General features: G+C 37.3%; 2 pseudogenes; both read right to left on the bottom strand.

Moving 5' to 3' along the window:
* Window positions 1–19,263: 19,263 nt before the first annotated feature.
* LOC149237324 (uncharacterized) lies at window positions 19,264–19,674 on the bottom strand (annotated as a pseudogene).
* A 16,481-nt stretch (window positions 19,675–36,155) lies between these two features.
* On the bottom strand, window positions 36,156–36,650 carry LOC149237323 (SKP1-like protein 12 pseudogene; annotated as a pseudogene).
* Window positions 36,651–72,089: the final 35,439 nt, after the last annotated feature.

The following is a 72,089-nucleotide window of genomic DNA, read 5'->3' as shown; positions in this document are numbered from 1 at the left end:
ATGACTAAAAAGTTTCAAAGCTATGAGATAGAGTTTGAAAACTGGTGATCCTTTGGAAATTCTAGGAGGCTGGTCCAAGCACCTCAAATGTTTCCCATGAAAATATTTTTTCCACAGAAATCTCTTGCTCCAACTAGGATTCCCAGAAACAATGTTCCAAAGAAGCTTGGAGCCCAGAGCAAGAGTTTGGGCTGCCAGATCCTACATTTGGAGACATCCTTCCAAGAATGGCTTCTTATTAGTGTCCCAATTAACTAAACAGAGCCTTCTTTCTGATCAGGTGCTCATGTCCTAAGTGTCGTAAAATGCTCAAAATTTAAAGTGCTTAGAACTGGTTCAAAGTTGAATGACTAAAAAGTGGTCTTCTTCCCGATTCCGGCGCCGCAAACGGTTCGAAAAACGATCGTCGTATGAGGACGTTATGGCTAAAAGAAGAAATTTTATTTTTTCAAAAAAAAAAATTAAAAAAGGAATATTCCGCCTGCACGAAATCCGAGGAAACCACCCAAACATTAAATGTAACTGCAGTTAAGTTGGCGAAATTTTGGCAGGAGCACCAAATTTGGTGGACCCGCCATAATTGGCAGAGCTATCTGGAGTTAACTAAAGTTAGCTGGAGTTTTTCTAGGGGCAGACTGGAGAAACTTTAAATGGCCATAACTTTGGCTAGGAAAGTCGGTTTTGGAAGAATTTGTTTTTTTTATTTTGGGTATTTTTGACCTTCTAAAGCCATTGGTGCAGGTCTTACAGCCATCTGAGGTCATTTGCAGAGGTTTTAGAGCCGTGAAAGTTCTAGGAGCCACTAGGGCCCAGTTTTGTGAAGACTGTATAGGGTTGCTGGTATCCATTGGAGGTGATCCAATAGTCAATCCTGAAGGATTCAAGTGTTTTGAATCCATTTTTACCATATATTTCTCCTGTAGATGCTTCTATTCAGCTGTATTTTCAATTTGAGTATTTAATAAAAATAAGGACAAGCCCGGTTGGGAGCTTTGGACCCAGCAGACGTAGCCCTAGAGGGGGTGAACTGCTTTATCAACTTCTTTTGCATTTGTGGTTGATTTATTTTGCAGAAAAAATTCATTTTAATGTGTTAAATAGTAAAAGGAAATAACTCTGCTATGCTTAAATGGGTCATGAACAGCTGAAAATTTCATGTGTTTTCTTTCTGCAAGACATGGAAATCTTTTAAACATGTTTAATTATGAATTGAATACCTTGCAAACAAATTTCAAGTAGTTTCAAATTCAGATCAAGTTGGTATCAGAGCTCATGGTTTTTGCGCAAAGATCTTCTAACTGTCTTGCAAAGTATTGATGCTTACCAGGTTGAAACTTAAAAGAGGGGAAGGACAGTTGACTAGAGAACGAGAGAATCCTCAGTCAAGGAAGGCCAGAGAGCCATCACCTCCTCCTTCAATTTCACCCTCAAGAGTCTCAGCAGAAGCTTCAAGGATGTTTGAACATGAAGGAGAAATTCCTACAGAGACAGATCCAAGAGAAGAAGAAAGAGTCTTCAGAAAGGCTTTCTTGAACCTCACTGAAATGGTGAGGATATTGTACCAAGAAAGAAATGAGAAATTGGCTGGAGAAGGGTCCAAACATCCACATGAAGGAGAGGGCTCTTCAGGAGGTAAGAAGGATGATGATCTTTCCAAGAAAGGACATGGAGGAAATGGTCATCCACCACCCCCATCTTCACCTTCTTCCTCTTCATCCCCGTCTTCTTCTGTTCATAAGCATAGATCCTATGGAAAAAGTCCTTTTTTGAAGCTTGATGTAAAATTCGAATTACCTATGTTTAATGGTGAAGTGAATGCAGAAAATCTTGACAACTGTATTAGGCAGTTGGAAGTTTACTTAAGGATCCAGAATATGCATGATGATGCCACAAAGATTCAGTTGGCTTCTTTGAGAATGGATGGAGTAGCATTGGTCTGGTGGGAGGCCAAGACTAAAGAGGAGATCAAGAAATTTGGTAAGGTTACCTTAACATGGCCTGAATTTCTGTTAGCCATTAAAAAACAGTTTTATCCTCTTGCTCACATGCAGAAGGCCATTATGAATTGGCAAAACTTCAGACAACTTAAGGGTCAGAGTGTCCAAGACTACACCCAAGAATTCAAGAGAAGAGCTCTCTTGTTAGGGGTAGATTTGCAGACCCAGGAAACCTTGCTGAAATACATTGGTGGCTTGCATAGCTACCTTAGACACACCATCTTGATGTTTAACCCTACTAGCCTGGATGAGGTTTGTGTCCAAGCTACCCATTTAGAGGCAAGGGGAAAAAACACATTTGAAGAGGGTAGAAACAAGCCCCCCAAGGGAAAAACAAAGAGAAAACCTCCCAGGGAAAGAGCAAAAAGAATGCATCTGTCAAACAGGAGAGTGAGAAAGTGATCTGTAAAAACTGTTCTAAACCAGGCCATGAGGAGAAAAACTGTTGGAAATTATATCCTGAAAAAAGACCTCAATTTAACAAATCCAAAGGGAAACAAAAAAATGTTGCTACTACATCTACACCACAAGATTTAGGGGAAGATTCAGGTGATGAAACCAAAATTACAGCCATGGGTTTGAAAAACTTGAAGGGAAAAGAATTTGAAACTCAAGCTAGCACTAGCACCTCAAACTGCCATGTACAAGCTCCTAATGAGGAAGAAAGAATTGAACTGTTTCATGTGAGGGTGATTTCAAAACATACTAAAATTGACACACTTTTTGATAGTGGGTCACAAGCAAACCTTATATTAGAGGACTTGGTCAAGCAGCTTAAACTTGAGACCGTTCCACATCTGAAGCCATATCCACTTGGATGGATTTGCAAGGATGTAAATTTACAAGTTTCAAGAAAGTGCACATTGCGCTTTGCAATTACTGCACATTTTATTGACACAGTTGAACTTGATGTGGTACCTTTTGATATAGCAGGAATTGTTTTGGGAAGTCCTTACTTGTTTGACAGGAAAGCTATCTTTCATCGCCATGAAAAAAAATATCATCTGTTCAAAGATGGCAAGGAGTTCATTGTTAGAGCTCATCGCAAGAAGACAAATATAGCGATGGTGAATGCAGGACAGGTAAAAAGGCTGGTCAATTCAAGTAAGAATTTTGTTCTTCTTATGATTAAGCCCAAGGTTGATGTTAATCATGAGTCATTTGACAATTGTGATCCAAAACTTAAATCAGATCTGTATGATGTAGTTGATGCATATCATGAGATGTTTCAGGAGCCAACAGGTTTTACTCCTAAGAGGGAGATTCAACATGAAATCCATTTGCATCCAGATTTTCCTCTTCCAAACATAGGCATGTACCGCATGTCTATTATGGAGAATGCTGAAATAAAGAAGCAAATCAAGGACTTGTTGGACAAGGGTTTCATAAGGCCAAGTACTTCGCCATGTGGGTCACCGATTGTATTGATTCCAAAGAAAGATGGCACTTGGCGTATGTTTGTTGATTTCAGGGCCTTGAACAAGATAATGGTAAAGAATCGTTACCCACTCCCAAGGATAGATGATTTCCTAGACCAGCTGAAAGATGCTCGATATTTCACTAAGCTATACTTGCACAGTGGATATCATCAAGTAAGAATTGAAGAAAGTGACATTTGGAAGACAGCCTTTAAAACCAAACAAGGACTCTTTGAGTGGCTTGTGATGTCGTTTGGTTTGTGCAATGCAGCTGCAACTTTCATGCGGGTAATGGATGATGTCTTGCGTCCTTTTCTTGATGATTTCATTATTGTCTACTTAGATGACATCTTAATTTTCAGAAAGTCTAGAGAAGATCATGTCATGCATGTTAGAAAAGTACTTGATGTTTTGAAGAAGAATCAGTTATTTCTTAAAATGTCAAAATATGAATTTGGAAAGTCTTCTTTGGTTTATTTGGGACACATAGTAGGAGGAGGTGCTTTGAGAATTGATCCTGCTAAGATTGAGGCTATTATGAAGTGGCCTACTCCCAAATCCATAACAGAGGTAAGAAGGTTTTTGTGTGCAGCTCGATATTGGAGGAATTTTATCTCTAACTTCTCTTCTATAGCAGCTCCTATGCATGCAGTGACAAGTGTGAAGCATGTTTTCCAATGGGGAGGCAAGCAGCAAAAAGCTTTCGAATCTTTGAAAGAGAAGATTAGTTCAGCTCCAGTCCTTGCATTACTGGATTTGAGATAGCCATTTGAGATACAAACTGATGCTAGTGATTATGCTATGGGTGCAGTTCTTCTATAGCATGGTAAGCCTATTGCTTTTCATTCTAAAACTTTTAATGGTGCTGTTGTAAATTATCCTACATATGATAAGGAGTTGTATGCGTTGGTACAAAGTGTCAAAAGGTGGAAACACTACTTGATGGGCAAAGGAACTATTATACATACTGACCATCAGCCCTTACAGTACTTGCAATCACAAAGCAAGTTACAACAGTCACGATACTTCAGATGGATGGGCTTCTTGCAACAGTTCCATTTGGTAATAAGGTATAAGAAAGGTACTTTGAATAAGGTTGCTGATATGCTTTCAAGGCCTATTATTGGTGTTGTTACTTTACTTAAGAATGATTCCATTGTACATGATAGTTACATAGAACAATATGCATTTGATGATGACTTTAAAGATGTGTATGCTAACTTGAGTAAAGGAAATCATGTAGAGTAAAATGACTATCACATGCATAACAATTTGTTGTTGCATTTGGGCAAGTTGTGTATACCACAGGGGGAGAGGACAAATGTCATAAGAGAAGCTCATTCTTCTCTTATTGCTGGCCATTTTGGTGTGAGCAAAATAGTTGCACATCTACAGAGGTATTGCTATTGGCCTCGCATGGTAGATTTTGTTTCAAGCTTCATAAGAGGTTGTTCATTATGTGCTACGAGCAATCCTAGCAACAGGAAGCTTGGTTTGTATACTCCTTTGCCGGTACCTTCTAGACCATGGGAGAGCATCTCTATGGATTTTGTACGAGGTTTGCCAAAATCTCGAAAGCAGCATGATTATTTATATGTAGTAGTTGATCGTTTCAGCAAAATGTGTATACTTATGCCTTGTAAGAAAACTATAACTGCTGAACAAACTGCTGAATTATTTTTTCATCATGTATGGATTCACTTTGGTTTGCCTACTTCCCTTATTAGTGATAGGGATTCCAGATTTGTGGGGAATTTTTGGTCCAACCTATGGGAGATGATGGACACAAAGTTGAAGAAAAGTACTGCTTTCCATCCGCAAACATATGGACAAACTGAAGTTGTGAACAGAACCATTGTGCACCTCTTGAGAGGTTATTACAGCAAGCATCCCAAGCTTTGGGATGAACATTTTCACTACATACAACATGCTTACAATCATGCCAAGCACTCTTCCACAAACACCTCACTATTTGAAGCTTGTTTTGGTTACTTGCCAAAATCACCTCTTGATTTCATTCTTGAGAAAGATGTTGCCATTGAGGGACATAGTGACATTGACAAAGCCCGTTCATTCATTGAAAGAATTCAACAAATACATCAGCAAATTCAAGAACAGCTTGAGAAGAGTCAAGGCAAGTACAAGGAAAGACACGACAAGCATAGAGTCGATCACAAGTTTCAAGAAGGAGATGAGGTATGGCTGTACATTAGTAAGGAAAGGATGCAAGGAGAAGGTAAAAAGCTGAAGCCTATTCGTTATGGTCCATTCAAAATCCTCAAGAAGGTTGGAAATAATGCTTTTAAATTAGATTTGCCTTCCTACATGCAAATGTATTATGTTGTCAATGTGAAGAACTTACGTTTGTATGAACCTCCTTTGATTGCTTATCATGAAAATGTTGTTCAACTGCCATCTATAGAAGATTTCTCGCCAGAATTCTTAGATGAGTTGAAAGAAGATACAATCCTTGACAGAAGGACACGCACTTCAAGGAGGGGCAGTGTAGATTATGTTCGGGTTGGTTTCAAAGGCAGCAAACTGAACAAGGCAAAGTGGATGGAGGTGGACAGAGTCAGGGAGCTGTACCCTCACCTCTTTAATAGGTAGTTGAAGGCTTTTGGGGTCCAAAAGCTTCCCAATGGGGAGGCGTGATCAGGTGCTCATGTCCTAAGTGTCGTAAAATGATCAAAATTTAAAGTGCTTAGAACTAGTTCAAAGTTGAATGACTGGCAAGTGCTCCTCTTCCCGATTCCAGTGCCACAAACGGTTCGAAAAACGGTCATCGTATGAGGAAGTTATGGCAAAAAGAAGAATTTGTCCATAACATTAGAAATTTTAATTTTTCAAAAAAAAATTAAAAAAGGAATATTCCGCCTGCATGAAATCCGAGGCAACCACCCAAACATTAAATGTAACTGCAGTTATTTTGGTGTAATTTTGGCAGGAGTGCCAAATTTGGCGGACCCACCGTAATTGGTGGAGCTATCTGGAGTTAACTAAAGTTAGCTGGAGTTTTTCTAGGGGCAAACTGGAGAAACTTTAAATGGACATAACTTTGGCTAGGAAAGTCGGTTTTGGATGAATTTTTATTTTTATTTTGGGTATTTTCGACTTTGTAAAGCCATTGGTGCAGGTCTTACAGCCATTTGAGGTCATTTGCAGAGGTTTTAGAGCTGTGAAATTTCTAGGAGCCACCAGGGCCCAGTTTTGTGAAGACTGTATAGGGTTGCAGGTATCCATTGGAGGTGATCCAATAGTCAATCCTAATTCAAGTGTTTTGAATCAATTTTTACCATCTATTTCTCCTATATATTTTCTATTCAGCTGTATTTTCAATTTGAGCATTTAATAAAAACGAGGACAAGCCCGGTTGGGAGCTTTGGACCCAGCAGACATAGCCCTGGAGGGGGTGAACTGCTTTATCAACTTCTTTTGCATTTGTGGTTGATTTATTTTGTAGAACAAATTCATTTTAATGTGTTAAATAGTAAAAGGAAATAACTCTTCTATGCTTAAATGGGTCATGAACACCTGGAAATTTCATGTGTTTTCTTTCTGCAAGACATGGAAATCTTTTAAACATGTTTAATTCTGAATTGAATACCTTGCAAACAAATTTCAAGTAGTTTCAAATTCAGATCACTTTCATTATTTTTCCCTCCCTCCCATATAAATCTTCTTAGGAGGCCATCTACTTTACTAATAAAGGTTTTAGGGGCTAGTAGAATGGAGTTCTGATAAACTGGGAGACTTACGAAAACAGATTTCATATGGATTACCTTCCCAACACTATTCAACCATGAGGCCTCCAAGCTTGTTTTCTGAGTTTTAGCTTGTCTAGGAGGGGCATCCAGTGAGCTACCTTAGGATTTGATTTGAAGATTGGGATCCCAAGATACTTAAATGACTCCTAGGTTAGGGTTCTTTCGATTTCTAACAGCCTTGTTATGTCTGTCAAATCTTTGATCGAGCAATTCCAACCATAGATCGTGCTTTTTAGATAGTTAATCTTGCTGCCCGAAACCTCCCTATAAATGTCCAGCTCCTTCTTGAAGGTTCTAGTAGAATTTATGCTAGCTCCTCCAAGAAATAATGTATCATCAGCAAACTGGGCATGATTTATATCTTTAACATTGTGAGCCATTCTCAGGCCTGGTAGAGTTTGGATCTATTGATAGTAGTCTAGTTGGAAGCTGAGCACCGAAGCTTGAATGGCGTAAAGAAGCGGGGACAAAGGGCAACCTTGTCTTCGCCCCCTCAAGGCCTGGAAAAATTCCATTGAATGACCATTAACCAGAGGCGCTATCCAAGGGAAGGCAATGCAGGATTTCACGCAAGTTATGAGAACTTTTGAGAAGCCAAATTTCTCCATCACAGAAAACAGGAAATCATGTCTCACCCTGTCAGAGGAATTTGTCAAATCTAGCTTAATCACCATGCCTTTCTCTTTTTGATGACAGCTTGAATGAATTGCTTCTTGCACTAACACAATATTATCAAGAATCTTTCTCCCTTTTATGAATCCTCCTTGGTTTTCAGGGATGATGACCGGCAAATTTTTCTTAATACGGTGGATATTATTTTTGTAATCAACTTATAACTTGTATTACACAAAGAGATGGGCCTGAATCTACTGAAATCAATGGCGCCTTTGTCTTTCGGAATCAAGGCAAGGAAGACCGAGTTGGTATTGCCTCCAATCTTGGTGCAAGTCTGAGATTTACGGATCATTCTCATAAGGTATTTTTTAATTGTATGCCAGCAAGTCAAGTAGAACCTGGCAGTGAACCCATCAAGGCCTGAGCCTTTATCCGGATCCATGTAATCCAAAGTTTTTTAATCTCATTCATACTTATTGGAGTAGTCAGCATAATATTTTCAGAATCTTGAACACAGTGAGGAATAGATCAACTAGATAGGCTTCAGAATTCATAGGAGGGTCTTCCGGGGCAGAGTAAATATCTTTGAAGGAGTGGGCTGCTCGCTTTATGCCTTCAGAATATTTAACCACAGTGTTTTGATAGTGAATTTCATTTACTGTTTTGAAGTGCTTGCATGATTCAACTTGCTTATGGAAGTAGCTTGTATTTTTGTCTCCGACCTGTAACAAAAGATTTCTGGACTTCTGTCTCCAGAACTCTTCTTCATCCCTACTTGCTCTATGGAGATCTTTTTGCAGCTCTACTTCTTTTTGAAGAAGGATTTGGGTTACATTGGAATTCTCCATTGTTAATTTATGGCTTGCTACACTGTCATGCATCTCCTTTCTTTTGGCGGTGGGCGTTTTCAACCTTTTAGCCCACTCCTTGAGCTCCCTTTTAAGTCTCCTCATTTTTACTTCCCACACAAAGGAAGGGGATCCTTCATGAACTTGCCAGTTCCAGGCCTCAGAGACAACCTCCTAGAATCCTTCTTGATGAATCCATAGAGAATTGAATCTAAAGGGAATGGGGCAAAGATTTCCATCGAAGGAGAGCTCAAGAAAAATGGGTTTATGGTCATAGGTGTAGTTTGGTATAATTTTAGAGGTGGCCATTAGACCACAAGTCAAGAAGGAGGATTCGACTAGAAATCTATCCAGACGAGTAGCAATGTGGCCGAGGCCTATCCTTTTCTTTGACCAGGTAAATTTCCTAGATGTGGGCTTCATATCCTCCAATTCTCAATCTAAAATGAGGTCTTGAACCCATTCTCTAGCTGTCTCCCTGACCAGCGAGCCCCCATTTTTCTCTTCTGTAGCTAGAGTAACATTTAGATCACCTGCAATAATAATATTTTCTGGGTTGTGCAAGAAAAGATAGGACTGGAGCGAGTCCCAACAATTTTTTTTCTCAGATGGTAAGACCAAAGCATGAAGATTGAACATACTTACTTGATGGCCGGATTCTTTATGGAGGAGCTTAGTGAGTAGAAAATGGGGGAAACATTCATCATGAATCAGATCATATTTGGAGCTATCCCAAAAGGAGGCAATCCCTCCAGAGGAGTTTCTAGCACTGACTGCTCTCCCTTGGCCTTTATGCCAGAATGCTTTGCTTGCTTGGAGGAGTGGAAGGTCCTCTAGTTTTGTCTCTTGTATGAGAAGGATTTCAGGTGAGTACATCCTTACAATGTCTTTCAGAGCTTCTTCTTTCAACCTGCTACCCAACCCTCTGCAATTCTAGGAGACGTATTTCATTATTTACTGGCTTGGAAGGTTGTTGCTCCTTTTAGAGCCTGACCATGCTTGCGCCTAGAGTATTCATCATTCCTTTGAGAGTTTTCTGAGAGCCTTGGAGAACATCCAGATAAGTTTGTTCCTCTCTCTGTTTCTTCTTGGACTTTCCACCCCTGGTCAACTTGATAGGAGTGACTTACGAGCTGTCTGAATCTGAGACTCCATCTTCTAAATCTCCCTCAGAATCGGAGCCCAGACTGATGCACTCCTCATTTTCTTCTTTTTTCCCTTGTTCATCCTCTGATGGAGGAAGAGTTGACTTTGCCTCTGCTTCTTTCACTTTCTTTGATGGGTCTTCTAGTTCCTCTTAGGTTCCAATGGCATCTGTCTTTATCCCAGAGGAAGAACCCTCTTTTGGAACTTCTTTGGCTTTTGTTTTAGGTCAGGGCTTCACCAATGGCCCTGAATTTTTCTTCTCAGTTGGTTTTGGGACTGCCTTTCCCTTTTTGATTTCTTTCCATCCTTCATCGTCCACTTTGTCCCCAGTTGGAGCTTTTGGGCAATTTCGCTCAAGTGTCCATGTCCATGATAGGTTCTGCATTTGAAAGGCAATTGCTCGTAATCCAATTTTTAATAGTGATTTCATTCTCTGACTGTAAGTTTTACCGCTTCGGGCAGTCTAGCTTCTAGATCGACTTCCACACAGATTCTTGCACAGGTATATTGGTCCTTGTTATCTGATTTGTCAATGAAACGGCCTAGGCCATTTCCAATCTTCTGCAAGGTGTGATAGCTCCAGCAATGGATCGAAAGATTGGGAAGCCGGACCTAGACTTGGACCTCTTTAGGGGTATCGATTGAGGGATTGAAGTTGGGGGTTCACTTATTAAGATACAGACCCTGATTTCCCATAAAATATAGACCGTTTTTGAAAACCAAATCTCAATCTTATTTGGAGGTGAACTAGAAAATGAAATACCCTCTCCCGACAACATAGCAAATCACATTACTTTCTAGCTAGGGCCTCCAGTTGTGTTGGATCCAGTCATCTATCGTTTTTGTAGAGGGCCAGCATCCCATAAATTGTCGTATGAATCCTCTGTCAACCAGGGCTAGGGCGATTTTTATCGATTGCTCGTCTGGCAGGGCGATCTCAGGAATTTCCTCCAGTTTTTTGATGAATTTCGGGACTTCTAGAATCAAATGTTTCTTCCCTTTCTGCGAGAGCAATCTTCAGAATTCTTCTTTTGAAGAGATTGGTGGGGTGAGAGAAGGCTCCCCACCCGCAGGTGCACTCATGGTGACGGCTACGCTCCTCTGCCAGCAACAACACTAGCCAGAGGAGGGAGGCAGAGCCCAATTACGGGGATGCCAAGAAGGATTGAGAGCCCAGCAGTAGGGGCTACCACACAGGGGGCCTGCAGAGAGCCACAGGGGCCATTGAAGCAGGGGCGTGGGAGTTCCAGTTTAGAACGCGCGCGCAGATCACCCTGAAACTCAGCGCTACCCTTCATTTTCATTTGAAGTTAAATATTGTATTAAACATAGGTTTGATCTAAAGTGGTCATTGTATTAAATATAAAATTGTTTTAAAATATTTTTATCTCAAAATGCTTTTGTCTTAAATATAAAGTTTTGTCTTAAAATAATTTTGTCTTAAATTGTTTTTGTCTTAAAATAATTGTCTTAAACTATTTTTGTCTTAAATATAAAGTTGTCTTTAAATTTTTGTCTCAAACTACTTTTGCCTTAAATATAAAGTTGTCTCAAAATATTTTCGTCTTAAATATGAAGTTGTCTTAAAATATTTTTGTCTGAAACTACTTTTGTCTTAAAATATTTTTGTTTTAAACTATTTTTGTCTAAAATATAAAGTTGTCTTAAAATATTTTTGTCTCAACCTATTTTTTTCTTAAAGTCTATATTCAAGACAAATCAATTGGTATTAATTTTTAATGTAAGATAACTAAAATAGAAAATGAGTTTTTGAGACAAGATTTCTTTTGTCTTAAAAAAAATGTCTCAGAAGTGCCTTTAATGTAATAGTAATATTTTATGACATTACCATGTTGTAAATATTTTTATACCCTTTCAGAGAATGCTTACTTATTTATCAGTATGGATCCACCTCATTATACATTAGAACACTTTTGGTATGGACCATTAGGATGCCATGAAAAAAGAAGAACATAAACATATTTTGCCACATTAGAGTATTGATTGATACCTTTTTTCTATTTTGAGTGTTATTTGTATGTTCCTTTTATCATTCGCCCATAGGATTCTAATTTTTTATTTAGAGTTTTAAATTCGATTGCTCGATTATTGGTGATCTCTGTTGTTATATTTCCCAATCCATAATACGTGTATCTGTCATGACTAGTGCCCCATTTAATATAAACGTCTTTAATTATGAACACTTTTTCTGCAAATACAGTTTTATGGCCTTACAGGTTACTGATTTCGGTGTCTTCATATGGACACATAGAAATATGGATTCGGAAAGGAAGAAACTTAGGTTGAAAGTTCAAGGAGATAAATGCAATCAACATTTATGCAAATATGCATTTAAATACTAGTTTGAACAAATCGCTTATTCAATTGTGAGGATAGAAACCGTGATGATCAAAAGTTTGTAAATGGCTTGTGGTGGACCTCCAAGGCCATTGCAAGAACGTGTGTTCCTAAAGAGTATGCTAAAAGGGCACAATTTTGTGCCCAAAAACACACTGTCTCAAACCAACATTCACAATTATTAATGGAAAATCAAAGGAAATGGTGAAGGACAACTCTTTACAAAATTCACTTTGCTTCTAGAGAAACTTCTCTTCTACAAATTACATCCACTCTACTATAAAAATCAATACCTTTCGTCTCTCTTGTGGATCTCTATTTTGCACCTAGTTTGTATGCATGTATTTTCTGAATGGGATAGGGCACCTTTTTATCTATATTGTTTGGGCTTATGCTTTACCTTGGGTCAGAAGCTAATCAGTTAAATTAATTTAATAAGGTCACTAGATAATTAAGTTCCTAAGTGAGCAGCAGCAAAGTAAGCATCTCGCTTAGCAATCCATCAATCCATCAATCCATATAGATTCTCTCGATATAAATAAGCAAGCAGCACCTATGGCAAAGGCACTGGCACCTCCTTCTTCAATTAGTTTCCTACCCACCTAGTCTGAAGCAAGACAAAGCAATAAAGCCGCCATCTACTAAGCAAAGCCAATAAAGCCATCTAACCCAAGCGAGCTTGCCAGCAGCATTCCTTCCTACCAGCAGCAGAGAAAGCATCCCTACTAGCAGCAGTTCATTCTGTTGATTCTGTTGATCCACCAGCGAAAGGAGCCGGTAGGTGGAGGCAATTCAATGCCCGCAGCGTCCCTTCTGGTCGTCCCTTATGGTCTGGTTAGATAAGATCTATACCCTAAGTTGATTCTGTTGATTCTGCAGTTTACCCAGTAGCTTCTTCAGCAGTTGATTAAGTAGATTCTAATCCAGCAGCAAAAGCAAAGGTAATCAGGGCATAGGCAGATCCAATTGATGATGAATTGTTCCCACCCATCAGTCTAAGTCTAGGCAAAGGACACATCTACATAAGCCATAGCAGCGGAGTAAGCCTCCTAACAAGATATCGTGCCATATACTGTAGTAATAGATTCAGAGGCAGCTAGAGCAGCAAAAAGTAAAGTAACCTAAGTGTTCCTTGTTTCAGCATATCCAGCAGTAGTCTATCTAGTAGCAAAGAAAGAAGCTAGGGTGTATGGAGCATATATGGATCCTCCAGCACAAGCATAAGCTTATCCAGTAGTGTCAGCAGTACTAGCGGCTTATCCAGCAGAGGTAGCAAGGGCAGAGCCAGTTCCAGCTTCTCAACTAACACAATCTTATCGGTGTTATAACGTATGTAATATTCGTTATGGTCAATATTCACGCTCCACTTTCTGTACGCCTTAGCTTGGCTGTAACCGCTACGCTCTGCTCTTCCGCTTGCTTTCTGGACACTGAAACTTTCTTGCTTTCTGTACGCCTTTAGGGTGCGTAAGCATGCTCGACTGTTAAGGAGAGGGTGCCCCCGGCAGGGCTCTCAATATAAGGAGAGGTGGATTTGAGCAAAGAGAACAGTTTTGGGTGTGTGTTTGTCTTGTGATTCAACCCCCGATAGATTCGTAAATACAAGTATCTCTATCTCTAAATCTAATCCCCCTCCCTTCTTTCTTTTCAAATCGTTCACAGGCCTCCTATCAAGAAGGTAAAAGCAATGAAATAGAAATACTTCCAGTAGGGTGCGTAAGCATGCTCGACTGTTAAGGAGAGGGTGCCCCCGGCAGGGCTCTCAATATAAGGACCTTTAGGTGCTCGACCATAAGGACCTTTAGGTGCTTGACCATAGGACCTTTAGGTACTCGACCATAAGGATGCGTAAGCAGGCTCGACTGTTAAGGCCGCCATCACCTTTAGGTACTCGACCATAAGGGAGAGGATGCGTAAGCAGGCTCGACCATAAGGACCTTTAGGTACTCGACCATAAGGACCTTTAGGTACTCGACTGTTAAGGAGAGGGAGAGGGAGAGGACCTCACCATATGAATAGTGAGTGACTCCGTCCCTTTAGGTGCTCGACCATAAGGACCTTTAGGTGCTCGACTGTTAAGGAGAGGGATAGGAGAGGATGCGTAAGCAGGCTCGACTGTTAAGGAGAGGACCCTTTAGGGTGCGTTAGCACACTCGACTAATAAGGATGCGTAAGCAGGCTCGACTGTCAAGGAGAGGACCTTTAGGTACTCGACCCCAAGGGAGAGGAGAGGGGGCTCGACTGATAAGGAGAGGAGAGGGAGAGGAGAGGGTGTTTCTTTATTTTTAAAATCATGTCAACTTAGGGCCGGGGTCACTCACTATTCATATGGTGAGGTAATCCTTTCAATAATCTCCTATATATATCTTAAGTTTCTTTGTCTGTTCATTCAACCGAGATCAATCAAATTTTCATAATCAAATCATTGACAGGCCGATTCTCAAGAATCTGCACCAAGGGTGTGTGTTTCTTTAGCTCCACCAACTCAATTCAATATTCAGACTTCAGACTTCAAGTTCTTCATCCTTCCAGTAAGGGGTGTTAAAGATATGCATAATGACATATGCCCATAGCAGCATTATCTGCTAAGGCATAATGACATATATAATTCATGACTGGAAGAAATGCATAATGACATATGCCCATAGCAGCATTGTCTGCTAAAGCGTAATTACTGCTATTATATATGTAATAACGCTTTAGCATCTACTGGTATCTCCGCTCTCATAATGGATCGTACCAGAATCTCGTATATAGATATAATTTGAAAACATGACTCTTCAAATTTGAGGGAAGAAAATAGGCTATAACGAAGACTTCACTTTACTTATTTCCTTGCCCTCAGAAGCGCAAGCCCTCCGGACCTTGGCTTGGCCTGGAAAGTCTTTTCATGGCTCTTCCTTGACGTACGAAGTCGCTCTCCCGACGTAGGAGGGCCGCCATCAATGCCGGCCAAGGAAAGAAATAAGTAAGTGTAGCCCAATGTCCCTCACCCATATGATGGATGAGCGAGAAATCGATGGCGGCGATGGCGATGGTCGAGCTTCCAAATCGATGGCGGCCTTGACAGTCGAGTGTACTAACGCACCCTCACCCATCGGAATGAGTGAGTGACCCCTATAAAGGAGTAGGGGCGATGGCGGCCTTGACAGTCGAGTGTGCTAACGCACCCTCACCATATGAATAGTGAGTGACCCCTCACCATATGAATAGTGAGTGACTCCGTCCCTATGAAGAAGTAAGGGCCCTCACCCATATGATGAGTGAGCGTTAAAACCCTCACCATATGAATAGTGAGTGACCCCTCACCATATGAATAGTGAGTGACTCCGTCCCTATGAAGAAGTAAGGGCCCTCACCCATATGATGAGTGAGCGTTAAAACGATGGCGGCCCGGGGGTCGAGCGTTCGTTACCTCACCCTCACCATATGAATAGTGAGTGACCCCTAAGTAATAAATATAGGGCCCTCTATTTTGGGAAAATAGAGCTTCCAATCGATGGCATTGGTCGAGTGTGCTAACGCACCCTCACCATATGAATAGTGAGTGACTCCGTCCCTCGACCTCCTCTGTCGGTCGAGCGAGAAATCGATGGCGTTGGTCGAGCCATGCTTACGCACCCTCTCCTTAGCAGTCGAGTGTGCGTTCCTCTCCTCTCCTCTCCCTCTCCTTATCAGTCGAGCCCCTGACGGACCTTATGGTCGAGCACCCTAAAGGGTCCTCTCCTTAACAGTCGAGCCTGCTTACGCATCCTTATCAGTCGAGCCCCCTAAAGGGTCCTTATCAGTCGAGTCACTAACGTACCTTGATGCTTATTGGGTGGGGGGCATATGAATGAGTGAGTGACCCCTAAGTAATAAATATAGGGCCCTTGCTTTCCGAATGAGGGCCTAATAGCTACAGTGAAAGGGGGACTTATGTTTAGAAGTGTACGCCGGGAAAGTCATTCCAAAGTCTCTTGCTTGACGAAGTTTGCCATATTGACTCGTATCACTTCGGTAACTAGAGATAGAAGAAAGAGAAAACACAGGTACGGTAAGTGAGAACCTTACTTTATTTCATAGGCTTCTACTTGAAGAAAGAGCCAGATATGGATCAAAGGTAGATAGATTATGGATTCCGTGTTTGTTGAACCGAAAAACTTCACTGTATAATGCCCACGTAGTTCGTCGGTGAAACCAACGATTATTTTCGCCTCATATGTCACACTCTTATCAATGAAAGAACCATCCATCCCTTCCTATTCGTAAGGGAGAAAGGAGGGGGAAAGGTACTTACCGGGTGAAAATGAGACGGGAAGATATGAAAGGTAAACCCGGGTTCAATTTAGGTTCGGGAAGATCTCAAGTGATCCCTTACCTTATAACGAAGGTAAGTAATAACCTTCTCTACCACTTTGTTTGGGGGGTGCGAGTTCAGGGGGGGGGTTTACATACAATTGCAACCAAGGAGCAAAGTTGTTTATGGTTTCATCTCAGAGGCATTCTTATCACTTGGTAGATCCAAGTCCATGGCCTATTTCGGGTTCACTCGGAGCTTTGGCAACCACCGTTGGAGGTGTTATGTACATGCACCCATTTACAGGGGGTTCAACACTCCTCAGTTTGGGCTCGATATTCATCCCATATACCATGTTCGTACGGTGGCGCGATGTTATACGTGAATCCACGTTGGAGGGACATCATACCAAAGTCGTACAATTAGGACCTCGATATGGTTTTATTCCGTCCATCGTATCGGAGGTCATGTTCTTCTTCGCTTTTTTTCGGGCTTCTTTTCATTCTCCTTTGGCACCTGCGGTAGAGATCGGAGGTATCTGGCCCCCCAAAGGGATTGGGGTTTCAAATCCTTGGGAAATCCCTTTTCTTAATACCCCTATTCCCCCTCCATCCGGAGCTGCCGTAACTTGGGCTCATCATGCTATACTCGCGGGGAAAGAGCAACAAGCAGTTTACGCTTCAGTAGCCACCGTTTCACTGGCTCTAGTATCCACTGGGTTCCAAGGAATGGAGTATTATCAAGCACCTCCCACTGTCCCGGATGGTATTCATGGTTCTACCTTTCCCTCAGCAACCGGGTTTCATGGTTTTCATGTGATTATAGGTACTATTTCCCCAATCATACGTGGTATTCGCCAATATCTGGGTCATTTGACCAAGAAGCATCACGTTGGCTTTGAAGCAGCTGCATGGTACCGGCATTCCGTAGACGTGGTTCGGTCATTCCCATTTGTCCCTATCTATTGGTGGGGAGGTCTATGAAGAGACGAACAAGTGGATTGAGAAATGAAAGCTCGGGGACAGAGAGAACCGGGCTTTTCCGAAGAATTACTGCTGCTTCCCCACCCCCTTTGATTATCATATCGAAAGTTTTTTCCACTTTTCTACCAGATATCTATTTATTCCGGCATATTCATGTGGGGATCGAAGAGATTATGGCAGATTATGTTCACCAAGGAATGACCCGAAATTGGATTTTCATCTATCTGGGATCGTTCTTTTTCATAGTAATAAAAGATGTTTTCCTTTTTTTCGTTTCTTTTCTTAACAAATGGAATAACCCAATGGATCGACCGCTACGAGAAGAAGGTTATCGCCTTTCTTTATTCCCCTCAATCTAGCTAGGTCAGGTTATCACTAGATTCTTCCCTCAATCGCTCGCTAGAAGGATATGATAAGGAGAGGATGCGAAAAGCACGCTCGACTGATAAGGAGAGGACATTTATGCGCTCGACCGACTAATGGAGGGAGAGGACACAACACTACGCGCTCTTTGAGGGGAAGAAATCAAGGGTGAGGTAACGTGGCCCCTCTCAAATAAGTAACTAAGACGTGCGGGTTATCGGAGGCATTGACTTTCGCCTACGTGAAGGACAGCCGGTTTGTACTATTAACATGTCTGCTCCTCGGATTTGGTATTGGGTGGCTCCTTGTCCCAGAGCAGTTACTGGTTCAACCAGTTCGCGAGTGCACTTAAGGAAGCTGTTGAGTGCCCGATGAGGTTGATTGGTTTTCCATGTGTCTATTCCGGAATACACGACCAAGTAATAAATAGGCACGTTTACCGAACCTGAGGACAAAGGTCGAAAGCTTACCTGCTATAATGGCTAACGCACGCACTTACCTCGTACCCTTGCTTCTTTGCTCCGTTGCGCCTTAGTAACGCTATATAGTTGCTGATTCGGAATTGTAACCAAGCATCCCCCATTGGTTCTATACCCGATTCAACACTAGATAGCTTCTCTGGTCCTTCACTAATCGGGGCTCAAACTCCAGAAATGAGAAATGCCAAACAAAATAGAATAGGAATAACACTTGATATTATTAGAAGAAAATGGGTTGTTTGAGAGAAGGCATAGCGCTACTCCTCTTACGGATAGATGGGACTAGGACTGATATCATGCTATTCTAGAGATAGATAGGCGAAGAACGACAAGGTCCGGAGGGTCTTGCGCTTCCTAGTGCAAGGACCCGACAGGGGGCTCGACTGATAAGGACCCTTTAGGGGGCTCGACTGTTAATGATGATGAGGTTAGGGGTAGTTAATGAATTTTATGTAGTCTAAGAAAGGAAGATCCAAAATAAAAAGGAGGTTCGAATCATGTCATTTTAGGAAGAAATAAAGGACATAAGAAGAGAGATTCTTAATCTCTGAAAACAAGTAAATGGAAAGTATGAGAATAATAAGGGAGAAAATATGGTAGGTAATGTGTTATAAGATAATTTGTCCTTTCAAATCTATTCCAAAATTTGAAAAAATCGTCCGTCTATATATGTAGAATATTAAAATCATAACAGTCGTGTTATACGAATTGCTTTCTATGCAAATCTATTCTGAGTTAAATTGAGGAAAGAAAAAATAATATAATCGTGACAAAATCTATTACGAAAATTACTATTAGCAAATTTATAAAACAAACCTGCCGCGCAGCCTCTGGAAAATACTAAATATTTATATATAAAATCTCTCCGACAGAAGAAGAAATACAAGCCAGTCATTGATTTTCATAATAAAAAATTTCGAGTTAGTTCAGTTATCTAAAGCCCAAGGAGCTTGACGCTTGATGGCCTGCACGTCTTGGGGAGAAAGGTCATTTTCAATGTTCAGCACCTCTCACGCTTTTTCGGGTGTTTTCAAAGCCGCAAGTACACCCGCAATAGTTCGACAGACCAAGTCAAGAAGAGTCGCGACATTCAGTTTCATGGCAGCCAGTCCAAGTTCGATCAAAGTGGGAAGATCCAAATTCACAAACTCTACATACCATGGGTCAACATCCTCTTCTGATCTCCAGGGACCGAAGGGATGATCAACATGGTATTCGCAATACTTGATAATCTTTTCCAAAATGTCTGTGGACACAGATGGCACGAGAATGGGATCTTCAGTGCCAAAGTACTCCGCCACATACTTTATTATCACCGACTGAAACACTACCACTTCTTCCACGGCGAATATTTTGCCATCGAAGCCCTTCAGTCTGACAATCTGATCTTTGTGAATGTCCTGCTTCATTTGTGTTTCCATTAACACGCAATTGAACGATGATGTTGATGTCTAAGTTTATTACAGAGGTAACGTGATGTATACTATTTCTTCGATCAACCAAGATTCTGGATCGCCAACAGATGATTTATCTCAATTATCCTTTCGATTTGGTATTGATGTTATGTAATATTTGGTATTGATGCACTTTTCCTAAATCGACATGCAAACTGTCAAAATGCACATGCACAATGCAAGTATTTCTTTTCTTCTTGCTTAATGTCGATGTATACAAAAAGAAAGCTGTTGTATAATTTCGAATTCGATTTCAAGCGTAAGCAAACAAGTTTTGTCCAATAATCAAAAGAACACCTTAAGATTCACTCGTTTCAACACAAGAAATACTGAAATTCGAACCATATAACGAAAGTAAATGCTCAAGCAGCTATGAACAGCAATAAACTAGCTCTTAGAATCACAACGACACTTTCTCACAGGTCTAGATCCAAGAGGTCATAGCAAGACTAGTTCGCTTTCGCTATGGGAAACAGTGAATGACAGTAAGAAATACCATAAGAACAATCACGGTTTCTTCATACAACTGAGGGGGAATGAAGGCAAAGAGAAGTGGTTTCAGCTGGGTATACAGGTTGACAACAGGCTGCAAAAACAATACTGAAAACTGGGCAACAGACAGTGGAGAATCCAAGTTGCACAAGGCAAAACTGGATCAGCGCAGGTGCTGCACTGTGAACCTGCGATGCAGCACAGGTAGCCCCTTCGGGTCCTGCGATGTCAGTGCAGGTAGCCTTTGTGGCAGCTGCACTGATGAGACAAGTTACGTCTCTCTCAGATTCCGGCTCACAGTTTGCTAAAAAATGAGCGGTTTTTGGCCAAATCAGTTGCTATCAGTCAAGTATACTCTAGAGGATGATTAAAGGAAGATGAACACTATCACAAAGAGAAAAAAAGAGTCCTTGTGGATCAGCTCTTCAAATCATAAACATGCCCAGCACTGGGCTAGAGTAGCTGCCCTCTACTTTGCATTCGAAGGACTCGCATGCAGTTTGATTCAGTACTCTTTTGTTTAAGAAATGAATAGCAAGAAACACAAGCTACCAACAAGACACGATCCCCAGCGGAGTCGCCAATCTGTTGTGGGGGAAAGTATCCAACTCGGAATGACCCTAACCCACTCTAAGGGTGACAGTTCCTTAGCAACAGCTGAAAGCAAAGCTATCTAAAGTTTCTTCTTTATGACATGCAAGAGATAAAAGGGATAGATCCACTTACCGATGTCTTGCGCAAATGGTCGATCCAATCTCCTTTGTTTGCCTCTTGCTCCCAGCTCCAAGTCTTTTCACGGGCCCAACTACACGAGATCCTGCAAATAAGACAAGAAAAGGAAACTACAAGAAGCATGCATGTATAAATGATTCAAGGATTAGCATAAATCAAAGACGCAAGTAAGACAATACATCATTGAAACACATGCGAATAGAAGAACCTCAAATGCTTTATTAATATATGGAAGTAAGGTTCAGGCGGTGATACAACCATGAGAGGTCCAATCCAGCATCACCTTCCCGACGGAGAGAAATCTCTTCTTCACCTCCCTCAAGCAATCACCCAATACTCTCAACTGCAAACCAACAGCGATTCTTTGCACTGAATTCCGCCCCCCAGATCCCATGGGATGAGATCGTTATATAGAGTTTTGGAGTGAAGATAAGCCAGCTTGATGTGTGACTTGTTGTCCTCTTCAACTCCAGTTGTTCTTCAGTCCTTCACTCAGAGTTTCTGCCTTCCACTTGGAGTTTTGGAAGCTCTTAACTCATCATTAGGCGAATCTTATGATCAAGTGTCTTTTTAGAAGCTTCCTGGGCACTGGCACTTTGAGAAAAAGATTCCTCCACATGTCCAAGTACGCCCAACGCAGGTAGCCTTTGTTCTACCTGCTATGCATAGCAGGTAGCCTTTGTTGTACCTGCTATGCAGCGCAGATGCCTAGTGGAGCAGCTGCTATGATCCAAAACTGACCTGTTTTTGAGTGTTTTTCAGTGGAGAACTGAACTGCAGTGCTGTGGTTTGCCGACCTTGTTCCTCTAAGGGTAAGAACAACATGTTTAGGGACTTTGGATCCCTTAGATTATTGACATTTCATGCTTTATGTTGTAAGGCACAAAAATGTCTATAACACTAACGAATTGAGATGGTTGTCTCCAGGGGTTGAGGGATCTCTAAATAATAAGGTCGTAGATGTTGCTCCACTATCTGTTACCCATAGGTTGTGTGTGATCCTTATTTTTTTTAGAAATTGGGTATCTCCCCTATCTTCGTCTATGCAAAGTAGACACTAGTTGGCATCATAGCCACAAGATGTGATTGTTGGGATTGTGTCTTCCTATCTGGAAAATAGGTTGAGGGGGCTTGGAGGTGTGTTATCTGTACCTTTGGTAAGTCGGGCATCTCACCTAAGCTCAAATTATGATACAGGTGTTGTACCACAATAATGTTGAGGTTCATTGTTGGGAAGGTTAGTGGGCTATAAGATGGGTTGAGATGTGCTCCCATATATCACCTATTACTCGATATGGGGTTGAAGATGATTTTATCCCTAGAGAGTTTCTAAGTTGATACTAAGATTCCCGATGTAATTTTAGGTTGAGATGTGCTCCATGATGTTGTTCCAAATTGATCTAGGCTCTCTGATGTCAATGTGAGTTGTAGAATTGGCTCCCTGATCCCTGGTAGTAGCATTGGGATCCCTAGTGGCAACGATTCTAGGTGGTAGCAGTGCCTTAATTGATAGAGGGTGTTAGCTTAGGCTCCCCTCCAATGTCAAATTATTCTTTTAAATTTGAGAATGTTTAGCATATGAGTAGAGATAATAAGAGATAAGTAGAGATGAGGGGTGTTGACATTTGATGACCAGATACTTGAGAGTGGATATGGTTTAATGTCAAGCTTATTGCAACGATTACATGATGCAGTTTGAATTTCTCCCTAGCTAAGAGGGAGTGTTAATTTGGTAGCTCAATGACAAATTTTGACCATGGGAGGAGATCCCTCCTATTTAGAGGACCAATTTTGAGTATTGAATCGCTCAATTTGGATAAGGGAAAGCATATTATTGAATTAAAATCCCACATGTGCATTCTTTATGAGGTCATACCTAAAGAAAGATGAACACCCTTAGAAGGCTATAAATAAAAGTAACCTCAACCTCATTTGGAAAATAATCCTCAACCATTTTTCTATTTTTCTTTCTTATTTTTTTCTTGCAAAGGTCTGAGGTCTTATTTTTTCCTATTCATTCTTTGAAAATCACTTGAAGCATATTATTTTCCATTATTAGTACGAATAGAGCTAATATGATATTCTATATTGGATCAAAGGCTTTGAAATTTTCCTTTTTTAGGTATCACCAACACATTATGATGTAGTCATCAATAAAAGTCATCATGTATTTATTACCACTTGAAGAAGGATTACACATAGGTACACACAAGTCAAAATGAATTAATTCAATATTTTTATGTGTTCTAAAATGAGAATCATGAATATACTATTTCTTTATTTTTCTTAAGGCACAAGCATCACAATGCTTAATTTTCCTAGGAACGGTGGGAAAAGAACTAAAAAAAATTCTCTTCAATAAGAAAAGACTATCATATTTCAAATGTCCAAATATAGCTTGCCGAAGGAGACTAGATGGTAGTGTGACTTCCAATTCTCTCAATCACATCACTCAATGTGTCTTCTTTATCAATGGTTGGAGCTCCATGATTAGGAGAATTTTGCATGTCTGTATCTATCAAGGGAATCAACTTATTGCTCAACAACATTCTAAGTATGAAGATTCAAGAAAGGTTACATCACTACATAATATAAACTTCTTATTTGCTTCATCATAGAGATTATATGCATTGGAGGTATCTAAACACCCTAAGAAGACATGTTTTTGACCCCTTGCACCAATTTTGTTTCATTTTCCTTTAGGCATCAAGGCATAACATATGAAAGCAACAACCATTAAATGCCTCACTAAAGGAATGTGGCCACAACATATTTCATGAGCCTTATGAGATGTACACATTTTCAAAATATATATTGCAGAAAGAACTACATCATCCCAAAATGTCATCTTTACATTTTTGAAAAACATAATTAAATGTACCATTTTTAAGATTTTTCTATTCATTCTTCAAAATACACCATTTTGTTGACAATTACAAGACACTCTTATTTAATTTCCGATACCATGCTGGCAAAGATAGTTTTCAAAATCACTTGAAGTATATTATTTTCCATTATTAGTACAAATAGAGCCAATATGACACTATGTATAGCTTCCAATCCGTGCATGATTTTTTTTTTAAGTTTGAAAAGATTTGAATTTTTCTTTCAATAAATATGCACAACACATTATGGTGTAGTCATGAATAAAAGTCATCATTTATTTATTACCCTTTGAAGAAGGATTAGGCATAGGGCCACACAAGTGAGAAAGAATCAGTTCAAGATTTTTATATTCTCTAGAATGAGAATCATGAAAAGACTATTTGTTTTGTTTTCCTGAGATACAAGCATCACATTGCTTAATTTTCCTAAGAATGGTGGGAAAACCTATAACAACATTTCTCTTCAATAAGAAAAGATTATCATAGTTCAAATATGGTAGCGTGTACTCATAATATTCAAATATCCAAATCTAGCTTGCCAACAGACACTAGAAGGTAGTGTGCATTCATAATATTATGAACTTTATACAATTTTTTTTTGCAGGAGAAAAGGTTCCTTGAAACTTGAAGAGACATTCTTCTTCTATCCCAATCATGACAAGTGAATTATCTATTTCTTTTCTCACCTCATCCTTGACATCATATGTGAAAATGGGGTGTCCTTGTTAGTGGATGTAAACTAAAGTAACGATGTTTCTCCGCAACTCTAGAACGTAGAGAACATCATTTATAAGAAATTTTGGGACACGAGATAGTTTTAACCTAATTTATCCAATCCCTAATGGCTTTATTTTTAACTTATATCCAAAGTACACTACTCCAACAACATTTTCTGTGAATTCTTGAAAGAAATTTATTTGAAATTTCATGTGGTATTTTTCTTGTGAATCAAGAAACCATGCATCATTCCTTTCCTGTTTGATTATTTTCCAAGAGAGCTTACATGTGTAACCATCATTTGCATTTCTATTGTACCATATACAATCAAGATCAAGTCTTCCTCGGTAATGTTCTCACCCCCCACTTCTACTATTTATCCTTTCATGTCCTCTTCGGCCACCTCTTCGTCTAGAAGAATCCTGTGTCTGATTCTTCTCTTTCTATATGAGGCACACACATTATTTAGAATATTGAGAAACTATAGTCCTCTTCCCAAAATATTTTTCTTTGAACGCAACTCTCCTCATGAGAATCAAAGGAAATATCCTTAAGTTTGTCACTAGCTTGTAATGACTCAAGATAATGGGAATAGGTGGGATACAATTCCTTGACAAAATATGTGAGATGAAAACCTATTTGAATAGCCCTAAATTCTATATCTTGCATAATGGATCTTACTTTAAATGTTAAGAAAAAGTGATCATCCTCTTTGAATTCTAAATAGAGTAGTTTGTAAATATTTCCATCCTCTTTAAATCTTAAAAAAAATATGGAATAATATGACTCACCTCTTCATGAACTAGTGATGTGATAAAGGAACATGCCCTATTTTTCTTTTCTCCAATATGGCTAGCTCTTTGCTAGTAAGAAATAATCCCACTATGGAGATCAGTGAATGCATTTATTAGTATATATTATTGTGGCTTTGTATTATTGAGATGGAATTATAGTTAAGAGATAATACACTAAGAGATAGAGAATGGGAAGATGCAATGAAGGTTCCCAGTTCTAGTAAGAGTAATGGTTTAAGAAAATATTAGGCTTGAGAATTTTAACAACAAAAACTACCATATACGGTACAAATGGAGGATTATCTAATTTGCAAAATTTCTTTTCTACCATTTAGGAGAATAACAAACATCAAAGTGACTATAGAAGATGAAGAAAAGATATTATTCTCCATTGGTAATAGATGTCAAGATATACATGTCAAGGTATACCATAAGATAAGTTTTAGATCACATGAATGGGTTGATGTGCTTGAAGAAAACTTGGGATTTATACCATGTTGGAAACTAGGAGAATCACAAACCATATATGCTTAAATTCAAGCTCTTTTATAGTATATAACATAATACACTAGGTAACATACTAACCACATAAATATAAATTACTACACCAATATTTATTTTAATAGTTACATATATAATTTTCATTTTGGTATGTTAATTATAAAATAAATATGAAAAAGGTAAATGTTAAAAAAATTCGAAATTTTTTAATATAGAATTATAAATAAGAATTACAAGTGATCAAGAAAAAAGTACTACATTAGTCTCTCGTGTGCCGCATGGAAACCATATATGAATCTAGATCTACCAAGCGTCGAGAGCTATCAAATATCTTTTCACTTTAAAAGTGGTTGTCATCTCAAGAAATTTGATCCCTCTAGGCATTTGGTAGATCCAAAGTTAAGATGGATCGAGGATTAATTATTCACTATAATTATAATTATAATTAATATTTTTTAATAAATAATTAAGAATTATTTTAATAAAAAGTGGACTAGTTCACTTCCATAGTTAAGGTTATTCATTTTTCAAATTACCTTCCTAATCTTTATAGGAATTTATTACACATAAATTAAGAGAATATATTACATATATTATATTAATGTGAATAACAAAGAAACCATTAGAATGAACAAGCAAGTATTGTTTTGTAATTTGTGCAATCTTGTTTAACCTTACACTTCTTAAAAACACCTTCCTAATAGCCCAATAGCCTACAAGGACATTGGATGATTCAAAACATACAAAAAGACATAGGGCCACTGAACATATCCATAGAAATTCCAAGTGCGAACATATTCAAAATTTCAAAAGGCTACAAACTTGCATTTTGTAGATGAGTAAAAATGTCATCTTGGATTTGTGCAAATAAAAGGGACAAACAAAAAACAAAAAAGTAAAAGTGATCAAGAACGAAACTACAAGAATAATCTCTCAACTTATTTTTTTCTTCCGTTTCTTTCTCTCTACCTTCTACCATTCACCTTGGTTGTCAACTCGGGTCATTAACAAATTGTTCATTTTTGTTTGTTGTAGGGGTTCTTTATCTGAGTTTGAACTTTCCAAGGCATTAACTTTGTTTGATGTCTCATCCTCTTCGTGTACCACAACAATTTCTTGTTTTTTTGCTTCATGGATAACTGTTACCAAAATTAACAAATATTTCTTTTTGTTATTTCTATAAAAAAATTAACATTAAATGTAACCATATATGTACAATATCTCACTGATAATAGTCGTATTATATGATTTTCATTCTACCCAAAGCTATTCCAATTTTCTTTTAAAAATGGATAATGAAAGGTGGTTTTGGATTCCAATTCCAGGATTTTGTTGCATTCGTAACTCCATCGATATTTTAGCTCAAAAATTTTCAATATTTGGAAAATGTTGAGTTTAATTGAGGAAGGGAAAAATAATATAATCATGACAAAACATACCATGAGAATTTCTATAAGGAAATTTATAAAGTAAACCTTCCTTGCAAACTGTCACAAAATACTAAATGTTTATAGATAAAATATTTCTGACAAACGAAGAATGACAAGCTGGTCATTGATTTTCATAATTAAAAAATTCGACTGAGTTCACTTACTTGAAGACCAAGGAGCTTGACGCTCGATGGCTTCCAGGTCATGGGGAGTAAGGTCATTTTCCATGTTCATCATCTTTGATGCTTTTCCAGGTGTTTTCAACGCGGTAAGTGCACCCATAAAAGTTCGCCATACCAAGTCACGAAGAGTTGTGATATCCAGATCGCATGGCACACAATCCAAGTTGGATCAAACTGGGAAGATCCAAATTCGCAAACTACACGTACCATGGGTCAACATCCTCTTTTGATCTCCAAGGACCTAGGGCATGATCAACGTGGTATTTGCAATATTTGATAATTTTTTTCAAAATGTCGCTCTAGAAAAATAGCAGGGGAATGGGATTTTCAGTGCCAAAGTCCTACACCACATTCTTTATTATCCTCGATTAAGATGCTGTCTCTTTTGAAATGTTGCATATTTTGCCATCGGTGCTCCTCAGCCTAACAATATTATCATTGCAAAAGTCCTGCTTCCTCAGTGTTTCCAATACCATGCCATTGCATACGATGATGTAAATGTTGAAGTTGATTAGAGAGGGAATGTCGATGTGCACTATTTCTTTGATCAACTGAGATTCTGGATCTCCAACAAAGGATTTCTCTCTGTTATGAGTTAGTGACTTTGGGGAAGTTTTTATGTTACTAAATATTTCTAATATTATTATATATTTTTGAGAAATGTTTTGAGTGATAATCACATCAAAATTCAATATTTGTTTTGATGTCATTATCAGCGAAAACATTTGTCAAAAACTTGATATGGTTCAGAAGCTTAAATTTAATCATTACATCATTATATATTGTTAAAATATCTAACAAAATTGACATAAAAATACTTCTTATTTTTATTAAATATCTTTTTTATTTTAATATCTATAAATCAAAATGTGTTTTCTAATAATTTTAATATCTATAAATCTTTATGACCTTAGTCTTCTTAACAATTCCAAGTTCCAATATTTTTCCTTATTGTTTACAATTTTAAAGCAATGAATGATTGTCATAAGATATTGATCAACCAAGTGATAACAAGAGGTGTAAACAAAGTCATGGGAGGAAATAAGGGGCTCAAATTTTAAATGGACTTTTTCAATCACAACTGACATGGTAAGGAGAGGGAACCACCTAGGTTTTACGCCCTGAACAAAGCTTCTTTGGCTTGATTTCCATGAATAATGCATCCAAATGATAAGAGAGCCACACTGAAGAAAGCATTGAACACAACACTTACATATGGATATCATTAGGAGGTTTTCATTTCTAAGAATAGGTCATCAAACCTTCTCAAAAATCAAGGAAATTAAGTGTTATATGTTTTCAGGAGGACTTCACCTAGTGAACCTACGATGTAGCACACACATTCATGAAATATTAAAGAATACACCTAATTTAACAAAATATCGCTAAACACCTCCCATAGTCATTCTTTTAACACACCCCCCGGTCCCTCTCAACACATTCCCAATATGAAAACCCTTATTCTTTTATATAATTATTTTATACCCATTAATTCCTAAAAACCGATTGAAGCTTAACAAAAGTTCTTGAAAATAGGCACAATGAAGAAACATGAAATCATCCTTTCGAGGTGTCTTTGGAATTTTAGTTTGATATGGAACTATTAGAATGTTTAACAAATGGTCATTAGTGAGGTCTTGACTATCATTAATGAATGAAATCAAGTTCCTTAATATCTCCTTGAAGCCTATCCAACTAAAATACATTGAATAAATTTCACAACCAACCCAATAGACAGAAATAGAGGAAATTGTAGCATTGGGTTGAGATAGGCACCATCATTAGGTTTTGTTCACTACAAGTGAGTGTAGATACAAACATAAGGAACTTTTCAGTATCAGTAACTTATCAAAAAACATTATAATGTTTTGATGTTTTGAATAAGACCAATTAGTTTATTGGTCATAACAATGGTCAAGGGAGGATACCAAGTGAATTTGAAATTCAGCAAAGCTTCTTGTATTGAATTATCTTGAAATTTGCATTGAAACAAAACATAGAACCTTTCTATGTGATCATTAGGCTCTATGTTCGATACGGCCTTCATGTGTTCCTTCTAGAAAATAATGATGGGTCTAGCACCCTAGAGTATAGTCAAACAAGAAAAGATGTACCTTAAGTAAGAAAAGGAAAAATCAACTATTCCAATATTATGAACAATATCTCCTACTACGAAAAATTCCCTCTTTGTTCAGTGTTTCACCTCTAAGTCTTATCTTAATCACCAATAGGTTATTGCATTTAAAGGGCATGGAACTAGGGGCCTATATCCCCATATGATGAAAGCATGTCCTAATGCCAAAAATCACAATTTTAGTGCGAAAGAACTTATTTTAAAACAAGTGAGGAGTAATATGTGTTTTAACCATATACTATCAATTATTGTAAATGATTTTTTAATAAAACAAAAAATATGCATTGGAGAGTGCACACACTAACATAATTTTTTTTACCCTCAAAGCCAAACTAGGGGAACCCAAAACATTTCTCTCTCTCTCTCACTATACATACATACATACATGTATCCAATGACTTTGGGCTTAAGGTTATCCCCTAAGAAGACATCACCACCATCATATTTTACCACATTACCATGTTGTAAATGAATTTATACCAATTTTAGAGGATGCTTACTTATTTATCAGTATGGATTGTTAAACACACATGGACAGCACAAGAGATGTGAAGGATAAATCATGCAATGCAATTTTTATTAACAATTGATTTACATTTATAGTACAATATCTGACTCTTGGGTTTCAAATCCCAAGGTCTCTTGGACTCCTTTTGTCCATTCGACTTCCACACTAACCCTTTAGGATTAGCTGTCCAACATTCCCCCCCTTAATCCGAAGGGTTATGTATGAGTCCAAGAAGAGAGTTGTAATACAAAATGTGCAAAAAATGCATGGCAGCACTAGGCTGAATGTGCTCTATGAAATGTTGGTAAAAAAGGGCGGTGGTTTAAGGATGACCACCAACACTGGAACGCTTAGTGCAGTTCCCGGAACTCTTCCAAACTGGCGAGAAACTGAAGTTTTCTGCTAGAGGAAGTGATGCTATTGTTTTAAAGAGGGAAACCTTCAAACATAAAAGGGAGGTCTCACCCCGCATAAAAGGTAAAACTTCAACCTGAAAAGGGAAGTCTCAACCTGTGATGGTTTAAGGATAACCAACAACTCTGGAATGCTTAATGCAATTCCTGGAACTCTTCCAAAACTGGCAAGAAGCTGGTGTCTTCTGCTAGAGGAAGTGTTCTCAATCTGTGATGGTTTAAGGATGACCAACAACTCTGAAGGCATGTTCAGGCATCTTGTCTCTGGCTACAACTCTGAAACTGGTGTGGCAGGTTGTGGCTCAGGCTCGCTTGATGTGGCTTTGAAGCTTGTAGATGACCATCATTTCCCCCCTGTCAGGTACAAGGTGAGAAGATGGAGAAAACTCAACTGCAAGACTGTTCAATACTCTGGAACAAGTTCTAACATGTGTTTGGAATATCTTCTTGGTTGTTGATGCCCATTGCCAAGAAGCAATCCATCCAAGATGAATCTTTGTTCTTGCAGGACATTTGTTTTTTAAGCATCTATTTGAAGAATGAGTGGTTTTATGACAGTGCTTACATGGATGAAGATCAAAACAGTGATCTTTCAGATGGCCAACTCGGTCACAGTGTTGGCATTTCACGATCTGTTGTTGTTGTTGTTGTTGTTACTGTGGAAGAGGGGCAAAGTCTGGAACAGCTGAAGCTAAACTGTCATGAGAAGCAGGTGAACAGTCATCAATGAATCCAGCACTCTGAAACTGAATGGGCTCGGCATAGTCTGGAATATGAAAGGACAAGTCCTTGTCATATCCAAGACCAGTTTTGTGCTTGTTGTGGACAAGCTGTTCCCAAGGTCTGATGATGGGCTTGGGAAGTGCAGACTGAGTTTCTGCATCTGCATTTACAATTGCTGCTTTACTTGAATGAACAGTAACATTATTGACATGCTGCTGATGGGTGGTTGTCTCAATGTTCTGAACAGAAACAGGTTCAGAATGGTGTCTATTTTGATGTAGCTCTTCTTGCTGTAGCTGTGATTCAAGCTGCAAAAAATCGATCTTTTCTTGTGCATCATGCAGGCAGGTCTGAATGTCACAAAGAGTGTCTTTGCTAACATTTACCTTCCCACCAATAGTGGAGTGTATTAGTGTATTCAGTAACTCTAATACATCATGAAATCTAGCCATTGTCTCAACAAAGAAATGAACACTCAGCAAGTCTAGACAAACCCCAACTATTGAAGATTTCAAAAAATCATTTTGAAAAAGGCACTCAACTAATTCCAACTAAGAATTTAGCCAATCACTAACAGATTTTTCAATTATCAAGTTTTCACTGGTAAAACTACCAAGGCTACATATTGGCACCCTTTAGATGAGAACATCATTCACGTTTACAGTTCTCTGGTTTACACATTTTGTGCTTGAGAAATTAGTCATGCCGTCAAAGACTCAAATGTACCAAATATATCAGAATATTTACACACAATGACTGTAAGTTGAACCCGTGTACTTTATTCTTTATCGCAGCAAAGTAGAACAGAATACAAATAGAACCGAAATTTCACACTGTAGAGACCAATTATAATCTTCAGAAGCTATTCTGATTTCCTTCTAGTTGCAAAGAACCATCAACACTTCTGGTATAATATTATGCCATTGTTTGTTGCTCACAGTTCCCATTCACACTATTCAACATTGAGACTTAGTTGTTAAAAATGTTGTTGAATACCGCAATACAAGTCTTTTATGTCTGCTAATCCTGGAGTGCACTAGGCCTTCAACGTGCAGGAAGATCTTGACACATTCTCTCACTTTTCAGAGAAGATTATCTCTTACACCCGGGTATCAAATCTGGACAACGTTCAAATGACTTTCTTGCACGGCTTCTTCTTGTAGAGCTTTACGCGGTCTGGAATCGATATTTACTGTGCATATATTGTTTTGCGTCAGAACACAAACCATTCATCTGGATAAAACTAAATAGGATGAGGACAATGAGGCTGGAAAACAGAATTGAGGCAAGACAAATGATTACATGCATTTATTTCATGTAGAAAATTATGCTCACAACCCTTCATCATTGAGCACAGATCTATAGTCGTAAATTAATACCCAGTGCAAGATTGAATAGCTTGAGGGAAGATGATGTTCAGCTACTAATTTTTTATCCTCTTGCAAAAAATATTAATGTCAACATAATCAGAAGGGATATCTTAGAGAATGAAAACCACATCTGAGGATATTGAATGCTGCCTGTTTTCATTCTGCAAAGACGGTTAAATTACTACTGACAGAAATATAGATCACGATGCCCAAATAAGTTAGTGAATTTCTTGAGTGACGTGTTAAGTACAGGAATGTTCTTATGGGCATCATTCGTTAAACAAGATGCAAGTTTTAACTTGCACTTAGGTAAAACTCAGCTTTTGCACCCAGGATTTGCACCATCCAGGGGCAGCCTGAAGGTCCTGTCATGTTGATAGTGTGGGATCACAAAACTTTTGGATATTAAAATAAAAAAACTGAAAACTTGACCAGCCAGATACAATCAACTTACTCCACCACCTCTCACTGACTGCAATAAACTACGACGAGAGCCCTTGCTGATTAAGTCATGATCCAGGAATACAACAATGACAGTTATGTCATCATGGAAAGTCGCCTAACTCCTCGTTCAATTTTTTTTTTTGAGTTTTGAATATCGCATTTCTCGTTTCCTTGCAGCCTCTTGCAGAGCAGCCTTAATTAGTCTCTTGGGTCAACTGAAATCTTTGCCCTTCTTTTCCGCCCAGAATGTGTATCCAGTTAGTGAGAACACCACAGTTGTTGTTAATATCAATTCCTCCAGAACTATCCTTCCTTTTGTGTATGCACAGGATATGCCAACAGTGAGGCTCAGAACAACAGTAAACACTCCCAACAATGCAAGATTAACCGGATGCTTCTGATGATAGGCATAAAGAGGGCACATCAAGATTAAAGGCAAGATGGAGATGCCCAACAAGAGGCCCGGGGTTTGAACCAGGAAAAGATTGATGGGTGAATACAAAACCATGGCTGCAGCAACAATTACTGTCAAAAATAGTTGCGTGCTCAAGATTGAATACGCTTTCCTCAGGAAATCCCATCGCATTGCGTTGTCTTCGAGGCTGAGACCGGGATAGAGGACTCCCCCTCCGCCATAGCCCGTTTCAAGGTCGTCCGTGATGACAAAGTTTGCACATATCTTGGTAGAAACTAGATCTTTGACAGCTACAGGGAGCTCGTCCACGAGTGACAAACTTTAGTTCACAGTTTATGCAAGTATAAAAAAGGGCCAAGAACATGACCGAACGGATTGAGACACAAGTTTACGGGGTTACAGGGCTTCACATCCAAACGAATTACCACCAAACGAATTGAAACACCGCAATGCTGCTGAGCACTTCTGGCGTATAGACAGAGAGACAAGCTAGCTCAAGGCAAGTTGACAGGAGCGTGTTCGAGGACCCAGCTAGAGAGAACTATGTGGAAACGCATACATGCTTGAGAGATGAGCATTAGGGTACTCCATGCAGTAATGACAGACATGTGGAGGAAGGAAGGCATTGGGAGGTCATCAGAATGCCCACAGAAAGGAGTGCAAAATCAATTATGGCAGACAGAGAGCAGATTCAGAGTCGCAGATTCAGAATCGCAGAGACATAATTAGATGAAACAGCTAGTGAAAGTGAAATCAGAGATTGTAGAAATTTCGAAAAATCCCCAAAGTTTGATTCTGGAGGTGCGTAGAGTTTTCCTTGACCAATTTGCTCCCGTTTTAGGCGTTATGGCAGAGCATCGATGGTGGGAGGACGGTGATGGTTCAAAACGGATGCGCAGAGAATTAACCAACGCATCTCTGATATGTCAGTCCAGCGACAGAGGTAGAAACACTCAAGTATACAACCCAGAGAATGAAACGCATGACAGAGAGGCAGCACTCAGATATGAGCAGCTCAGACACAGAATTATGGGCAGAGGTGCAGGACTGACGTGCACATAACAGGCCACAGAAACACAAGTGGCTCCGATACCATGTTAAACACACATGGACAGCACAAGAGATGTGAAGGATAAATCATGCAATGCAATTTTTATTAACAATTGATTTACATTTATAGTACAATATCTGACTCTTGGGTTTCAGATCCCAAGGTCTCTTGGACTCCTTTTTTCCATTCGACTTCCACACTAACCCTTTAGGATTAGGTGTCCAACATGGATTCGCCTCATTATATATTAGAACACTTTTGGTATGGACCATTAGGATGCCATGACAAAAGAAGAACATATTTTTCCACATTAGGGTATTGATTGATACCCTTTTTCTATTGAGTCTTATTTGTATGTTCCTTTTATCATTCGCCCAATAGGATTCTTATTTTGTATTTAGAGTTTTAAATTTGATTTCTCTATTATTGGTGATCTCTGTTGTTATATTTCCCAATCCATAATATGTGTATGTGTCATGACTAGTGCCCCATTTAATTTAAATGTCTTTAATTATGGAAACCGTTTCTGCAAATATAGTTTTATGGCCTTTCAGGTTACTGATTTCGGTGTTTTCATATGGACACATAGAAATATGGATCCGGGAAGGAAGAAACTTAGGTTGAGGGTTCAAGGGGATAAATGCAATCAACATTTATGCAGATATGCATTTAAATACTAGTTTGAACAAATTGCTTATTCAATTGTGAGGATAGAAACCATGATGATCAAAAGCTTGTAAATGGCTTGTGGTGGACCTCCAAGGCCACTGCAAAAACGTGTGTTCCTAAAGAGTATGCTAAAAGGGTTTTGCCCAGAAACACACTTTCTGAAACCAACATTTGCAATTAATGGAAAATCAAAGGAAATGGTGAAGGACAACTCTCTGCAAAATTCACCTTGCTTCTGGGGAAACTTCTCTTCTACAAATTACATCCACTTTGCTGTAAAAATCAATTCCTTTCATCTCTCTTGTGGATCTCTATTTTGCACCTAGTTTGTATGCATGTATTTTCTGGATGGGATAGGCACCTTTTTATCTATATTGTTTGGGCTTATGCTTTACCTTGGATTCAGAAGCTAATCACTTAAATTAATTTAATAAGGTCACTAGATAATTAAGTTCAATGGAAGTGAAATATGATGATGAGGTTAGGGGTACTTAATGAATTCTATGTAGTCTAAGAAAGGAAGATCCAAAATAAAAGGGAGGTTGGAATCATGTCATTTTAGGAAGAAATAAAAGACCTAACAAGAGAGATTCTTAATATCTGAAATGAAAACAAGTAAATGGAAAGTATGATAATAATAAGGGAGAAAATGTGGTCGGTAATGTGTTATAAGATAATTTATCCTTTCAAATCTATTCCAAAATTTGAAAAAATCCTCCATCTATATATGTAGAATATTCAATCAAATCATAACAGTCGTGTTATACGAATGGCATTCTACGCGAATCTATTCTGAGTTAAATTGAGGAAAGAAAAAATAATATAATCGTGACAAAATCTATTACGAGAATTACAATTAACAAATTTATAAAACAAACCTGCCGCGCAGCCTCTCACAAAATACTAAATATTTAAATATAAAATCTCTCCGACAGAAGAAGAAAAACAAGCTAGTCATTGATTCTCATAATAAAAAACTCGAGTGAGTTCAGTTATCGAAAGCCCAAGGAGCTTGACGCTTGATGGCCTGCACGTCTTGGGGAGAAAGGTCATTTTCAATGTTCAGCACCTCTCGCGCTTTTTCGGGTGTTTTCAAAGCGGCAAGTGCACCCGCAATAGTTCGACAGACCAAGTCAAGAAGAGTCGCGATATTCAGTTTCATGGCAGCCAGTCCAAGTTCGATCAAAGTGGGAAGATCCAAATTCACAAACTCTACATACCATGGGTCAACATCCTCTTCTGATCTCCAGGGACCTAAGGGATGATCAACATGGTATTCGCAATACTTGATAATCTTTTTCAAAATGTCTGTGGACACAGATGGCACGAGAATGGGATCTTCAGTGCCAAAGTACTCCGCCACAAACTTTATTATCACCGACTGAAACGCTACGGCTTCTTCCACGGCGAATATTTTTCCATCGAAGCGCTTCAGTCTGACAATCTGATCCTTGCGAACGTCCTGCTTCGTTTGTGTTTCCATTACCACGCAATTGAACGATGATGTTGATGTCCAAGTTTATTACAGAGGTAACGTGATGTATACTATTTCTTCGATCAACCGAGATTCCGGATCGCCAACAGATCATTTATCTCAATTATCCTTTCGATTTGGATTTGGTATTGATGTTATAGACGTGTTTTCGTAAAAGAATTATTTTATTAATCAAACAAAAGGCCAAAAGGCCGACGTTCTTGACTTTGGAAGGGCGACGGTCGTGACGGTCTCTCTCCTACAATCCCCACTCCCCACAAAATAAGGGGAGCTTCCACACCCTATGATCCCTTAGTTGTGCCCGATGTAACTTAAAACATGTGGACAAAATCGTGTAAGGGGAGCTTCCACACCCTATGATCCCTTAGTTGTGCCCGATGTAACTTAAAACATGTGGACAAAATCGTGTAAGGGGAGCTTCCACACCCTATGATCCCTTAGTTGTGCCCGATGTAACTCAAAACATGTGGACATAGTCGTGAAAAGCATACAAAACATACAACAAAAATAGTTATGCACATTGTTAGGTTTATATATAGGTTTATATATATATGTATGGATTAATGTACAAAAGTTATAATAATTTTAATTTTAATGTACAATGTTGGTTGTCTTGTTGTGGCACTCTAAGATCTCTATTTTAGGTTAAGAATTAATTTAGTAGGGGACCATCTCCCATTTGGAGGTGAACAATACACTATTATATGGATAGGTGTTGTTCATGATGCTTTAGTATTGTAAGCCTTATTTAATGTACAAGGTTGGTTGTTTCACTTAACATATATGTGGCACCCTAATATCTATTATAGGTTCACAATTAACTTAGTCAAGGGACCATCTCCCACTTGGAGGTGAACAATACACTATATAGGTCATATGTTTTGGTTAGATGAATTATCCATATTTCTTGATACCAACATGTAATTGTTAGGATTAAGGTCTTTTTTTCTCGCCTTCACTTGAGAACCTTCTTTAATCTCCAAGGGTTAGAAATGGCCTTTATATTCAAAATGGATGATTAATACTTATGAAGTGGACAAATGTAATGGATTTTATGAATTTTTCATACTCCTTGAGCTTAAGAAATATTAGCTACAACTTAATGCCATTCATTTCATTCACCAATTTTATGCCTTGACATCCATTTCCATTGCAAATAACATAGACATGGTTCATATATTCCATTCAAAGGATCAGAAAGAACCCCTATAAAGTATTCATGTGTTGGTTTAAGGTAACCTTCACAATTTTTAAACTTGAACATTCTAAAATATCTAAATCTTAATTTTATAGATTATACATTTTTTCTATGAATATACATACACATATAGATAGATAGATAGATAGATATTAACACATTTTCATTTTACATCTTTTCTTGTGATAAAATAACTATAGTAAAACCTACTTTAATAATAATTAAATTTCATTTCATTAAGAAAAGAACTATTTCTTTAATGGTTACAACCATAAGTTAACACCCATTCAAGAAAGTTGATTTTAAATAACAACCTCTCGATATAAACAATAAACACTGGTTTCATACATACAAATAGAAATCATATCAAATACTAGTGTGGCAACATTTTCTTCTTATCAAGAGAAATACTAGTTAAAAGTGATCAAATAATAAAACTTGATCGATAATTTAAATTGATTTAAAATAGTATGCATCAATATTATCGTTCAAATCAAAATCAACATTCTCATCTCTAATTTCAATTTGAATGGAAATGGAGAGGATGTAAAAGATATATGTACGTGATTATCATATTGAAAAATATTTGATATCCAAAAAGTGGTTGCATTATAGTCAATGATAATAAAGAAATTCATGGAGTAAATCAACACTAAAAATTGTTATTCCTCTATCAACTATATCCACTTTAATTTTATAAAATATTATAAAATATTTCAAGTTTCGTTTGGATCATATCCCATGCCATATTGAAACTATAAATGACATTAGATAATGAGATGGTGACTTTCTCATTGTATATCATCTCTTTCCTTATATGTTAGATTCTTGGCAATGAATCCTATAGTTTTGTTAGAAGTGACCCATCATGAAGCCTTACTGTTTTATAAATTATATCGTGGTGATGATCCATAGAGTGACTATTGTTGTACTATGGCATTGTAATACGATAATACTTGAAAGATATATGTAAAAGTGATGTTCCTATCTTGGAGCCTAAAACCATTTGCTTTTAGTCATGGCATGTACCTTTAGCCCCATCTCTAGATATACATTCCTATGATAGTTGAAACTAATTATACCACAACCGTAATAACTCACCATCATGTTGGTCATTTCTAACCTAGCTAGGGATACATGTATCATGATATTGATCTACTAGGACACACAATATAAGAGCTCCCATAGTATCATTAGCTTCCTTTTTATGTATGCGAAAGTATCACTCATTTTGTAAAGGTTTTCATGCCCATTTTAGAGAATGCTTACTTATGGATCAGTATGGATCCCCCTCATTATATATTACAACACTTTTGGTATGGACCGTTAGAGATAGTTTTTCTATTACTCTTGCATATTCACATTTTTTAATATATTCCCATATCTCTAGATGTAGTTCGTGTTTCCCAAGGTAAATTATCACATCTGTTAATGCGTAGATTTGCTAGTTATACATGGATGGAGATCCTCTATACATTCCATGTTGAGGACCCATAATCACTCCTCCATGTCATCACTCACTCGAAGAAAATGAGAAATTAGTGATTAGGTGACTAAATATGTTAGTCACTTCAGCTTTTCCAAGTGAAATACTGCGAAAAGTGGGAAATATTTAGTGACCCAACTAAATATGACTAACATAGACGACTAATTTAATCTTGCATTAAAATATATGACTAGATAATAATTAATACAACTAAAAATAACTAACATGCATGATCAACTTAATTTAGTAACCAAAATAAGTCTACATAACAAGTACTACAATAATACATGAGTCATTTATGTTAATCATTGTAATTGTCAACTTTAATAATCTAAACTTATAACTGGTAGGGTATTAAAATGTTGTTATATATTGGTTGAAATGTTATACTTCCTCAAAAGCTTTTTTAGTGATAGAAATTCGATAGTCTCTATTTTGACACTTATTAAAGATGGATTAGGTGCAAAGATGTAATGTACCTCAAAAGGACATACAATTTTTTTTTCCATACCAGACAACATTGAATATTATTCCTTTACATCATGTTCACAAGACTCCTAATTATTCTTGGTTCCACTCACTCTTGCGCCATGACAATGATTATTCATTTACGATTTTCTCAACAAAACATAATTCTCCCTTTGGGAACTTCATTACTAGCTATAGAAAATAGTTTTTCACCACGAATTGTTTCTCCTAGATTATATGAAACCCTTAAATACCTTTATCTTAATATAGAACTATTTATATATTATTATTGCAATATGTTCGGGTTCACCCCCGAGGAAAAAAGGTTGTCATTAACACATAATTACTAAACTATTGTCCAAATGGTAACCTTGGTTCACATGTATATGGTTATAGATTTGGAAATGTTAACTATGATGGTCATACTCTCATTTTAAAATGAATCCAAAGCAAACATGGAGAATAAACATCTCGTCCTTGTTTTGTTGATCCATTATCCATTGATTCTAGTTTTTTTGGACTCACCCGAAATGGTGACCATAGCCCACCAGTGATGACGTCACAGATCAAAGATGCCCCATGAAACCAAGTTCTTATAAAGAAAATTCATAGGGCTTAAATAATTCATAAGCCTTTTACCCTAATGGGGTGTCGAGAGGGCTCAAAAATGGTGCAGAAGCGGAGGGTCATTTCGATTGCAAATAGGGAGGCTGAAGGGTGGGAGACTCCCGATGAAGGTGGAAATAAAAGGGAAACCCCCTCGGTCTCTGCACATATTGAAGATAAATATGACGATTCAATGAAAGATGAAGAACAAAAACATATTTTTCCACATTATCATCATTAGGGTATTGATACCTCCTATTTCAATTTTCAGTATGAATTTGATGTTCCTTATATCATTCACCATGGGATTCTAATTTTTAACTGAGAACTTTAAATTCAATTTCTCAATTATTGGCGATCTCTATAGTTATATTTCCCAATTCATAATATGTGTATATGTTGCGACAAATGCCTCATTTTTTTTACTATAAACTTATTTCTTTATACCAACTGATTCTACAATTATAGTTTTATGGCCTTGGCGGGAACTGATTTCGATGTCTTCATATGGAAGCATACAAATATGGATCCGGGAAGGAATAAACTTAGGTTGAGGGTTGAAGGTAATAGATATAGCCAAGATCCGTCTAGATATGCATTTAAATACTAGCTTGAATCGATCACTTATTCAATTATGAGAGTAGAAATCATGATGATCAAATGTTTGTAAGCGACTAGCAATGGACTTCCAAGGCCACTGCAAGAACGTGTGTTCCTAATAAACACAGTTATATTTGATCCTAAATCAAAAGAAAATTAAAATCTATTGAATTAGGCTATAACTTTGGCCAAATATTAGCATTTATTCAAAAGTTGTTGAACTAGCCAATAAAGATGGAACAATATAGAGAAGACCAGCATGCCCTGTTGCATAAGGGATGTAATTCACATGTCAAGAACCGGGAAAAAAATTCACTTCATCCTCGAGATGGCTAGGCTAGATCTTTTTCTTGGTGGGAAGGTGATCTGGAGACTAACCTCGATCACCTAGACCACTTAGAATGAACATGCAAATGGGTAGCCTCTGACAGTCAAAATTTTAGATATTGCAAGATACTGTGAACATGGGTGCTTAATAAGTATGGAGTTATGCATGATCCTTGAACGTTGGTAGCTAAAATTTTTAAAAATAATATTATATACAACACCCATTTTCCTCTATTGTTGTGTGATGAACGAGAATGCGTAGAAAATTAATATGTTTTTTTGGTTGAGAAAGGAGGCTTTATGGAACATAATACATAGGTTACCAAAATAGAAAACCTTACGTTGATACAAATTATGTTTACCACTATTCCCACTTGTTAATTTAAAATGAATTAGCACTTATAGAAGATGAAAAAGTGTGTTATGTAATGGTAAAAGATAATCTTGAAAATATTCTATGTTAAAATGAATGATCTAAACCATTTATTATTTACCTTCTATGAGATATGCCTGTAGACTAACAAGCGGTTGCCACAGATGTTTCCAAAACTTTTACCATGGAGTCAAATTGTGAGCTATTAATCCTAAAAAAGATCTTGAGAAAATGATTGATCCAATTTTTTTTACATAAGATGTTTATTGTAGTTAAAAATTTTAAGTACAACCAACAAACACAATAGGAGGGAGCTTCTGATTTCTCATTACATCCCTTCTAGCATGGGAACGGAATTTCAAGTTTCCAAGGAAATAATCTAGAAGAGTGCATCCTTGTGGCACAACAATTTTCTTTATTGTAACAAAGCACCTGCGATACAACCCTGTTCTGTGTCAACAACTTGGATGACTCGTATTACTGCATTTTTTAAAATAACCAAGATATGATATCACATTAAACTACCCTCAATTATGAAATTAACCGTTATAGTATATTTTCTGATGGCAACTTGCTGGAAAGACTAATAACATATGTTTTTGACATGTGAAAATGTATTAAATAAAGCTTGTACAATCATAACACCAACTATTTCTAATAGAAACTCAACATACTTCTGACATGTTTTGTTATATATCACTTGCTATACTTGTAAAGAAATTAAATTCTCTTCTAATTTAGTACATGTTTCACATAGATTGATTGGTAGTTTATGCAATTTTTATTGCATGGATCCTTGTAAGGTATCAGCGTTGAAATATGTTACTGATTGTAGAGTTGGTTATCTTTTGAAACAAAGGTCTTTATCTCAAGAAAATGAGGCAAAGGATGAAGGAAATAGATCATTTCAAGCTTGAGAATATAAAGCAACATTGCCATATTATGTAAGTGTGTTGGAAATTGCCGCAGAGGATATGAAGGCCAATGAAGCTTATTCAATTTTTTTTTCTAGTCATGTTGTTTTATGCTACAAATTAGCATGTTGTATTAATAACATGTCATGTTACCTTTCTCCTTTCAAAACAATTATTTATTTTCATACCAAAGAAACAAAGAGTGTTGTTATTTTAGACCTCATTCAGTACCACAAAGATATTTGTTACAAATAAATTTAAGCATATTCATCTTAATAAGTCATGGAATTTTGTGTATTGAGATGCATTGGTCTGGAATGATGTAATTTGATGTAATATTATCTTTTTGGTGGTGTGCCATAATTTAAAGCCTAGGTAGAACTTGTAATTTTTTGTTATGTTGGTACCACGTGGGGTGTTTTTGACGGGAGAGAGAATTATTTTATCATGGTAAAACACTTTGCTAGAGTGCACCCCTTTTGGAACACATGTTTTGGTGGGTCAAATTATTTTATTATTATTTTGTTGAGTGGACAGACCATCACCTTAGTCTTGTAGTTTGTTTGGTTGCAGGTGGATTTATGTCACGGTGGATGCTACTTTTTGTGTTAATACATAGGAATTTGCGGTGGGAGGCAGTGACGAGAGCACCCTTATTGGACATATTTGATAATCGATCAATCTTTTTTGAATTCCTTCTTCTTGTCCACATGTGAAAGGAGTTTTTCATGCTTCCATAGGGTGCTCTCATCCGGAGTTGGTTGATCATTCAATATTTTATTATTGTTCACTCCTTCGCACAATCTATAGTCTTAGCAATCCTACTTAGGGATATCCATATTTTTGGAGAAGGGCCAATCCAAATAGAAAGGACAAGCTATTAAGGTTACAGTAGATAGCCATTCAAGAAAGTTGATTTTCAATAACAACCTCTCTATATAAATGATAAACACTAGATTTCATAAATACAAATAGAAATTATATAAGATACTAATGTGGCAGCCTCTGATTCTTATCAAGATATATAATGGTTACAAGTGATCAAAGAATAAAAGTTTATGAGTAATTTAAATTGGTTTAAAAGAGTATACATCAACATTATCATTCAAATCAAAATCAACATGCTCATCTCTAATTTCAATGTGAATGGAAACGGAGATGATGAAAAAGATATATGTACATTATTATCATATTGGATACTAAAGAGATCAAATTGAAGATTATTTGATATCCATGAAGTGGTTTCATTATAGTCAATGATAATAAAGAGACTCACGGATGACATTAGCACTGAAAAATTTGATTCCTCTATCCACTATATCTACTTGAATTTTATAAAATATTATAAAATATTTCACATTTAACGTAGATCATCAGCCATTCCATATTGAAAGCATAAATTGCATTGGCTAATGAGATGGTGACTTTCTCATTGTATATCATCTCTCTCCTTATATGTTAGATTCTTGGAAATGAATTCTATTTTTTTGCTAGAAGTGACCCATCATGCAGCGTTATTGTTTTATAAATTATATCCCGATGATCCAAAGAGTGACTATTGCATTACTATGGCATTGTAATAGGAAATTCTCGAATGATATATGTAAAAGTGATATTCCTAGCTAGGACCCAAAAACCATTTATTTTAGTCATGGCATGTACTTTTAGTTCCCATCTCTAGATATACATCTCTTTTATAGTTGAAACTAATTATACCACAATGGTAATAACTCACCATCATGTTGGTCATTTATGACCTAGCTAGGGATGCAAGTATCGTGATATTGATCTACTAGTACACACAATATAAGGGGTCCCATAGTATCATTAGATTCAATTTTATGTATGCAAAAGTATCACTCATGTTGTAAAAGTTTTCATACGCATTTTAGAGCATGCTTACTTATTGATCAGTATGGATCTCCCTCATTATATATTAAAACGTTTTTGGTGTGGACCATTAGAGATAACTTTTATATTAATCTTGCATATTCACATTTTTAATATATTCCCATATCTCTATATGTAGTTCATGTTTCCCAATGTACATTATCACTTCTGTTAAGGCCAAGATGTGCTAGTTATGTATCGATGCAAATCCTATATACATTCCATGTGTAGGAGCCCTAATCACCCCTCCAAGTCATCACTCACTGGAAGAAAATGAGAAATTAGTGACTAGGTGACTAAAAAAGTTAGTCACTCGAGCTTTTCCAAGTAAAATACTACTGAAAGTGAGCAATATTAAGTGACCCAACTAAATACATCTAACATAAACAACTAATTTAATCCTAAGTTAAAATATATGACTAGATAGTAAGTAATACAACTAAAATAACTAACATCCATTATTAATTTAGTTTAGGAACAAAAATACTACTACTTAACAAGTACTACAATAATACGGACCAATCATTTATGTTCATCATTTTAATTGTCACTCCAATAATATAAACTTATAATTGGTAGGGGATTCAAAGGTTGTTATAGATTGGTTGAAATTTTATACTTCCTCAAACACTTCTTTAGTGATAGAAATTTGATACTCTCTATTTCGACATTTCTTAAAGATGAATTAGGTGAAAAATTGTAATGTACCTCAAAATGACATACTAATTTTTTTTTTCATACCATAGAACATAGAGTATTAGTCCTTTATATCATGTTCACAAGAATCCTACTTGTTCTTGTTTCCACTCACTCTTGTACCATGATATTGGTTATTCCTTTATGATTTTCTCAGCAAAAAATACTTCTCCCTTTGGGATATTTATTATTAGCTATAGAAAATAGTTAGTTTGAAATTACTTTGGTTTTTCTACCATGAATTTTTTTCTCCTCACTTATACCAAAACCTTAATCTACCTCTAGCTTAACATAGAACTACTTATATATTCTTATTGCAATATGTTTGGGTTCAACCCCTAGGAAAAAAGGTTGTCATTAGCACATCATTACTAAATTCTTGTCCAAACGCTGACTTTGGTTCACATGTATATGGTTATAGATTTGGAAATGTTAACTATGATTGTCATACTCTCATTTTAAAATGAATCCAAAGAAAAGATGGAGAACATGCATCTCATCGTTGTTTTTTTTATCCATTTTCCATTGATTCTAGTTTTTTTGCACTCACACGAAATGGTGACCATAGAGCCCACCAGTGAAGTGGATAGTTTTTTTAAGATAACTTTTTGAAGTGGATGCTTGAGAAGTTTCTCCAATATAGCCCAGACCTGTCTTATTTAGTGGAGACCGCTGCACACTGATAATCTCATCCAAAGTTTCAGATCCTTTGACAAACTTGAGATTAATAGCTTTTGTTTTCTCAATTTCTTTTCTAAGACCAACAATTTCACCTTCTAATTTTTCAAGATGTTTTTCCTTTTCATCAATTTGAAATTGTAGAGTATCAATGATCATGTTCTTTTCTTCTATACATCTCTTGAGTCTAGTAATTTCATCATAAAGGTTATCCACATCTACAGCATCCTCATAATCATCATCTTCAAATGCCATTAACAACCTATATTTATTACCTTGTTCATCTTCATCACTGTTTGATAAGCCATCACTATCTTCATGGGTGTAGTAGCTTTTCTTATTTGCATTTTGTTTCTTGTTCCATCTAGCTGGTTCCTTTCCTTTATCCTTATAGGGACATTTTGCAGCATAATGACCTACTCTTCCACAAGCAAAGCATTTGAAAGGTAGCTTACCTCTGAACCTTCCAGAACCCCTTTGAAGATTTCTGACAAAATTTGATTCTTCTTCCTCTTCTTCTGGAACATGGCTTGCTTCATAGTGATCTTCTTTGCCTGATGCCTTAAAAGCAGCCTCCCTTCTGTCTGATGGACCTCCCTTTCTCATTTCATAAGCAGTTAGAATTCCATGTAGCTGAGACATAGTGAGAACACGGAGATTTTCTTTTTCTTCTATTGCAGATACTTTAGATTCAAACTTGGGGGATAATGATCTTAGAATCTTTTGAACTACTATAGACTCTTTTATTTCTTCACCCAAATTTTTCATACAATTAACAATCTCATCTACTCGAAGAAAATAATTAGCCACACTTTCATCATTATACATCTTGAGAGTCTCATATTGAATCCTGAGAGTTTGAAGTTTAGCTTGTTTTACCTGTTCATCTCCTTCATAGCTCGTGATCATTTTGTCCCATATTTCTTTTGCTGATTTGAAGTGCATTACCTTCATGAATTCTGTTTGGGATATACTTCCTAATAGCGTACTGACTGCTTTTGCATTTGTTTCATACTTCTTTTTCTCAGCTGGATCTGTAGGAGTAGCTGAAGGAAAAGCATAGCCTGTTTCTACAATGTCCCAAACTTCTGTACCAAGAGATTGAAGATATGCAGTAACTCTTACCTTCCAATAATTGAAATTTGTCCCATCAAAAACCGGTGGCCTGATTGATGCTTCTCTCTCGTAGTTGCTCATGATGAACGATCTACCTTCAAGCGATCAAGCTTTTCTGAAGGACCTGCTCCGATACCAATTGTTGGAAATAATACTGAGAGGGGGGGTGAATCAGTATTATCTAGCAATTAAACAAATCTTCCTTATTTGACCTTTTGAATTATTCTTGCATATCAGTACCATAAAATAATGAACATGAACAAAGAAAATGGACAGTCACACCAAAGAACACAAGATGTAAGGTGGAAACCCAATGTGGGAGAAAACCACCTGCTGCAATATGTCTCTATCTTCTTTCAATTTAGAAATTCTTTTACAATGATTTTGTACTGGTGCAGTCCTTTACCAGTACGCAGGCTGCAACCTGCAGAGAGCTACAACTCTCTCTCGTTTTCCAGTCTACTCCTGGAAGGGAGCTACAACCCCCTACTTCTTTTCATAAAGCATCAGATGATCAACAAGTACATAACAGTTACAGATTACTACAGATATCAGATCAGCAATAACAGAATTAACCCAGAACACTTTATCAACAGAGAAATATAATCAACAGAACAGAGACGCAGTTTTCCCTTCTGTGGCCTGCGACCAGACGCAGCTAACCTTCTGCTGTCCTGCGTGCCCACGCACTGTTCCTTCAACTGTACTGCGTCTTTTTCTACAGGGACGCACCCAAAAATACTATCGCGCCGCGTCCTGATAACCCAAAGACGCACTCAGAGATACTATCGCGCCGCGCCTTTTATCTCAGGGACGCACCTGAACCTTGTCTGTCCTGCGTCCCCACGCAGATCTCCCGTTACTGCTCTGCGTCCCGGACGCACCTGAGCCACGTCTGCCCTGCGTCCCCACGCAGGTCTCTCTCTGCTGCACTGCGTCCCGGCGCACTTTCCCTTCACTGAACCTGCGTCCTTTCAGATATAAAAAAGATATGAAGACCAGAACTAACCCAAACAGTCAGATCTACAGATCTGATCATGCGCCAAAGAGATCACAGTCCATTAGAAGATTCGCCTTCATAGATCTGGACTAGATCTCACCAAAAGATATTCAACCAAAGATGATGCATAATCCAAATGAACTCCTTTGCTTTATATAGGCAAGCTCCTCCCCAAAACATGGAACAATACCACGAGCCGACACCATAGGAACACAAAACCGTCGGCTAGATACCACACAAGAAACCCCCACGTGCTTTTCTTTGCCTTGAAATGTGTGCAATGGGTGGACGCACCTCCTGAACTGCTGACCTGCGTCCCTGGACGCGGGTTCTGCATGGAATACCTGCGGGGACACACTTTATTAACCGATTGCCTGCGTCCTTCTTAATTTTATCAAACTGAGAGCCTTACCACTGGAGTTGCCATCAAGTACAACATCTGTAACATACAGTCATACCAGAAAACATAATGCCAACACCCCATGTAACCAAGTGGCTATAGAGAATATTCATAGGGCTTAAATCATTCAGAATCCTTGCAATCTAATGCGGTGTCGAGAGGGCTCAAAAAGGGTGTAGAAGCAGAGGTTCATTTGGATTGTGAATAGGGAGGCCGAAGGGTGGGAGACTACCAATGGAGGTGGAAATAAATAGGAAGCCCTGTTAGTCTCTGCACATATAAAAAATAGATATGAATATTCCATTACAAATGAGGGACATAAACATATTTTGCCACATTATCATAATTAGGGTATTGATACCTCTTATTTCTATTTTCAGTATTATTTTTATGTTCCTTTCACCATTCGCCCGTGGGATTCTAATTTTGAATTTAGAGCTTTAAATTCCATTTCTCTATTATTGGTTATCTATGTTTTTATATTTCCCAATCCATAATATGTGTATCTATCATGATGATTGCCTCATTGTTTTTTACTATAAACGTAGTTCGTTATAGAAATATATTATGCAACTATAGTTTTATGGCCTTGGAGGGAACTGATTTCAATGTCTTCATATGGAAGCATACAAATATGGATCCGAGATGCAATAAAATTAGGTTCAGGTTTCAAGGGGATAAATTCAGTCAACATCTGCCTAGATATGCATTTAAATACTAGTTTGAATAGATCTCTTATTCAATTATGAAAGTAAAAACCATGATGAGCAAACGTTTGTCAGTGGCTGGTGGTGGATCTCCAAGGCCACTAAAAGAACATGTTTTCCTAGTAATCATGGTTATCTATTAGTCCAACTCAAAAAAAAACAATCTACTAAATCAGGCTACAACCTTGGCCAAATATTAGAAATTTTTTAAATGTAGTTGAACTACCCAATAAAATTAGAACAATATAGAGAAGATCAACATGCCCTGCTACACAGGGGATGCAATTCATAGATTAGGGACACAAATATAAATTCACTTCATCCTTGAGATGGCTTTTCTAGATCATTTTCTTGGTGGGAAGGTGATCAAAGGACTAACCTCGATCACTTGGACCACTTAGAATAAACTTCCAAATAGATAGCCTGTGATTGTCAAAATTTATAGATATCCCAAGATAGTGAGAACATGGGTGCTTAGTAAGCATGGAGTTATGCTCCAACCTTGAACTTTCGTAGCTCAAATTTTTAAAAATAATATTATATACAGCAACACCCATTTTCCTCTATTTTTGTGAGATGAACAAGAAAACATAGAACATTAGTAAAAAAAATTGGTTGGGAAAGGAGGCTTAATGGAACATAATACATACTTTACCAAAATATAAACTATATTTTTGAGTTTGTGAAGATACCACTACAATGTGATATAAATAATGTTTACCATTATTCCTACTTGGTAATTTAAACTGAATTAGCACTTTCAGAAAATGAAAAAGGGTGGTATGTAATGATAAATCATAACCTTGAAAATATTATATGTTAAAAGTCAATGATCTAAACCATTTATTATTTACCTTCTATGAGATATGCCACAAAACCTTGCAGACTCACAAGAGGTTGCTACAAATGTTTATAAAATTTTTACCATGGAGTCAAATTGTGGCTAATAATCCCGAAAAATTTGTTCGGAAAATGATTGATTCAAGTTTTTCTACATAACATGTTTATTTTAGTTAAAAAATTTAAGTTAATCCAATAAAAACAATAGGAGGCATCTTATGATTTCTCATTACACCCCTCACATCATGGAAACAAGATTTCAAGTTTTCGACTAAATAATCTAGAAGAGTGGATCCTTGTGGCACAACAATTTTCTTTATTGTAACAAAACACCTGCAATACAACCCTATTCTGTGTCAACAACTTGGATGACTGGTAATACTCCATTTTTGAAAAAAAACCAGATATGATATCACACAATTGTACCCTGAATTATGAAATCGATTGTTATAGCATATTTTCTGATGGTAAGTTATTGGAAAGACTAATATCATATGCTTTCAACATGTGGGACTGTATTAAATAAATTTTGTACAATTGTAACACCAAGTGTTTGTAATAGAAATTCAACATAGTTCTAACATGTTTTCCTATATGTCACTTTCTATACTTGTAAACAAATTTAACTCTCTTATGATTTAGTACATGTTTCACATAGATTGATTCATAGTTTATGCAATTTGTATTGCATGGATGCTTGTAACATATTGGTGTAGAAATGTCGTACTAATTTTAGATTTGGTAGTCTTCTAAAGTAAATGTGTTTAGCTCAAGAAAATGAGGCAAAGGATTAAGGAAATAGATAATTTCAAGTTGGAGAATATAAAGAAACATTGGGACACTATGTAATTGCACTTAAAATTGCCCCATAGGATACCAAGGCCAATGAAGTCTATTCATTGTCTTTTCCAATCATGTTGTTTTATCCTACAAACTCGTATATTATGTTGATAATATGCCTTGTTACCGTTCTCCATTCAGAACAGTTGCTTATTTTAATACGAAAGAAACAAAGAGTGTTGTTATTTGAGACCTCATTTAGTGCCACAAAGATATTTGTTACAAATAAATTTAAGCATATTCATATTAATTCGTCATGGATCTTTGTGTATTCAAATGAATTGATTTGTAATGATGTAATTTGATGTAATAATATATTTTCAATGGTGTGCCATAATTTTAAGCATGGGTATAAATTGTAATTTTATGTTATGTTGGTACCATGTTGGTAGGTTTTGATGGGAGAGAGAATTATTTTTGTATGGTAAAACACTTTAACAGATTGCATCCCTTTTGGAACACATTGTTTGGTGGGTCAACTTATTTTATTATTAATTTTTTGAGCAGATGGGCCATCCTATTAGTATTGTAGTTTGTTTGGTTGCATTTGGATTTATGTCATGATGGATGCTATCTTACGTGTTCATACATGGGAAGTGTGGTGGGAGGCAGTGACGAGAGAACCCTTAGTGGTTATATTTGATAATTATTGAACCTTGTTTGAATTCCTTATTCTTGTTTGAATTTCTTTTTTAGGGTGCACTCATGCTGAGTTGGTTGATAATTCAATAGTTTATTGTTGTTCACTCCTTCGCATGTTTTATAGTCTTAGCAATCCTACATAGGGATATCCCTCTTGTGGGAGAAGGGCCAACCTAAATGGAGGGACAAGCTATTAAGGTGACAGTGGGTATCTTTCCTAAGTTACATAAAGCTGAGACCTTGGTGCTTGGCACTTTACACTTCTGTGGGTGCCAGTTTGTGTTGTAATGGATCGTTTTAATTCATGGCTTTAAATACTTATAAGAAAAATGCAAAAAATTATTTCTCACAGGCTCACATAAGGCGATGAAATAGTGAATAGTAAATAAAATAAGCTTTCATCATTTATATGTCTAATTGTTTAATGTGAATAGGAAACATCCCTAGAAACTGAAGCATTTTTCTTATAAATTCTTAGTGCAATTATAACTTAGTAGCTGATATGAGAGAATCCCCCTTGAATTCATATTCAGTCAAGTCATCCTCTATACTTGATATAAAAAAACCTTTTATTACAGGTTAAAGTTTTCATATGATATCCTATAAATATTAGTGACTAAAAATTTGCATACAGCTAAGCTTGAACGCAAACAAATTTCAAAGAGATATTTCCCCTAAATCTTATATATTTAATGACATGTTGAATGGAATTGACACTGTTCTGGAGGAATTTTTCAGAATACAAACCTCTTCACTAGAAAATTCAATGGTTCCTTATATGGATTTTACAACTGAAAGAACTGAAATATAGATGAAAACATAGAACACTTATCTAAAATTTGAAGCATGTAGGGCCTTAGCTACAACTTGAGTTCTTGCACACACTATTTGGAGTAGTTAACAACCATATTCGCTTAGAGACTTGTAAAAGCAATCCAAAAGTTGCTTAATCGAAGGATAGTAAACAAAAAATGGAAACTTAGAAGTTAGAAGTGACATAATTTGACTATAGAACATTAAATCTCATGAAACTTTATTGTTTCAAATCTCCAATAGCATCAGGTATTTGTAGGTTAACTTTCTCCCCACAACTTAGTCAATTACTAATTCATAAGGCATAATAGGAAACAATCAAGCATGCTAATGATTCTGTGAAAATCCAAATTTTTGAATGAACTGCAAGGTGAACATTAGATCATTCAGATTTGGATTCGGTCAAAAATATGGTGAAAGAATCAAATATGGTTTGGGACTAATACCTAGTTAAATTGAAATCCTAGCTAAATTTCCATACAAAGAGGCCTCATTCCATTGAATTTTGATTTTCTAGTTTCGATTCTCCTCATTAATGTTGTTCTCTAGATTTGTTTTAAGTTATTGTTGAAAAGAGTGGTAAGCACCAGTATTGCAGCAAGAATGCTGCAACTCCTAGGCTGCCAACTTTACTTTTCTCAACCCGGTAGTTCGTAACAAACTTGGAAGTGTCGGTGCTATATGCACAAGTACTAGTTCTCACTGCTGGTTGTCACTTGGCTAGCCGGTGCGAGATCACTAGGAGCTCAAGCCAACTTCTATATGTTTCAGAAGAAGCTCTATGTGTGATGAAAGGAAAGAAGGATTACTCTACAAATGTTACTCTAACTACAGAAAGGAGAAAGACTCGAATGTAAAGCAAAACGTAGTAAACCCTAATTAACAAGCTAATTCTACTTTTTTCAAAAACACTACGAAAGCCATGAAATAAGTGCCATTACCTACTAAAGGAAGTAAAGAACATCTAACCATGCTATTTCTGGAGGTAAATAAAAAAAAATATATTTTTGGATTTTTATGTGTTTTTATGTTAATTTAACATGCATCTAATTTATTGTGTGTGAGTGTGGTAGCGAACATGTGGCATTAGAGGGTGGTTTTGGAGCTTGGTAGGATGTATGATGGTGTGGATGGGTCCTATGAGGTCTTAGGTGGCCTTCTATAGGCTTTTCCCATACTCGGCCTTCAAAATAAATCCGATAGGAAAAACTACAGGAGGAAAACATGGAAACTACAAGAGGCCTACAAGAGGAGGCCGAGAGCAACTTTCGGTGTTTTGAGGGTGTGAGAGTGGATGGAAAAGGTCATGAAGGTTGGAATGAGGTGTTAGGGGGCCTAAGGTCTACCATGAATCACTAGGAGAGAGAAAGATAATTGGGTTTGCTCAAGGAGAGACGAAGAAGTTCTATGAAAAATGAAGGAAACTAGGGTAGAATTTAGGTGCTTTGGGAGACTTATAGGGCATGGATCAGATTGAGGGTGTGATTACTGGTAAGCTGGCCTACTGCTGGAAGAGATCTGCTACATAGAAACTAACAGTCAATCAAGAAAATCAAGCAACCAATGAAGTGAGTGCATCCTAGGAAAAACAGAATTTTGCATTAAAATGGCCTAAACTATGATGTATAGGATGAAATGCTAGGAAATTTTGTAAGAAAGGAAAGCATGAAAAAGGAATATTTCAAATCAGGAAGTGAACATGATAAAGAGGATCTAAGGCAAAGTAAAACTGGGCTATCAACCTACTAGAGAGCTACAAACACTAGAAGTCCTAGGAATGAGGAAAATTTGTGTTGTTGGGGTAGCAAGAGAGTCTTTGCCTCAAATCATGGTCCCAGAGTGAGGAAGAGAGGCCAAACCACTATTTCTAGCCTTTTGAATCTTATTTTATCACTGATTAACTTGCTATAGAAAGCAAAAATGGAAGCAAGCTACTAAATCATCAGAAGCAGTCTATTCTTAACCCTAAGAGAAATACATCTAACAGCAAACTAATCTACAAACTGAAGTAAAGCATACAAATAAAAGTAAAGAGAAGCTTGGCTACATGGATTGGGCCCTAAACCAAGAGCTTCAACCATCTGAGGTAACTCAATGCTATCTCAAAAAGGATTTCATCTTCATTATCAAAAAATAGCAAGATTACATAAAACTGTCATAAAATAGTAAGCTCGAAATTTGAGCAGAGTCTACACAAGAAAAAAAGTCAACCCTAGTGAAGCCCTAGGCCTCTCTACTTATAAATCTGAAGCTACCAACAACTTCCTTAAAATCAATGAGGCTTGGCTCCCAAAACTTGAGATAACTATCAATCATCTTCCACTTGCTCGACTGCCTTCTAGTTCATGATTTGGTTGCTTATACTCTGAGCTGAATGAAGGGGAATTCGAAGCGAGGGGAAATAAATTAGGTATATTCCCTCCTATAAGTCCTATCCTCTATCTACTTCGAGTTATTGTTGTAGTTTGACCACTAGATCCTTGACTTTGACCTTGAAATCCATCAATAATCTGCATTAAATACATGTTAGACCACATGGCATAATAACTAACTCAACTCACCCTATAAGCATAAATATAATTAGAAAATCATATAATAAGCTAAGAGAATGGTTGATTTGACTAGGTTAGGAGGTAAACTGAGCCCATATAATTACCCATTTATGAGGCTCATCATCACCCCCTACTGAAGGTGTTGCTCATCCTCTGAGCAATCTAGTCAATCTCTTGGTCTTTCATGACCCTGGTAGGCTCCCTAACATTCCAGGCTTCTGATGTGGTCTACTCATTTTCTTAACAAAATCCTGCCCTTCTATCTATGTCCTTCCATTACTCCTTCTATTCTTCTTCTCTTATGCCTTCCAGCATGCCTAATATGAGTGGAGGACTCAGTTTGAGGCTAATCCACTTGACCTTCAGCCCTTGCATGAAGCGCTTGTACATTGACACTCTTTTCAGTGCCTCCTTCAGCCTCATGGGGGAATGGTATTCTCTGATCTTCAAGTTTTGGGGTAGGTTGTTCCATCTTCTCATGCATGCATGAACATAGTCATCCCCAAGTAGCCTAAGAATATCTTCAAAGTGTGCAATGGCTTGTTCCTGATTTGCTAGATATTTAGGGGTAATCTCAAGGTCATTGGCAAGTAGGTTGTGTGTGCTGATGAGTGCCATAGGATCTGATGGCTCAATTCTTATCATCAATGGTTCATTCTACTCTTTTATTAACAATCTTTTCATTTCTGCTGCCCTCAATTATTCATGGTTCATCCATGATGCCATGGCCATTAATTGCAGATCCCCTTGCTTGGCATTGGGTCCCACACATTCAGGTCTGTGAGGGCCATGTTGTGTAGATAGAACTCTGCCATCTTTGCTTTGTCCTTGAAGGTGCTTTGTTCACACAAATCCATGAACTACCTGTAGTCTTGGAAAGGCAGTATGCCTCTTTGTGCCAAAGTTTTTATTTGGAATTGAAGGCATTGATCCTTCAGATAGGGGCCATAAGATTTAGCCAGTGTTCTGCATCTTAATGTTTCTATGGATAAGTTGTCCATGTATGCCAAATGAGTCTCTTTCTCCTACAGCTGCCTCCTTAGTAATTCATTCTCATTCTCAAGGTGGCTTCTTGTAATGGCTTCTCTGTCTCTGAGAGCACTCAATTCCCTACCCATTTCCCTGAGTTTGTCTTCCATGTGACCAATATCCTCAAATCCTTTGGACTTGGCTATCTGCATCCACATATGCATTCTCACTCTCTCTTTTTCCAATTCAAAAAATAGTGGAATTGCAAATTTTTGTGGGATTATCTTGCCTCCCTCAAGTAGTCTATAATAGGAGTCAAGATTAGGCTAGGGGTGAGGTTCTTGTAGCTCTTATTCTTCCTCTTTCACCTCTAGCTATCCTCCTTGTTATAGACATTTTTGTGCCTTACAGCATGAAGCATGAAATGTCCATAATCTAAGGGATCCAAAGTCCCTAAACATGTTGTTCCTACCCCTAGAGGAACAAGGTCAGCAAACCACAGCACTGAATATCAGTTATCCACCTGAAAACACTCAAAAACAAGCTAATTCTGGATCATGTCAACTGCTCCACTGAGCATCTGCGTTGAATGTCAACTGCTCCACTGTGTACCTGCGCTGAATGTCAACTGCAAAGAAGGCTACCTGCGCTGGGCGAGTTTGGCCAAGTGGCACAGTCATTCCTCAAGGTGTCAATGCCTAGGAAGCTTCCAAAATGACACTTGGATCAGAGAATTCGACTGGTGATGAGTAAGAGGGTCTAGATCTCCAAGTGGAAGCAAGAACCTCCAAGTGGACTCAAGAACTGAAGAATAACTGAAGTGAGAGAGGACACTAGTCAGCTTCATGCCAGCCTCAAGCTGACTCATCCTTTCTCCAAAACTCCTATATATAGAGCTCTCTCATGAGGTCTATGGGGGCTGGAATCTTGTGAATGTAAGGAAGTGTTGTTGGTTTGAGTATAGAACTATTGGGTGATTTGCTTGAAGGAGGTGAAGAGGAGATTTCTTTCTGCTGGGAGGTGATGCTGGATTGGGTCTTTTATGGTTGTATCACTTCCCGAACTTTACTTCTTCCATTAATAAAGCATTTGAGGTTCTTTTATATGCATGTGTCTCAATGATGTGTTGTTATACTTGTGTATTTGATTTATTCTAATCCTTGAATCGATTATGAATGTATGCTTCTTGTAGTTTCCCTCTCTTGCCATTTTGCAGGATCTTGGTGTAGCTGGGAGCAAGCAGCAAAGAGAGAAGATTGGATCAATCATTAGCGGAAGACATCGGTTAGTGGATCTCTTCATCCCCTCTCTTACATCTCATAAAGAAGTAATCTCAAATAGCTTTGCTTTGATTGTTGCTGAGGTACTATCACCCTTTGAGTGGGATAGGGTCATTCCGTATTGGATACTTTTCCCAACAACACTCCTATCTTTTCCTCAAGTTTTTGTGTCTCCTGTAGTTTGGACAGTGTCTCATGTAGGACTGTTTTAGCCTCCTGTAGGTCTAGTTTGGGGTCCTATAGAATTTCCTTTGCCTTACATGTAGAAGATCTTGTAGTCCTCCTTTCATAGGTTATGGGTGTCTTGGAAGGAGATTCTTTCACCTTGGCAGATGGTGAATCTTCTATGTTAATGGGAGTCTTTGATGAGGACTTAGGTTTGCCTATTTTAATTTTGGTACTCTTCCTTGCCTTGGAATACATGGAGGTTTTCTTTTCCTCTTCTGCTTCTGCTTGGCTGGTGTATTGAGGGTAGTGAGGGTAGTTGCTGCTTCTCTTTCCAAATTTTCAAGGGACTCTTCTATTTTCTCTACCCTCTCTGCCTCCTTTTTTCCCTCTTCTATTTCTTTTTCATCCTCCTGCTCTGTCTCTTTTTCTACCTCCTATTCTGTCTCTTGAACTCTCACCTCCTCTTTCTTTTCTTTCCTCCTTCCTCTCTTGCTCTACTATGTCACCATTGACTTCATCTTCTCCTCTCTTTTATTCTCCCTCCTCATTGAAAACAGGACTGACATCATAGGTTAATGCATTAATGTCATCCTCAGCTGTCATATTTCTGAAAATTTCCAATGCTATAGGGATTTTAAGGGTATGGAGGGATTCTTCTACTAATATCTTGATTCGACCATGGTGAGCTAGTTGTTGTGAATTTCCTTCTTGTACCTTGGCACTGGAGTCAATGAGGGACTGAAGGAGAATGTAAGGGATATTGAGCTTTTGATGTGCTAGGGTATCCATGCCATATCTCAATTCTTGGAGGATTCTGAAATGATATCAATAAACAATATTGTGCCTCCCCTCAAACGAAATGTATTTGATCACTTGGTAGCTAACCTCATCCCAAAGATATGGTACACTAGCCCTCCTAATTCCATTTTTGTATTCAACAAGGGTTTCATTATCTTGGAAAAATTTCCTCTTGGCAACTTGGCCAATTATTTTCTCATCTTTACTCCAAGCCAACACAAGAGGAAGGTTAGTGACCCTACTGATGAATTTAGGGGTTATTTCATTGGAGAGGCCTTTAATGGTTACAGTAGCATGAGTTCTTGTGTGAGGGACTAGAGAGAGAGAAAATTCATGTGAAATTTCATCATCAAACCCTCTAAAATTCTCAAAGAAACTCATCCAGTTAGCCCTTGTAAATATTTCCACCACTTGAGGATGTGCATGGAGTCGAGTGGAGTTAGTGGGCTCTTTTCTCATAAACCCCCCCATCATACTACATGTACTTCTTTTGAAAAACTAGATATGGAGGTGGAGATAAAGAATTTTGAGTGAAATAGAAAAACAGAGGGGACTATGTTTCTTTTTTTTTTAAACAGATTTTTTTTTTATGTATTTCTACCCTCTTAAAGACTCATTTTATCTTCAATTTGAGACCAACTCTTTCCCATTTTTATATTCAACAAAGGGAATTCATGAACCCTACCTTTTTAGACTAAAATTCATTCCAAAAAAGACATTTCCTCCCTTCAAAATGACTCATTTCCCCTGCTGCAAAAGCCCGTTATCCCTCCTATATATTTCCTATAGGTTTTCCTGTAGAAAATGTCAAGAACAAAAATATGGAGGAAATCGATGGAGGATAGTGGATACGAGGCTATGGGGGAATAAGAAGACTGTTGTGTGGCTGAGTTATGAGGAGAAACTGAAGAAACGGTGGTGAGAATGTGCGAGGAGGAGTGCTCATTACCTTTTATGGTTGTTTTCGGTTATGAGTGCTGAGCTGGCAAGGTGTACATTGCCCAAATTAGGATTTTTGGTCCCCACCTTCTTGGTCATAATGACCTCACTGGCAATCATCCCCTCATTACTGCATCAGAGTTAACTCTTCCTCCCACTACCTGTCCTTCACATATTTTTCTTGAGTTGATTGTGCACACGTGCGGGTGATATCTCGGTTAAGTGGGGTCAACTAAATGAAGGTGGCCAAGTTAACTGGCCACCTTTCCCTCTTTCGGTTTCAAACATATCGTTGCCTTCGTATGATTCCTAATTACACAAATGTAGATAGAGCAGTGACTTAGCTACTTGCCTGTAATCCAAGTTTATTTGCTGCCATCGACTGCGAGGTGTTGTGGCTTTCTCTGCTACATGCCTTCATTTTCCTTCATGCATGTTGTATCTGCTTGCTGATGTGTTGTTGTGTATTTTCATAGGTTATTATTTTGTCAGAGCTAAGCTGCATGTTCCTTTTCAACCTTCTGATGTGCTGCCTTTGCTGCTGATGCTGGACTTCTATGGGATCCGTTGCTACAGGAATTCCTACAGGAGCTCCTATAGCTGCTTCTCCCCTTGAAACTTTAGCTATTTCTCTGTGCTCGGAGCTCAAGAATGATGCCAAAGGCGGAAATGAATGATGGAGGGATAGTAGGTAAGCTTCAAGTAAAGTTAGTGGTGACTTTTCCTCCTTTTTATTTTTTTTCAAAACTCAAAAACTGTTTTTCTGTGTTTTTTCTTGGAAAGGAAAAAAAATAGTAATGATGCTTGGAGTGTGATGCATGCTTGGAAATGATGGCAAGGAGGTTTGAATATGGTAAGAGGGATTATAGGCTCCTCATGAAGCTTTTCTTGTCCCTCAAGCTGCCTCCCATAGACACTTTTGGCTCTCTGTAATTCCTACAAGAGCCTCCTATAGAAAAAACAGAGCCTCTTGTAGAAAGCATACTTTTGGAAGAAGGGGTACAGTGGGGTGAAAGAGATGATAAAAATGATTGACGAAGGTGTGGAGAAGATGAGATGGATGATGGTGTGAATGTCAGGGTCCCTTGGCACCTTCTTCTATTCCCTGTAGTCCTCGTGCAAACCTGCAATGCAATAAAAATTCATTTTTTCTTTCTTTATTTTTTTTTTTTGAAAACAACTAGGGTGCCTCAGATAGGTTTTCACCTTAATTGCCTACCGTGGGGGCCTCCAAGGGAGGTTTTCACACAGGTATATTATGCTTTTCCCATTTTTTTGACATCACTAGGCCACCTCAGAAGAGGTTTTCAACCAAATGGTTAGACTCAAGCGCCTCATGGAGGTTTTCACTTGAGTCCTTATTTTTTCTCTCTTTTCTTCAGTGAGTGGGTGACGTGGAAGCTAAGACATGCTCCACTACCATCACTATTTTATTTAATTCTTTAATAAATTCTTGCTTGGAGAGGGGTTTCTTGTAAACTTTCAACCGTTGTCCATTGACAAGCATGGGTATGGCTTCATCATCAATGGTTTTGATTAGAACTAAGCCATTGTCATTTCATTTCTCCACAGTGTAGGGTCTTAGCCATCTTGTCCTCAACTTGCCTTTGAAATCCTTGCATCTTAAATCATAGAGTAGTGCCCAATTTCCCTCTTGGAATTGCTTCTCCCTGATATTTTTATCATGCCATATCTTTCTTCGAAGCTAAACTACCTCTGTATGGATAAGGGCTTGCAAACTATATTCATCCAATCCATTGAGCTGAAGTAATCTCTCCTTTTGTGCATGGATGAGTTCTGGGTCCAGTTGATCCGCCATCCTTAGGGTATTTAATTCAAATTCTATTGATAGCAAAACCTTCTTCCCATAAACCAGTTCATAGTGCGTGAACCCGGTAGCGGTCTTCCAGGTTGTGTTGTAGGCCCAAATGGCCTCAACTAATCTATCTACCCAGCCTTTTTGTTGTTGCTCACTACCTTGGTTAGGATCCCTTAAAATGCTCTGTTAGTGACCTCCATTTTCCCATTGGCTTGTGGATGGTAAGGGGTAGAAGTCCTGTGCTTGATCTTATGATGTGTGACTAGGTCTTTAATCAGGTTGGAAGTGAACTAACTGCCTTGGTCTGTGACCAACTCTCTCAGATACCCAAACTTGTAGAATACGTTTTCCCTCAAAAACTCAGCTACTTTTTCCTCTAGCATTTCTGTTTTCAGCCATTGGCTCTGGAGGAATGTTTTCTTCTTCTTCTTCTTCCCCTATATGTTTTTCAAATATGTCTGGATGTTCACCTAAGGGTTCTTATTGATTTCAGCCATGGAAGAAGAGAGAAGGCCGGTTGTGTGAAGAAGTTGGGGTGTTGGGCAAAAATTTTCCTAATTTATATCTACTCCTACGAGGCATGAAAGGAAATATTTTTGGTTGGTTTTTTGTTTCTTTTTCCCCACACTAAAAGTACCTATAGAAACTAAAATTGTGATTAAACAAAACAAATTGAAACTAGTTGAAATGAACTTTCTAAATGGAAATTTTCAGAATTGAAAAGGAAAGAGAGGAAATGCAGAACTGAAAGAAAAGAAATGTCTAGTCTACTTTTGACAAAATAAACTATTAGCAGAATGTTGTAATAGAAAATAAGAGAAAGCAGTAATCATAGAATACTCTAGCGCTTCCCCAGTATTGGCATCAAAAGTGGTGAGCACCAGTATTTCAGCAAGAATGCTGCAACTCCTGGGCTACCAACTTTACTTTTATCAATCTAGTAGTTCGTAACAAACTTGGAAGCGCCGGTCCTGTATGCACAAGTATTAGTTCTCGTTGTAGGTTGTCACTTGGTCAACTGGCGCGAGATCACTAGGAGCTAAAGCTAACTTCTATAGGTTTCAAAAGAAGCTCTATGTGTGATGAAAGGAAAGAAGGATTACTCTACATATGATATTCTAACTACAGAAATGAGAAAGACTGGAATGTAAAGCAAAACCTAGTAAACCCTAATTAACAAGCTAATTCTACTTTTGCCAAAAACACTGAAAAACATGAAATAAATTTCATTACCTAGTCAAGTAAGTAAGCAACATCTAACCATGCTATTTCTAGAAGTAAATAAGCAAAAAACATATTTTTGGTTTTTTATGTGTTTCTATGTGAATTTAACATGCATCTAATTTATAGTGTGTGAGTGTGGCAGTGAACAAGTGGCGTTAGAGGGTAGTTTTGGAGCTTAGGAGGATGTAGGATGGTGTGATAGGTCCTAGGAGGTCTTAGGTGGCCTTCTATAGACTTTTCCTACACTCAGACTTCAAAAGAAAGCCCGCAGGAAAACTACAAGAGGACACAGGAAAACTACAGGAGGAAAACAAGTAAACTATAGGAGGCCTACAGGAGGAGGCCGAGAGCAATTTTCACTATTTTTAGGGTGTGAGAGTGGGTGGAAAAGGTGGATGAAGGTTGGAATGAGGTGTTAGGGCACCTAAGGTCTACCATGAATCACCAGGAGAGAGAAATATGATTGGGTTTTCTCAAGGAGAGAGGAAGAAGTTCTATGAAAAATGAAGGAAACTAGGGTAGAATTTAGGTGAGGTTTGGGGGACCTATAGGGCATGTATCAGATGGAGGGTGTGATTGATGGTAAGCTAGCCTACTACTAGAAGAGATATTCTGCATATAAATGGACAGCCAATCAAGAAAATCAAGAAACCAATGAAATGAGTGCATCCTAGGAAAAACATAGTTTTGCATTAAAATGGCCTAAACTATGATGTATAGAAGGAAATGATAGGAAATATTGTAAGAAAGGAAAGCATGCAAAAGGAATATTGCAAATAAAGAAGTGAACATGATAAAGAAGCTCTAAAGCAAAGCAAAACTAGACTATCAACCTACTAGAGAGATGCAAACACTAGAAGTCCTGGGACTGAGGAAAATCAGTGTTTTTGGGGTAGCAAGAGAGTCTTTGCCTCAAACCATAGTCCAGAGGGAGGAAGAGAGGCAAATCCACTTTTTATAGCCTTTTGAATCTTCTCTGATCACTACTTAACTTGCTACAGAAAGCACAAATGGAATCAAGCTACTAAATCATAAAAAGAAACCCGTCTTAACCATAAGAGAAATACATCTAACAAAAAACTAATCTACAAACTAGAGTAAAGAATAAAAATACAAGTAAAGAGAATATTGGCTACTTGTATTGGGCCCTAACTGAAGAGCTTCAACCCTCTAAGTTAAGTCAGTGCTAGCTCAAAAAGGATTACATCTTCATTATAAAAAAATAGCAAGATTACATAAAACTGTCATAAAATAGTAAGCTCAAAATTTGAACAGAGTTTACACAAGAAAAAAAAGTCAACCCTAATGAGGCCCTAAGCCTCTCTACTTATACATCTAAAGCTACCAATAGCTTCAATAAAATCATAGAGGCTTGGCTCCCAAAACTCGAGATAACTATCAATCATCTTCCACTTGCTCAGCTTTCTTCTAGTGCATGATTCGACTGCTTGTACTTTGAGCTGAATGAAGGGGAATTCGAAGTGAGGAGCAATAAATAAGGGGGATTCCCTCCTATAAGTCTTCTCCTCTGTCTACTTCGATTTATTGCTGTAGTTTGACCACTAGATCCTTGATTTTGACCTCGAAATTCATCAATAATCTGCATTAAATACATGTTAGACCACATGGCATAATAACTACTCAACTCACCCTATAAGCATAAATATAATCAGAAAATCATACAATAAGCTAAGAGAATGGTTGATTTGACTAGGTTAGTAGGTAAAATGAGCCCATATAATTACCCATTTATGAGGCTCATCAAAGAGGATGAAAAATGTACACATAAGATGTAAATTTTCAAGCTTTCACCATTTGTTGATGGAGAACAATGAACATGTAATTAACATGCCCGACTGAGTAGTTTTTGAGGTGTAAGGCATCGTTCAAGGCATTTGGAATTGTTAAAATTTGTATTTTCAAGGTTTTATTAAGTCTTCTATAACTAGGCTTATATAATATAATTAGAGATATAAGACATAGTGTGGATCTTTGTTTCCTTTTTATTCATTTTCTTCTTTTTCATTTCCTCATTGTGCCTCCCAAGAAGACATTGGAGCAAGAGGCTCACTCTCTTATAAAGGAAGAGAGTAATTTAGTGAACAATGTTTAGCTTTTAAGAGATAGTAAAAGTATTTCCATCCATTCAAGATAAAAGTAATCTTGATTTCTTTCCAAGTAGGATTTGAACATGGTCAACATTTACTATGTTGACGTATCTATGTGGTATGTTTTAAAATATAATGTTCAAATTTATTTTTCTTTTTTATTTTGTTTGTAATTGGGTGTGTACGTATTTGTAATAGTTTGAGAGATTTGCATTAAAGATCCTAGAATATTTTGGTAAAATATCTTCTTTGTGACTATCTCACATGAATGGAACATTAGCATTGACAAATGTAATTAAGTTTACTGGTTACTTGTGTTGTGTTTTGTTAAGAATATAAAAACTACTTTGTAATGAGATATTGTCAACATTTTCTTTTCATTTTATAGATGATAAATTATTAGTTTGGAAGGCATATGATGTATCAAAATATGAAATATGTATCTAATGTGAATATTTTCATGTGGTTTTATAGATGATAAATTGTTAGTTTGCAATTCATGATATATCAAGGGATGGAATACTCTCATCTGTTCCATATATTAATTGAGGCATAGTGTTCATAGTATCATTTTGATGTTGATACTAGTGATTATAAAAGTTTGTCTTATATGAGATAGGCATTCCTCGATATCCATAATATCCCTAGTAATTGAAAGCAATTGTGTACAATGTAGGAGATTCCAATGATATTAAAGCATTCCAAAATTTAAATAGGTAAATGATTAATTAGCATTCTAATGATATTGAAACATTCAAGAATTTAAATATGTAAATGATTTATTATCATGTCTACATCTAAATCTATTTCTCCATGACTATAAACTTCTTGAGACTATGGGCATACTCATGTGTGGATCTAGGATGTTGGTTTCATTCTAAAGTCTTTGTGTGCTCATCATCATTGTGTATTTTTCTATGGGAATATCTGAATGATGATAATTTTCACCATAACTTTCATGAAACTAAATGCAAGGTGATTTGGTTGGTTTCATTTCACGGCCTTAACTTAGTCAGTAACATAATATTGGATTTGATATTTCATAAATTTTTCCATTTAGAATGATACTTCTATTGATTGAAAATGTTGCATATGCTCACCATCAGAATTTAGCCTTTCCTCTTTGATAGAGATAGAGACCATCACGAACTAGATAATGTCATAAGTGAAAGCTAGTATTTAATATTGTAAACCACCGCCCTATTTGGTAATAAAAAGGAAACAAAACTAGGCCAACATTTTGAGTCAAGAGAACATATTTGAAAAAAGGAGGTTTATGCGGAAAGTCCAAATTCACATAAAACAATTCAAAATTAAATCCTTTGTTGAAAGGAATTAGCCTTGAATTAGACATAATTCAAATAATTTGTGTGCTTGGGTCTCTCCACATTTGGGGTCTTTGCACCAACATTGCACCGTGTCACAGTAGTTTTGACAATATTCACACCTGAGCCACCTTTTTCATATTTCCTCTCTAGTTGGGAGAAAATACCTATCCCATTCCCTCCTGGCTATTGAGGTTGGGGCACTTCTTTTTTGGAGCCTAAAAGTGCAATTATCTAACCCATAGTTCGTTGGACATTGTTTTCCTATGGACAGATCTAGAGAATACACAACAAAATTATTTCTTTTTAAAATTAATGGTTGATATGTGGCAATCCGAGGTCCCACAAAGATCAAATTATGGCTATGCTTCCAGATGAAGGAGATGATCTCAACTCTCAGTAGTTATCGTATAGTGTGAAATGGTCATAGACTAAGGTTTGGTAACTCCAATAAGTTTGAAAACCAATCTAAGTGGGATTCTAGGAGGGGCTTTTGAAAAAGAATTGATTCATTTCGATGTAGACTACTAAATTGAAAAATGAATAGAGGTTTCGAGCAAAATCTTCCCTCTAAAACATTTTATAATATGGGGCAACTTGTATCTATTAGAGAGATATTGATGTAGAAGGGAACAGGATAAGGCAACATCTTTTTGCTCTAGGTATGTTTTCCACCAATAGTTGAAATATCATAACCATCTTGAATAGATACCACACATCACCAACTTTTTTCCATTTTTATAGTTATCTAAGGACCCTTAGAGTACTATAAATGTGATCAGCAAAGACCAAGGGAAATTGTAGAGAAATTATATATCCAATCTTAACAAATTCTCTCATAACTCTTTGTGTCTATCTTCGCAAGTGTATAATGAGGTCACAAGTCATAAACCTTCTGATGTATTTTTCAGATTAAAATTATTCTCAAGCTTTTCTAATTGAAGGAACTCATATATCTAGTAATCGAATACAATGATTAAAATTAACATTTTACAAAGTCGGTTGGTCTCATACCAAGGATCCCTCACGAAACACTTATTATTAAGATAAAAAAAATGATGCACTATATAGAAGACTCATTTGTAGGATACACCATCTTAGACATCTTCAATCACACAACCTTGTACCATTCCCAAGATGACAAAATAATTCGAAACTTAGCAGACCCTCCTAATTCGATATGTTTTGATGCCATTATGGAATTCATGTCACATCTAGGGAGTGCCTTTGATCATTTCAGGCTATAGAATATTATTTAATTTGTTTTGCCCTAGATGAGTCCTGAAAATCCATATAGTAGAAAGGGTTGCACCTTACTTGAAAACATCAATGAGGAAAAATTCCTCACTCAGGCTAAGGTGACAAACATCCCATTTAGTATGATAAGGTCCATTGTTCCTTCTATAGTTGTCAATAATAACCTAGAAGGCTCTGAAAAGATTTTTTAGCACGTTATTTATTTGGAAGACCAATGGAAAAAAAAAAGTACATGAGTTATTGTTTAGGTTGGAGTATTGAAATTATCTTGATGATCCACATATTGGTCATCCTCAAAGTGGAAATTAAAGCATCAGTGGTCAACACATATCAATTTGGTTCTAGAGGGAAACCTTGCCTAATGGATCTTAAAATACCAGAACAATTTAAACGTGGATTTTCAGGATAAATTTAATTTTCCTAGAAAAGGCTTTATTTAGGATTTTCCATTATAGTTGGAGGGTCATTTAGGGTCACTCCATTTGGGAATGAGCTTAATATTTTCAAGGATTAACAATTCATCATGATATCAAGTAAATTTAATATCAAAACTTAATGTAAACTTTTGGAAAGACATGCCCAATGAACTCCTAAATGGTTTTGTAGTATTCATAGGGAAACCCATTTATTCTTAGAGTTTTATGATCATCTATGCTATCTAGGTTCATGTTAAATTTCTTTGGTGAGATGTTCAACTCACAAGCCTCTCAATCCTCATGAGAAAAATTGGAAGGGACAACTTGTAAACATTGATTCGATGCCTCTTCTTTGGGCTTCTCATTGGAGTGTTGGATATCTAGTTTGTGGTGGGATACAAACTTTTGAAAAAATGCTTTATTATCAATGAGCCTACCTTTCTTAGTATGAATATGTTTTATGTGTTCAAACTATTTTTATTGTTGAAAATCCTCAAAAATGAGTTTGGTATATTTACCTTTGCCTTTGATTTGTATGCATTTGACCTTTGTGCCCTTAGGACTTATTAGGACATTCTTGGATCATGGAGCTTGTGCTTCATTTCAAGATTAAATGGGTTTCCTTTTAAAGGAAATTTAACTGAGGGTAGGTCTTCAAATTATTTCTTTCCTTATAATTTCCTTATTTTGGATATCGGCCTCTGCCGCAAGCCCCTTCACTCTGTAGGCTTGCTTGATATGGATATTGTTTTTTCACACCATTCCAGCTGTGGGCCTCTTGGGGCTACTAAATTTTAGTGGGAGGATTTAACTTGTTTCTTTTGATGATTCAAACATCTAATTGTTTTGTGGGGTCTCAGACAAACACTTTTTCTATACTCTTGGGGGATTATCCCTTTGGGTTATTCAATAGACATCCCTCGATTGACATGTTGAGTTTGTTGATCTTTAGGATTCTTGGGGATTTGTGTTTTTATTGGAGTATAAGAGTGGTAACCCCTTAAATTATTATATTGGTACCTAGTATTCTCATCATTTATATTCTTTTTCTTTTAAATTTCGATCCCACCTCCATTGTGAGTGATTGTCTAGGAGGGGTAGGGGTGGGGATAGGCTCAAATTTACTAGGGGTTTTTTTAAGTAATAGAAAATTATTGATGAAATGATTTCGATCATGAGGCTTAAAATAGACATTTGGAATATCAAGGTAGACAAGTTTTTGAATGATAAACTTTGAGCTATAGTTCAAAATTTCACCTTTAAACTCTCTTGATAGGTCAATTTTAATGCAAGCCTTGATCCATAGTCTAGTTCAATATGACTTGCCAACTTCATAGAAAATAAGCTTACCTAACTTTGTGATCAATCATTGAAGGAAATTCCACATGTGCATGGGAATTTTTGAGAGAGTGATCCATAGTGGACAAATAAAGTATAGATGTAGTCAACGTAAAAAGGAATTTCCTAGTGTGTTGGTAGACCAGTAGGATCCTAGAGAACCTACAAAATCAAAGTCCTTTACACAATCAAGTTGACTGATAAGGAAGCCTTAATAAAGGGGGAGAGCCTTTCCAAAAAATTGTTGTAGGTTCCAACTTTTTAGGCATAGTCAAGTACGACTAAAGGTGGGATCCCTCCAATAAAATTAGCAATGAAAATCATATTCTTAATATCACACATTACCTACTTCGCTTCTGGTATGGTTATACTTGGAAAATAAATTTCACTTTAGAGATAGTGAAACATTCATAAGGAAATATGATTTTTCATTATTAAAAGACCTAAAGGAGATAAATGAAAACCAATTGGGTGAAATTTTAGTCAGTTAGAAGTATAAAAACAATTAACATATTAATTCAAATTCATGCAACAGTAAATTCCAACGAACCCAACCATGAGATCTGAATATTCCCTTGGTCTCCCCGGAGACCTTACCAAAAAAATCTAGTTTAAATGAATAGGCCCTAAAAAATGTTACAAGATGTTGATTTTTGAATTTTTATATATTTTTGATGGATCAAGAACTCCATGCTATATGAAAGTTATATTATACATTTGAACTCTTAGATTATTTATTTTCTACAATAAGAGTTTGTACAATGAAATTACAAGATAATGGAAAGAGATCACAAATTTCAAATTCAAGTTTCATTTCTATTATTTGTCAAGTGACAATGATTCAAAGAAATCACAAAGGAAACACCATCTAGAATACTATAGTTATAGAGAAAGCCACCCAAAGACAGGGTGCTAATGAAAATACAACTGTGTAAATATTATTAAGAGCTAAAACCTTAGGAGAAATCTCATGTACATAGGTATAAGGAAGAGAAGATAACGAATTCTTGGAGCTATTATTCGATATTTTTTAGGAAGACTAAGAAGGATATTCCTCCTGCAAGTAAAAATTCATTGTATATACATCAGTGCTAGCATCCAAGGTTCTATAGAAGAAATCATCAGTAGATAGATGACTAGATGAACTTGTGAAAAGTGTTTTTTCCTAGAAGAGGCATCTCACTAATGGTTTCTAAAGGAACACGAATGCTTATTGGTATGACGTGAAATATCTTAGGCTATGACATGAAATTTCTAAGGGACGCCTTAAGAGGGTGGGGAAAATATTTGATGAGGAGCATATGATCCATTGAGGTCTCATGGATCTAGAATAAAAGAATTTATTTCGATTGGTTTGCCACATCGTGTGTCCAATGGATGGGAGCTATTGGGATAATGTCCCTAGGGTAAATTTTTCACAGTTAAGTCAATTTTTGTAATAAGTTTTGTTAAAAAATGTAAAGACTCCACAAAAAATGGGAGCAAAGCATGAAGCTAAGTAAGAGTCAAATGGGCTTTAGCCCCTTGTATGGGTAGGTGATAGTTCAGTTTTGAGACTCACCCATGGTATGTGGGCCATGGTATTATAATGAAAAGGCTCTATATAGATGGGTCATATTGGGTCTAACAATATAAATTTTGATAGAGAATCATTGTAAGGAAAAGGTGCTAAGGCAGGAAAAGTTTGTTTCCTCTACTTAGGCGAAAGTGGAATGCTCTTACAGCTGAGTGCACAGAGACCTTAGTAAGTCCGCAACTGAGTGCATGGGCCCCTGCATCCAAGTGCACAGGGTGGAAATAGTCTGCAACTGAATGCTAAATCTAATAAATACTATTTTGGATAAAATCTATTTCATCTGTGCCTTGTTCCTTATTTACGTTTAAGTTTATGCATCTTTGCTCATTGATCTGTTTTTTATGATTTAAAGTGTATTTACTGCGCAAAAATATGGGATCTACAATATTTATGCATGGTAAGGGAAATTGACCGCCTTTGCGAAGTGTTAGATACATTTGTTGTAATTAACTATTTGGAAAAGGGTAGATTTGTGTGAAGGCAGATCGAGGGATATGATTTATTGCGTGAAAGTAGTAAATATGTACCTCAAGGTCATCTTGATAGAGTTGTGATAGTTGAAAGTTGGAAGGAATAGATCTGAACGAAGGAAGATATAATCTATATATCCTTGGGAAGACCATGACACAGGCCTCTGGATGCAAAAACGTGGTTCTAGCACCCCCCAATACTGCTTTGGGTGAGACTGCGGCCTATGCTATGTAGGTTTCTTCCGAAAGGGCCAATAGTTAGGGTTTTGTTGGTTGGTGTGAATAACTTTGAACCTCGGTCAAGCCCCCTTAAAGCAACAAATGGCTCCATTGCTAGGACATGGGATCAGTCAAGGGAATGTGTGATGTCGACAAGTGTTTCCCTACAAAGAAGGAAATTGAGAAGTGGCTCAATCGAAATGAACATGTGTTTGTGGCTCAAGAGAACAGAAATTCATATTTATCCAAGGAGAAGTGTTTGATTAGATACCTATACTCAGACGAAACTAATAACTTTTGATGTTTCTTCCCTAGCAAATTCCACGAGTGGCTATCTAGATTAGCGGGTAGTCGGGGTACATGGAGGCTTGATGGCCCTATTGTCTGGACTCCAAAGCTAGTGAGGTGTGGGCCATTGATCACTGGATTGATTGAAAACTCAGAGAACTTGTGACTGAGTTCACAATTGATACAACTATCAATTACAATGAAGCAAAGCACAGGCTCCTCAAGGGACTATGAGGTATGTACCTAAAATCATTAAAAACTTGGATTAAAATGTTGTTATGTGAAAAATGGGTTCTGTCATTCCCTTGATGTTTGGAACTACGCGAAGTGGAAAACCATTCAGATGGAATGGAGACTTAGGTTCTGAGTATAGTCCAGTAATCGTATCCCCTTCGAGTGATGATGAAGGGACAATATTGAGGACACCCTGAAGTGTGGTACAATTGATTAGACAGGGTATCCCATGAACATCTCATCCATCGATCCCACCTCCACCACATACACCTACACCTTCACCTCCGTCTCCACCTCCACCTCCACCATTCAACATGGCAAACTCAATGAAGATGCTGAATTCTAAAGGGGTAGGGAGAGAAGACCTTGAATAGTCCTAGTTTGTTGTAAGTGTTCTATGGATAGCATAACAAATTATGGATGATAAGATCAAGAAAGTGCAGTTGACTATGACCTTACAAGACCAAGCATTAACATGGTACATCAAGTACTAGACTGAAAACCCCAATGGGACGTTGGCAAAAACCCAACAAGAGTTGAACAAAGAGTTTAGAAAGCCTAATTTAGAGGCACAGTCGGTAACTGAATTCAAAGAAATTCAAGAAAATGTAAGGGAGTCATCGTGGGATTTCGATAAAAGGTTGAAATTCCTGATCAAGCTAGCCAATATGGTGATTTCAGATTCCCAATATCTTGACTAGTATACCGCATCACTCTTACCACACTTAAGATTGTCACTTCCATAGCAAAAGATAGCAACCCGCATAGGTAGTAGAGACCGCGATGAGGTTGGAAGCCTCACCAATATACAATAAACAAATTGGAGTACAAAAGATTCACTCATAGATGGAAA

Source organism: Pinus tabuliformis, chromosome 8 (genome assembly GCF_031772625.1).
Source record: "Pinus tabuliformis cultivar Carrire ecotype Pingquan chromosome 8, CPIR1, whole genome shotgun sequence".
In the NCBI taxonomy this organism is placed as follows: Eukaryota; Viridiplantae; Streptophyta; class Pinopsida; order Pinales; family Pinaceae; genus Pinus; species Pinus tabuliformis.
This window is presented reverse-complemented; position numbering and strand designations above follow the sequence as displayed.